This window comes from Engystomops pustulosus, chromosome 11 (genome assembly GCF_040894005.1).
Source record: "Engystomops pustulosus chromosome 11, aEngPut4.maternal, whole genome shotgun sequence".
NCBI classification, from domain to species: domain Eukaryota; kingdom Metazoa; phylum Chordata; class Amphibia; order Anura; family Leptodactylidae; genus Engystomops; species Engystomops pustulosus.
In genome coordinates, this window is record NC_092421.1 from 63371467 (window position 1) to 63427264 (window position 55798).

General features: G+C 43.3%; 1 protein-coding gene across 2 annotated transcripts; it reads right to left on the reverse strand.

Moving 5' to 3' along the window:
• Positions 1 to 7590: 7590 nt before the first annotated feature.
• LOC140105714 (pregnancy zone protein-like) lies at positions 7591 to 46882 on the reverse strand. 2 transcript variants are annotated; one of them, XM_072129741.1, is made up of 21 exons: positions 46770 to 46882; positions 44996 to 45188; positions 43899 to 44055; positions 43468 to 43520; positions 42478 to 42498; positions 40709 to 40865; positions 39818 to 39902; positions 38490 to 38619; positions 37173 to 37281; positions 36622 to 36728; positions 34198 to 34374; positions 33005 to 33229; positions 30610 to 30682; positions 28972 to 29117; positions 14980 to 15132; positions 14345 to 14488; positions 12999 to 13110; positions 11814 to 11886; positions 10215 to 10440; positions 9252 to 9372; positions 7591 to 7977 (listed from the first exon to the last, which is right to left on the reverse strand). In XM_072129741.1, exons 1-21 carry the CDS (start codon positions 46835 to 46837, stop codon positions 7838 to 7840), a joined length of 2670 nt encoding a protein of 889 aa, XP_071985842.1. In that variant the 5' UTR covers positions 46838 to 46882; the 3' UTR covers positions 7591 to 7837. The 2 variants fall into 2 exon arrangements, with proteins under 2 accessions (XP_071985842.1, XP_071985841.1); XM_072129740.1 differs by having other exon boundaries at positions 10215 to 10458.
• Positions 46883 to 55798: the final 8916 nt, after the last annotated feature.

The following is a 55798-nucleotide window of genomic DNA, read 5'->3' on the forward strand; positions in this document are numbered from 1 at the left end:
CTGAGGAACGACCTGGTGGTACCACGCCGCAGCTTGTCTAACCCGCTTTGCGGCGGGCTCTGGTGAAAACCGGGTACCACTTAGACTCCGGTCCCAGGTAGTGGCTTGAGTCTTCGTCTGCAGTGGTCCAGCGGATCCACATCCCGCAAGCCTGACAGTAAGATCCGGCCATGGATCCCGCCGAGGTTCCGTCTCCTAGCAAGCCATGCCACTGCCATGTTGCAGCAACTATTGGCCAACCAACAACCGCAACAGGTTCCGGAAGCTGCTCTAGCGACTTCTACAGCTCCGACTCCTCTCCCTGCTGTTGAACCCAGGATGCGCTTGTCCATGCCCAGCAAATATGATGGTGATCCTAAGATGTGCAGAAGTTTTTTAACTCAGTGCTCCCTGCATATTGAACTTATGCCGACTCAGTTTTTTTCGGAACAATCAAAGGTGGCGTTTTTAATCAGCCTACTCTCTGGGAAAGCCCTGGCCTGGGCTACACCCCTGTGGCACAGAAGCGACCCGGTTACGGCTTCTCTCTCAGCCTTTGTGTCCGAATTTAGGGCCGTGTTTGAGGAACCAGCTCGGGCCTCCTCCGCCGAGTCTGCCTTATTGAACTTGCACCAGGGAAATTCCTCCGTGGGAGAGTATGTGGTCCAGTTCCGTACTTTGGCGTCAGAACTTGCCTGGAATGACGCCGCTTGTCTGCCGCTTTCAAGAAGGGTCTCGCCTCTCATGTGAAGGACGCTCTGGCCGCTCGTGATCTTCCGTCTACTCTGAGTGGTCTCATCACCTTGGCCACTCGGATAGACGTGCGATTTAGAGAGCGTGCGGAGGAATCACGCTTCGAGCAACCTCAAGTCCGTCCTCGACGCCTTCCCCGCCTGGCCCCGGTCTTCCAAAGACCACTCCAGCCTCAGGTCTTACCATCCACAGAGGAGCCTATGGAGGTGGACAGAGCTAGACTCTCCTCCCAGGAACGCATCAGAAGGCGCCAGGGTAACCTTTGTCTTTATTGTGCTAGTCCGGAGCACTTCATCGGGTCCTGTCCTATCCGTCCTCAGCGTCCGGGAAACGCCAGCACCTAGGGTTCTTGGGAGAAGCGTCCCTAGGTGTCTGCCAAGCTTCTCCACGTCTGTTGATTCCGGTGCTTCTCAGCGTTGGCGCCAGTCCCCAGATCCAAGTCTCTGCGTTCCTGGACTCCGGCTCTGCAGGGAATTTCGTGGATGCCGCTCTGGTCTCCCGGCATCACATCCCAGTGGTTCGCCTTGAGAAGCCGTTGGTCATCTCATCCGTAAGTGGCCAGATCCTCTCTGACCCGGTCTTGTACTGCACCAAGCCTCTGTCCTTGCAAGTCGGAGTGTTACACAAGGAGAGACTGTCCTTTTACGTGCTACCTCGCTCCACGTCCTCTATCCTGTTGGGTCTTCCGTGGCTGCAGCTCCATGGTCCTGTTCTCAATTGGATGACAGGGGAGATACTTCATTGGGGTCCTGAGTGCCGGTCCCGCTGTATGGGAGCTTCCCTGCTGTACCTTTATTGGCCTCCTCTCTGTCTAAGAAGCCTTTGGAGGGTTTACCCACGTGCTACCAGGACTTCTCTGACGTCTTCTCTAAAAAGCAGGCTGAGACTTTGCCACCGCATCGACCCTACGATTGCCCTATTGAGTTATTGCCGGGCACTTCTCCTCCCAGAGGTCGAGTGTATCCGGGTGCAGGATTCTTCTTTGTTACTAAGAAGGACGGCTCCTTGCGTCCTTGTATTGATTATCGTGGACTTAATAAGATCACGGTTAAAAACCGCTACCCTCTGCCATTGATCACTGAACTGTTTGATCGCCTGCGCGGTTCCAAGATTTTCTCTAAGTTGGATCTTCGCGGGGCCTGCAACCTTATTCGTATCCGCAAGGGCGACGAATGGAAGACAGCATTTAACACCCGAGATGGTCACTTCGAATACCTTGTGATGCCTTTTGGATTATGCAATGCTCCAGCTGTCTTCCAGGAGTTTGTCAATGACATCTTCAGGGACCTTCTGTATACGTGTGTAGTGGTCTACCTGGATGACATCTTGGTGTTCTCTCCAGATCTCAAGACTCATCAATCTCACGTACAGCAAGTCCTAGGCCGCCTTCGAGCCAATTGTCTCTACGCTAAGCTCGAGAAATGTCTCTTCCATCAACGGAGTCTACCTTTTCTTGGTTACATCATCTCCGACAGGGGTCTCTAGATGGATCCTACCAAGCTGTCTGCCGTTCTTCAGTGGCCTCGTCCAGAGGGTCTTCGCGCCATTCAGATTCCTGGGCTTTGCAAACTACTACCGTCAGTTCATTCCTCATTTCTCTACTCTTGTTGCCCCCATCGTGGCACTCACCAGAAAGGGCGCTAATCCACGCCTTTGGCCTCCAGCGGCTGAAGAGGCCTTTGCAAAGTTAAAGTCCGCCTTTGCTAAAGCTCCAATCCTTTCTAGACCTGATACTGAGAAGCCTTTTATCTTGGAGGTGGACGCATCTTCTGTCGGTGCAGGGGCTGTGCTTACCCAGAAAGGACCCAGGGGCCGAACTCTTACGTGCAGTTTCTTTTCTAAAACTTTTTCTCCTGCAGAGAAGAACTACTCTATTGGTGACAAGGAACTTTTGGCAATCAAACTTGCCCTGGAAGAATGGCGTTATCTTTTGGAGGGTGCTCACTATCCAGTCTGTGTTTATACGGATCATAAGAACCTTTCGTACCTCCAGACTGCCCAACGTCTTAATCCCAGGCAAGCCCGTTGGTCACTATTCTTCTCCCGCTTCAATTTGATGATCCACTTCCAGCCAGCAGAGAAGAATATCAAGGCAGATGCCCTTTCCCGTGCCTCAGATGTTGTTGGAGAAGAGCCGGTTCCTCAGTATATCATCTCTCCGGAACAGTTGGTTGCAGCCGCTCCTGTGGATCTTCGGCAGCTTCCCCCTGGCAAGACGTATGTCCGACCTGCTCTGCGGAAGAGGATTTTGTTTTGGGGACATTCTTCCCGCCTGGCTGGGCACCCTGGGGTGCAACGCTCCGTGGCCCTCATCTCCCGCTACTACTGGTGGCCTGACTTGGTCAGAGATGTTCGGGACTTTGTAGGATCCTGCACCTCCTGTGCTCGAAATAAGCCTTCTCGTCTAAAACCGGCTGGTCTCTTGCTTCCGTTGCCGATACCCAGTCGCCCATGGTCTCACGTGGCTATGGACTTTGTCACGGATCTTCCATCTTCTTCGGGCAATACTGTCATCTGGGTGGTAACAGACCGGTTTTCGAAGATGTCTCATTTCGTTCCTCTTCCAGGTCTACCGTCTGCTCCACGTCTTGCCAGTCTCTTCTTCCAACATATATTCCAGCTACATGGGCTTCCTCTGCACATTGTCTCTGATCGTGGAGTTCAATTTGTCTCCCGCTTCTGGCGCTCACTCTGCGGCCAATTGCAGGTGAAGTTGGACTTTTCTTCAGCCTACCACCCTCAGTCCAATGGTCAAGTGGAGAGAGTCAACCAGAGTCTGGGCTGCTATCTGCGTCATTTTGTCTCTGCCCGTCAGGACGACTGGTCCACTTTGTTGCCCTGGGCAGAGTTCTCCTACAACTCTCTGGATTCTGAGTCTGCTGGTGCTGCTCCATTCTTTGATGTCTATGGAAGAATTCTACGCCCTCCACTCCCTCTCTCAGTTCCCTCGGATGTTCCTGCGGTGGAAGAATTGGTGCAGGACCTCAGCTCTGTATGGAGACAGACTCGTCTATCTCTACTTCGGGCATCTGCTCGCACTAAAATCCAGGCCGACAAGAAACGCAGACCTCCTCCCGTCTTCTCTCCTGGGGACAAGGTCTGGTTATCTTCCAGGTACATCCGGCTAAAGATACCTGGTTCTTCTTAGTCGACTGGAAGGGGTTCGGTCCAGAAGAGTGGTCTTGGGAGCCGGAGGACAATATTCTGGACCGTGATCTTCTGCAGAGATTTCTTCAACCCAAGAAGAGAGGGAGGCCGAAGGGGGGGGGGTACTGTCACGGGTGGACCCGAGCCTCTCGCTCCCCGCAGGCGCCGCGCCAGCGCGTCTCACCTCTCTGTGCCCCACAGCTTTAGAGAAAGCTCTGTTGCGATTTGCCTGCGTTCCAGTGTCTCCTGCGTTCTAGTGTCCCCTGCGTGCCTGACTCCCTCCGTGTTCCTGCGTTGCCTGACTCCCTCCGTGTTCCCGTGTTCCAGTGTCCCTCCGTATTGCTGTCGTGAGTTCTGTGTTCCCGTACCCTTCTGCTTGGACCTCCTGTTGCTGACCCCGGTTTGGATTCTGACGTTGCATCTCTGCCGCCTGCCCTGACCCTGTGCCTGGACTGTGACCCCGAGCTTGACTGCTGTTTCTGTACCTCAACCTTGGCCGCCACTGCAGACAAGTCACGCCTGAGGAACGACCTGGTGGTACCACGCCGCAGCTTGTCTAACCCGCTTTGCGGCGGGCTCTGGTGAAAACCGGGTACCACTTAGACTCCGGTCCCAGGTAGTGGCTTGAGTCTTCGTCTGCAGTGGTCCAGCGGATCCACATCCCGCAAGCCTGACAATTCCTTTATGTTTAATCACATCATTACTAGATCTTATAAGCCCTCACTCTCTTTAACCAAAATAATTTTCTCCATAGAATCTCTCCTCTCATCTTTATTAATTAGAACGGTATCTTCAGTACATTTTCCGTCCACCTCTACAGTCTGTGTGACCGTTACAGAAAGATCCGGCCATGGACCCCATCAAGGTCATGGACTGTTCTAATGACTCAGTTTCTGGCAGGGGTTCTCGCCCAGCAGTCTCAACTGATTTTTTTCTTGGAGAAAGGATCTGAGTGGGGTTACCACCCTGCTCCGACAGCTGCTAGACTCCCGGCTACCGCAGGCTCCACTTCCGCAGCTTCCCAGTGCTGCTGCGGCTTTACAAGAGCCACTCCAGCCAGTTTCCATGCCTCAGTAGCTGTTTTATTGCCTGCAACTACAAGTCCAGCTTCCATGTCGCCCTCGCCTGGCTCTGGTGTTCTAAAAGCCGGCCGCCGTGCTTCCTCAGCTTCCAAGCTCTACTCCAGTTTTCCAAGAACCCTTCCTGCAGGCTGCCTCCACAGCTTCCAAGTTCTCCTCCGACTATCCCAGAAGCCACTCCCTAGCCTCTGGCTTTCCCAGAAGCCACTCCAGAGCATCCGGCTTTCCCAGAAGCCACTCCAGAGCCTCCGGCATTCCCAGAAGCCACTCTAGAGCCTCCGGCTTTCCCAGAAGCCACTCCAGAGCCTCCGGATTGTGGATTGTGACTGTATTTAAAATTCCATGCCTTGTACTGGGAAGAGGGAATAGATTCCAAATGTGCTGCCTCATTAGTACCATTTTCTTGTGGGCTCAGTTTTTACGGCTTTCACTGTGCACCCCAGGCAACATTGTGTGTTTAATACATTTTAAAAAATGTAAATTATGCATGAAGGGTTAACTTGCATTGATCTATGGTGTTCTGTTATATGCATTCTGTATATAAGGTAGAAAGAGTTAATGAATATTGAGAGACATTTCTGACTGTGTATCTCTTAATAAAGAGTAACCAGTAATTTCCCAGTTTTAGTAAAGATTGTTTTGCATTATAAAAACAGACTTGTTTACCAGAAAAGCAAACAGCATGATCTTAAGAATGACAGGTGCTGTCTGGAAAGTTGTTTACGTGTTAGAATCTTGCGCCCATAGCATATTATGGGAACTCAATGTAAATCTTTAGGAAACGTTTTGTCATTGTTTTTGTGCTGAAAACCACTCTTCCCCTGGTAGAAGGTATATAAGGAGAGCAGTCCCAGTGAAATGTGGCAATTATATTATGTCCATGACTGAACAGGGATGTCTAAAATTAGCCGTAAAGGTTACAAGTCTTCTTTTCATCCTAAAATCTACAGAATCTCATATCAAGTAACATCTTTATATTTTACACTTTTTTTCTGTCTTATTTCATCATAGTAAAGAAAGTTTTTCCATTAACCTTAAGATTAATATTTACTTTAAAGAGTCCAAATTTAACAGTTTGGATCGTTTCCTACTAAGATTTTGCAAGGTTTGCTTTAGAGAAGTCAAATACTGCAAATGTGATAAATGAAAATATGCACCTAAGCTGTAGTTAAACCTTGGCTAAGAATGTAGCTCAGAATTAAAGGGAACTTGTCACCAGCAAACCTCTTTATACATGTTTCACTGATTGCTCTATCCATGGGATTAGAGCCACCTTTATTCTAAAAAAGAAGACAAAAACATAATAAATATGTAAAGCAAGTAAGTACTTTAGAACATACCTTAGATCTTGAGGAACAATGAAACTTTGCTTAACCTCCCATTAGTGCATCTTGAAATCTCAAACCATTGCTGTAGAGCAGACTATAAATAGTTAAAGGGAACCTGTCACCAGCAACCACTACTCTCCCCCCCCCCCACCACCAACTAAAAACATTGGGGCAGATTTACTTACCCGGTCCATTCACGATCCAGCGGCGCGTTCTCTGCGGTGGATTCGGGTCCGGCCGGGATTCACTAAGGCAGTTCCTCCGATGTTCACCAGGTGGCGCTGCTGCGCTGAAGTTCCCCGGAATGCACTGATGTTCAGCAAGCCGGACCAAGTGAAGGTAAGCGCGAGCCATGCAACACTTTTTTTTACTTTAAATGCAGCGGTTTTTCAGAATCCGTCAACTTTTCGTTCAGCCACGCCCCCCCCGATTTCCGTCACGTGCATGCCAGCGTCGATGCGCCACAATCCAATCGCGTTCGCCTAAATCCCGGGGCAATTCAGGGAAAATCGGCGCAAATCGGAAATATTCGGGTAACACGTCGGGAAAACGCGAATCGGGCCCTTAGTAAATCACCCCCATTGTCTTTTAGATGACTTTATTAGAGCCATCATTCTTCTTATAAAGACTTTTATTGATGCACTTACTAAAATTCCAATCATGGATATGGGGAAGGGGGGAGGGCTCCAGCATGAAGTCAAGCGCCCCGCTACTTACTGGCGCTGACACCACTAACTCAGCCCCCCTCAAGAATATTGAATTTGTATAGGAGGGGAAATGAGGGAGTTGAGAGAGATGTTATCTCTGTATGACTTCCTGCAGAGAATCCCTCAGGGAGGATGCAGGGCCATCAATTACAGTGATGGGGGCTTTCTGAGGAAGAGAGAGCTTGACTTCTGTGTCAAAATCTCCACCTCCTTGACTTTATACAACCAGTTTACATCTCACTTCAAAGTAGATTTTTTTGGATGAGACCACCACACTGCGTCATGAAAGAAAACCGATCTGGAATGAGGTCAGTTGCTGGGCAAAATACTGGTAGAGATTTATTGGGCCAATTTTTTCTAATAGGTTCCCTTTAAAGTCAGGTGTACAAATCACTACTGGAGCAAGTGGTGAAAGCGATCATCTGTGTTTTCTGGGTAGCAGAGTGCAGGGTGCAACTTGTGGCTTTGCAGGCCGCTGCTTGTGAATCCCTGATCTACATAGACACTACGCAAGTAAAATCTAAATCATACACATAAAATAATCCCAAAATACTAATATTTATTTTAATGTTAAAAGACAATATTAAACAATGGCAGACAATGAAAAGATAAAGATAAAAACTAGTATGTCATCCTACAGAACAAAATTCAAGCAATCGCAATAAATGAATGAAGCTAAAGAACCCTAATGGTGGAGGTAATAGCAATAACAAACAACATGGGGTAAGATTAAACAAAATTCAAATGTGGGTCCAACACACATATTAAATACTGACTCATATGGTAGAAGACAATATGCCGACCAGCTATAGGTGACATGTGTTTCGCACTGATGGTGTAGTGTTTACAAACCCTCGCTCTCTTTAACCAAAATAATTTTCTCCATAGAATCTCTCCTCCCATCTTTATTAATCAGTACGGTATCTTCAGTGCATTTTCCGTCCACCTCTACAGAGCCATAATTCACATGTATCTTCAACATCTCTGTAAATGTGAACATATACAAATTGATATCATTCATATTACACATATTACCGTTTTTTCGGACTATAAGGCGCACCGGATTATAAGGTGCACCATCAATAAATGCCTGCTAAAACGTATAGGTTCATATATAAGGCGCACTGGATTAAAAGGCGCACCTGATTATAAGGATGAATAACCAGCAGGTGGCAGACCTGTGCACAGTTCAAGGCAGCTGTTGTCTGTAATTACGGTTCATATATAAGGCGCACTGGACTATAAGGCCCACCTTTGATTTCTGAAAAAATCGAAGGATTTTTTGTGCGCCTTGTAGTCCGAAAAATATGATAAGAGAAAATTCTTATACTATTATAACGTATATAGGGGGCCTCGTGACCCTCCTGTGACAAATGATGTGGAGGAATAGATGGGTTGGACATGCTGAATTTCAATGCCTGAACCCTCTGTTCTTCCTTAAAGGGAACCTGTCACCAGGGACCTCATTTTCACTAAAGACAAGTTACAGAAGCCCATTACAGCTGCATTGCACATGTCTTTTTGCTTTCTCTAAGCCTTTGCATTACAATATAATTGTGTGTTATTACTTACCTTGCACGTGACAGAATCCTCTGTGTAGTCCTAGGGGTTGGGTTTTGGTTTGGATGCATTTGGATGTGACTTGTCTGTGCTGCAGACTGCTCAGCTCTTGGCCCCCACCTTTTTGCTCCTGTACAGCTCCTTCACAGCGGTCACAGCCTGGTGGGGGAGGGAGGAGCTGCAGAGGAGCACAAAGGTCGGGGCTGAGAGCTGAGGAGTCTGTGACACAAACAAGTCACATGTTGTTTTTTGAAATGCATTCAAACCAAAGCCCAACTCTTGGGACTACACAGAGGATTATGTCATCGTGCAAGGTAAGTTATAACACACAATTATATTGTGATGCAAATTCTTAGAGAAAGTAGAAAGGCAGAAATGCAATGCAGCTGTAAAGGGCTTATGCAACCTGTCTTTAGTGAAAATGAGGTCCCTGGTGACAGGTTCCCTTTAAAGAGGCTCTCCAGTTAGGTCCTATGCACAGGATATGGTCTATCTTGCTGATCGGTGGGAATCTCAGTGATGGGGCCTCCACGGATCACTAGAAAGGTCCTTGTGCACCTGTCATAGCTGGTGATTAATATAGTAGCTTGTAGCGCATTTCTGTAGTCACTTGTACTATTAAATTTATGTATAGTTGATTAAAATTTCCGTGTCTATTGGATATGGAATATAATATTTGGTGTATGTGGATACATTACTTGGTTTTACAGCCGAAACATCCCAGGTGAAACTATGTGAATGTCCCTCACAGACACATCTGGCCTGCTCTTTGTTTGTGCCTGCGACGAGGTCCTGTGATTCTTGCAATGCCACAACAACCTGTAGTAATAAGAACACAAATAATATCAATAAATTGTAAACTTTAGAAACAAATATCAAATGTATCAGTGCTAGAAATATATATTGTAATAAAACACAATATCATTAATTATCATTATAATTACAAAAATTCGATTATTAAAACATTTTATTTGTTGCAGGCTTATCCATGCATAGCAACTTTGTCCATATGCCCTTGTTAGGGCATGTGGATATCATAGACAATGTCCTCCACTCTGACCCAGCTTCCATGTATTACAATTCACCACGAGCTGCCCAGTACATTTCAGAGTAAACATGATGGCTTCATGATTATGCCCCTCTATGTGAAATTCTGAATTCTAACCTAAACTAAAAACAGATCAATTAAAAGCAAATCAAATTGATATTTTTGGAGTTTCGATAGATCAGAGAATATAATTTAATTTTTAATTTTATTTTTTATTTATTATATAATTAATAACAATTTTGTAATAATGATAATAGACAATCCTCCAACTCACAACTTCATAATAAGATACTTGCACTTACATTTTTGCATATAGCCTTTGTAGGGAACCTATTGACTGTTTTTTTAAACAAAACTATACCCTTAGGTAAGGTATAAAATATCACTATTTTTGTTAAATCTTGCCCCTTTCTTTATTTAAAATCTCGAAGTCATATGGAAATGAGCTGAGAAGAGCAACTTTTTGCCTGGGGTGAGTTATACTGAGAAGCTAGATTTTAAAATTTAGAATTTTAATTCTCACAAATTGACATGTACTGCAAACAAAATCATGGCTTCAAATATTATAAGCTCAGCTTTTTACCCTTGTATTTGTGGGTGTGACTTTTCTTACCAGAATGCATTTCTGCACGTAGCTGAAGACCACGGCTCTCAGTGTAAATTTCTCTCCTTGCACTACAGAGTAGGGGACAATGAGGTCTATGAAGTAAGGTTGGAATGTGGTGAGCTCAACATTGCCGACAGCGGCAAAACCGGTCAGCCCCAAGCAGAAGGCGTCAGTCACCCACTTAGTGACACGGTGAGGGGTGGTGCGATTGAGTACCGCGTGTCCGTCAGAGCTGTAGAAGATAATCATTCTGTGATAAATGTGAAAAAAATCTGCAGTGTAAAGGCCAAGTTCTAATTAAAAAGGATATAATAATAAAATATCTTGACTTCAATGGCTGCATATTAACTTTCCCGCCACACACTCACATCAATGTGCCGTATATTTTTTCCGTGGTCACCACTCATGATATTTGTATTGGTTAGTATGTTACAAGGGGGACAATTTCTGCTTGTACTCCTAGTTTACTCTTGAAAGCAACTAATCATATGAATATCATGTTCAGGGCTAGGATCCCAGTAACATAAAGTGGCTTTGCCAAGCCAAAAAGTTGTCACTTTGATGGTTGGATGATGTGACGACCCCTAATATTGAACCCCCAATGAAGGGGTCGTTTGTTACGTGAGTCTGAATGGATCCGAAGTTTTTTAAGGCATGTGAATACATATCCTTTTCATAAGGCTACATTCACCCAAACATACATGCTAATGGGCACACGGTGCCCTACGGGAGCAGTACGGTCCTATCTTTCTCCAGAATACGGCACCAAGCGCAATGTTCCTCTATGGAGAGAGGGGGGGGGTGAGCAGCGCTCACCCCCTCCTTCTCTCCCCATTGCCGACGTGTACCCACCAGGCTACGGTACGGCGGGGACACGTCAATGTGAATGTAGCCGTAGTCTGTATGTAACTGTAGACGTAAAGACAAGCTTAATGCTCTGCTATCTCAGGAGGCCTGAAAGAGACAAACTGAGTGGAAACATGGATGAACAACTTCTGCTTCTTTCATAGCAAGGTATAAGGGACCCTCTTTCACATGATGACCAACTGGACCCAAACAGATCATCATATCACAGTGGTGGCGAACCTATGGCACGGGTGCCAGAGGTGGCACTCGGAGCCCTTTCTGTGGGCACTCAGCACAGAATTTACTAGATAGGACTCAAGGCTTGGACTCAAGGAGGAGGGAGAAGGTGTGGACAGAGATGGATTATCGTTGGAGCTCCTGGTCTGGGTCTCCTGATTTTTCCTCTTCAGGGGACCCTGGAGGGAAGCTACAATCCAAATGTCTCCTGCTTTCTATTGTATTGGTGTCCTCAGGATACCAATATGATTGAAACCTGTGATACAGCAGAGATCAATAGGGTACTGCTTAAATTGTCATGTTGGCACTTTGCGACATATAAGTGGGTTTTGGTTGTGGTTTGGGCACTCTGTATCTAAAAGGTTCGCCATCACTGTCATATCATGATCTTTAGGTCCATTCTTGCCTCTATATTAAAAAATTCTAAAATTATCTATAACTAACCAGAGAAAGAGATAAGACCTAAGTATTAAAACAACTAAAGCTATCCATTATCCATCAGACTTCCATCTGAAAACTCACCCCACAGGAACCAGGTCAAACAACCAGATGTCTGGAAAGTGATTTTGTGTGAGATGTGCATTTCTATCTTTTCCTAGAAAATGGAACAAGACATTAAAATACTTTCATAAGAAATGCTATATCTTTGCGATAAGGAAATTGTCGTTGCAGTAAACATGCAGTCTAACTATAGATACTTCAAAGGCAATAAGTCAAGATGATTTGGAAAACAAACCAAACACAGGTCCTCAAATAAGGGCCCTTTTAGAAAAAACTACAATTACACTTATCCTGGTCTGGTATTATAAGTGCTTTCAGGAAACCTGTCATCAGCAATTGGCCTAATATGCAGCTTTACAGTAATCTGTTATCGGTTTAACACCTTCTACTTTTTGTCTCTTTCATGGTACCATGTGGTGGCATCATCTAGAAAATCAACATTGAAGTGAGATGTAAATTGCTTGTTTAAAGTCAAGGAGGAGGAGAGTTTAACACTGCAGTCAAGGTGTGGAGATCTTAACGCCTCCTCCTCTGTGATTGACAAGCATTGGACCATAAATGGGTGAGCTTTCACATAAAATATGGAATTCTAGAGAGGACATTTCATCCCCTTCCTGAGGGGGCTGGTAGTTTAGTGGGGTAAAACCTGGTGACAGGTTCCCTTTTAGGAGAAGTTCTGTGAAACCACAGTAGTTCACCCCAGCTTTGTTGCCCATGTGCCAGACCTAGGGTACATGCAGTGAAGGTAAGGCACCTCTCTGGCTTCAATGAAGTTCCTTGCAGGCCCCGGAACCACCAGGCATGAGTCTGATGTGGCTTAAAGGAAATCTACTACTGAGGTTGACAAGATTTCAACCAAATACACCTACTTATGGGATTCCTGTCCTGGACTCCAGGACTTATCTTGAATAGTTCTGAAATGCCTTTATTTCGCTGAAAAATTAAGCGCACTAGGCGCTCCTGTGGTTGTCACATAAGTGGCCCGACGCTCATTCAGCTACTAATTATGCACATCTAATACATCTGCACATTCCCACCCCACTGCTCGCGAGCTGGTGATGTCACCCGACTCGAGGGAAGTCTCGTGAGTGTAAGCGCTTGTCTGTAAAGGTGGAATTTGTCTGCAGGCAGGGGGGTGTGAGTGGGATTAATTCCGCCCATTGTATTTCTTTTGACTAAATAACCTAAGATTGGACTATCTAGTACCTTTATTGATGGATTTCTTCACTCTGACTCCACTACGAGCAGCAAGTCCACGTTCAATACATTGTACCGGTCTTCTTATCTCAGTATTGGAGAAAACTTTTAGACTCGAAGCCTATAAATGAAAAAAAGTTAATAATATTATATACTAGGTAATGATGTCATACTTTGTAAATGATACTATAGAACAGGCTTCCTGTGTATGTTTCCAGAATCCTGGGAATTGGGACAAACACAACCTGCCTGTGTGTCAATATGTTCTGTAGTCCTAGTATGAGGAGATCTTGGAACTCTCAATGGAAGCACTGTAAATGTCTCCAAATACAAAAGCCCAGAAGGATCCGATGGTACTAAAACAGTTGATCTTCCATTATGAAGTCCTGGCTGATCTTGGCTTCTGAAGTGACAGACCCAGGACCCAGGTGAGTGGGGCTGTAGAACCCTCCTAGGGGAAGGCCAACCATGTCCAAGATACACCTTAAAATATCTGGAGCCAAAAAGATCATGTTACAGATAAGCCTTATATCTAATGGGCTGGTTCAGTACTGTATGCTAAAAAAGAGTGAAAAGGGTCTCTCCGCATTTCAGGTTTGTGATCTGTGAGTGTTATGTTATGCCGTAGGTTCTGTGGGTCGCACTCTCGCACTTCCAGTGCCTCACTAAACCCGTGTGACCAGGGGGTATCTGTAAAAACAATATCTAACTGACTTTGTGTACCTATAGGGGTGCGAACACTTTCTGGCATAGGTAGAGTACAGAAGCTTTCAAACATCATTAAAAAGTAAAATCATCCCATACAAATTTCAATTAAAAAATCTGAGATATGTTAAAGTTAGCTTATAACTAGTATAGGTGAAAAGATTTTCTAGGACACCGGGAGAGACAGAGGAAATGAGTAAATCTATATTTTTTTTATGCAGTTCCCCGGCCACATCACTATTTTTTTTACTCTCGTATAACTCCTTTAAAGGAGTTTTCCCAAGAACTAAAGTTAGGCCCTACCCAGTGGGGGTCTCAGATTGTGAAAATAAGGGGTCCATCAGTCCCCTCGCCACTCCTCAGACTAATGCAGCAGATGTTCTACTCTATTCATTTCAATGGAAAACGGAAATAGCCGAACGCCGCGTTTTTGCTATCTGTGGAGGTCTCAGCATTGAAACCCCTACTGATCAGCAAGTTAGGCCCTATCATTTGGATAGGGCCTAATGTTAGTTTGTGGGAAAACCCCTTTAATAAATAAGGCCTAAGAGCGAAAATGACTGAGCCCTTCAATGGCTCGCATACAAACAACTAACAATATAGTCATAGATTATAAATACAGTTAAGAAAATCTGATACTTTTGACTTACCAGAAATATCATGGATGCATCGAAAATTAAAGAAGACCTCTCACGTACAGCGGTCTGATTCTCTGGGCAATGGCGGTCAGCTTCGTCGACATACCTGAATGGTAAATGTGCATTGCTAAAGACTGCACCTTGTAAATCTTCACTCTTGAAGAAAGATCAACATGACAATTGCTTTGTTTTTTTAACACAATAAAACATTTATGGAAGTGTCCTCTGTAGAATGGAAACGATATTCCTCTAGGGAAAAGATGCCTGTGCAGGAATGTACAATAAAGTCTCAGCTCTTCCGAGAAAACGCATGCGCTACTGCCATGTGTGAACGCACCGTCATAGAAAAGGGTTCTTCACACTGGATGTTACTTATCAGAGATTTCATTTATGAGATTAGGAATAATAATGTGTATTCGTGTTCAGGTTTTTCATGTAGTTTTTGGTAGTAGCAAGGTTACATGCCCCCCTACATACAACCTATGCTCTGACTAGAAGAGGGAACCTCTAATGTATCAACGTATTATCAACCAGAATTCATAAAAATAACAAGGATAAAGATTCCAGTGTTCACTTCTGATACAATTCTGAATGAAGTTTTACCAATTTATGTAACTATTTCAACAAACAAATATAGTAAAACTTACAAGATCAGATAGTAGTGATTTCCCATCGGGCCTCTGATGGAAATATCCTTTATCTAGTGAACGTATGGAGCAGAGGGATCCAGCACTTGTAGACACTTCCAAATTTACACTTTCCCCAGGACGGACTTGTTTTTCTGAGAACTTCAGTTCTATCTGTATCATATAAGATAAGAGCTTCAGAATCATATTCTAATTACAATTACAATGAGCCTTTCCTAAGGGCTTTGAGGTTAAAGGAGATTCATTTGCATCTGTACAAGATGGACATTAGGATAAAATCCTATACAACCCCTGTATTCAGAGTTAAGATGAACCAGTCGTGTTATCAGACCCATTAAAATTTGGGTTAGGGAACAATTCGGCCTAACCAAATTTTAAAAATCTGGTTCTGAACCCCCATTAGTCATAACTGTTACAGCGCTGGCACCGACTGTGGGCGAAAAATTTCTAAACACAGCTGCCAAAGTTGCCAACAACATTTAAATAACTGTAGTCTTGCCAGAAACAAGACAGAAACAAGCCAGAGTCATTTAAAGAGTTAATTCCCATGCATTAATGGCAACAGGGGCAAAGAGGCATTTGGGTGGTTTCAGGTCCACTCAACAATAGTGATTACATAATCCACAGAACCTGGTGTCAACATCATCCAGTCTGTCTGGGCTTACATGAAGAATTTTATTCATGTCTTCATCCAGAGAAGTCTTTTGCTTAGTTTCCCGAAGTTTGGGACAAGTTCCCTGCAGAGCTACAACAAAGACAACAAAGGACTGCCTGTATATGTATATATATATATATATATATATATATATATATATATATATATATATACACACACTTAAAGAAAGTCCAAGCAGCACATATAAAAATAATAAAGATGGTTGGGTGCACGCCTTTTAGGGCCGGACGTCAGGTCCAAAAGGTATCCAAATACCGCGTGTGCACCAATATGACGTGTGCGTTCCAACTATGTGTGCCATGCATGCTTCCCGTGTATACTATGTTCTTTGAACTTTTTACTGCAGCCTGCCTAAAGCGTGTGAGGTGGTGAGTTGTCGATGGCCCACTCGGACCATTTTATGTTTTTATTTAACACTGGCACTTCATGGCATTATTTTGCACAGCTTACACTGCATCAAAATGCACTGGCACTTTAATCAGTTTTTATGTAATGGACAACACTATGGATTAATAAACTTATAAACATGTATTGATTTCAACGATGTATATATAACATGCATTGTTTAAAAAGTGGGGTGTACCTACACGATCATGTGACCTAATTGTGTTTGATCATGTGATTTACTTGTATCTGTATTTACACTCACCGGCCACTTTATTAGGTACACCATGCTAGTAACGGGTTGGACCCCCTTTTGCCTTCAGAACTGCCTCAATTGTTCGTGGCATAGATTCAACAAAGAGCTGGAAGCATTCCTCAGAGATTTTGGTCCATATCGACATGATGGCATCACACAGTTGCCGCAGATTTGTCGGCTGCACATCCATGATGCGAATCTCCCGTTCCACCACATCCCAAAGATGCTTTATTGGATTGAGATCTGGTGACTGTGGAGGCCATTTAGGTACAGTGAACTCATTGTCATGTTCAAGAAACCAGTCTGAGATGATTCCAGCTTTATGACATGGCGCATTATCCTGCTGAAAGTAGCCATCAGATGTTGGGTACATTGTGGTCATAAAGGGATGGACATGGTCAGCAACAATACTCAGGTAGGCTGTGGCGTTGCAACGATGCTCAATTGGTACCAAGGGGCCAAAGAGTGCCAAGAAAATATTCCCCACACCATGACACCACCACCACCAGCCTGAACAGTTGATACAAGGCAGGATGGATCCATGCTTTCATGTTGTTGACGCCAAATTCTGACCCTACCATCCGAATGTCGCAGCAGAAATCGAGACTCCTCAGACCAGGCAACGTTTTTCCAATCTTCTACTGTCCAATTTCGATGAGCTTGTGCAAATTATAGCCTCAGTTTCCTGTTCTTAGCTGAAAGGAGTGGCACCCGGTGTGGTCTTCTGCTTTTGTAGCCCATCTGCCTCAAAGTTCGACGTACTGTGCTTTCAGAGATGCTCTTCTGCCTACCTTGGTTGTAACGGGTGGCGATTTGAGTCACTGTTGCCTTTCTATCAGCTCGAACCAGTCTGCCCATTCTACTCTGACCTCTGGCATCAACAAGGCATTTCCGCCCACAGAACTGCCGCTCACTGGATGTTTTTTATTTTTCGGACCATTCTCTGTAAACCCTAGAGATGGTTGTGCGTGAAAATCCCAGTAGATCAGCAGTTTCTGAAATACTCAGACCAGCCCTTCTGGCACCAACAACCATGCCACGTTCAAAGGCACTCAAATCACCTTTCTTCCCCATACTGATGCTCGGTTTGAACTGCAGGAGATTGTCTTGACCATGTCTACATGCCTAAATGCACTGAGTTGCTGCCATGTGATTGGCTGATTAGAAATTAAGTGTTAACGAGCAGTTGGACAGAAGAAAAACGTTGCCTGGTCTGATGAGTCTCGATTTCTGCTGCGACATTCGGATGGTAGGGTCAGAATTTGGCGTCAACAACATGAAAGCATGGATCCATCCTGCCTTGTATCAATGGTTCAGGCTGGTGGTGGTGTCATGGTGTGGGGAATATTTTCTTGGCACTCTTTGGCCCCTTGGTACCAATTGAGCATCGTTGCAACGCCACAAACTACCTGAGTATTGTTGCTGACCATGTTCATCCCTTTATGACCACAATGTACTCAACATCTGATGGCTACTTTCAGCAGGATAATGCGCCAGATCATAAAGCTGGAATCATCTCAGACTGGTTTCTTGAACATGACAATGAGTTCACTGTACTCAAATGGCCTCCACAGTCACCAGATCTCAATCCAATAGAGCATCTTTGGGATGTGGTGGAACGGGAGATTCGCATCATGGATGTGCAGCCGACAAATCTGCGGCAACTGTGTGATGCCATCATGTCAATATGGACCAAAATCTCTGAGGAATGCTTCCAGCACCTTGTTGAATCTATGCCACGAACAATTGAGGCAGTTCTGAAGGCAAAAGGGGGTCCAACCCGTTACTAGCATGGTGTACCTAATAAAGTGGCCGCTGAGTGTATATATATATATATATATATATATATATTTTTTTTTTTCATTAAATTAAGTGAGAAAAAAGAAACTGCTAAAACTTCCTGTTTTATGACACAGCTCTGATTACTTTCTATGATATAACGAGCCGTACACCTGTGTGACCATGGTCAGATTTTTGTCCACAGCAGGGGCGTTGTTAGGGTTGTAAAAGATCCGGGACATGGGCCCCAATACAAAGGTAGCGCTCTTACAGTAATCCCCCCTCTTGCACATAACCCCCTCACATGTGGTTGTGCCAATAACAACTTTACTGACAGTGTATACAGCTACAGAAACCACAGGAGAAATCCCTACTTTTTCCCTCCAGTGACAGCAGGTGACTTGTTCTCCATTAGGCATCACCACATCTTATGTTTCTCATTGTCCCTAAATCTTGGTTCCCAGGCAGTGTTATCCTAGTGCTGCCCCTAACAATATCCCCCAAATACTGTAAGGCTGCGCTCACACGTTTATCTTGCATTTAAACAACACCAGGTGCTCATTATCACATGTGTATTACTAGAAAACATATGAGATCAAACCGAGGCCTGTCCTAGTGCCATGTGTGAACGCGGCCCAAGAAATGTGCCCCACACAGTTACCCTCAGTAATGTGATCTACAGAGCCCCCCAGTAATATCCCCCACACAGCCACCCAGTAATGTCCCCCGCACAGCTACCCCATGTAATGTTAGCCATACAAACTACCTGTAATGTACCCCACAGCCTCTCAGTATTGTCCCTCACACCACCTCCCAGTAATGTCCCCCATACAACCCCCCAGCAATGTCCCACATAGGTCCCCAGTAATGTGCCTACACAGGCCCCCAGTAAGTAATGTGTACACACAGCCCCCAGTAAGTAATGTGCCCACACAGCCCCCCAGTAAGTAATGTGCCCACACAGCCCCCCAGTAAGTAATGTGCCCACACAGCCCCCCAGTAAGTAATGTGTACACACAGACCCCCAGTAAGTAATGTGCTCACACATCCCCCCAGTAAGTAATGTCCCCACACAACCCCCCAGTAAGTAATGTCCCCACAAAACCCCCCAGTAAGTAATGTCCTCACACAGCCCCCAGTAAGTAATGTGCTCATACAGCCCCCAGTAAGTAATGTGCTCACACAGCCCCCCAGTAAGTAATGTGCTCACACAGCACCCCAGTAAGTAATGTGCCCACACAACCCCAAGTAAGTAATGTGCCCACACAGCCCCCAGTAAGTAATGTGTCCACACAGCCCCCCTCTAGTACGTAATGTCCTCACACAGCTCCCCAGTAAGTAATGTGCTCACACAGCCCCCCAGTAAGTAATGTGCTCACACAGCCCCCCAGTAAGTAATGTGCCCACACCGCCCCCAGTAATGTCCCCACACAGCCCCCCAGTAAGTAATGTGCCCATACAGCCCCCCAGTAAGTAATGTGCTCACACAGCTCCCCAGTAAGTAATGTCCTCACACAGCCCTCCAGTAAGTAATGTCCCCACACAGCCCCCCCAGTAAGTAATGTCCCCACACAGCCCCCCCAGTAAGTAATGTCCCCACACAGCCCCCCAGTAATGTCCCCACACAACCCCCCCAGTAAGTAATGTGCCCACACAACCCCCCTAGTAAGTCATGTGCCCACACAGCTCCCCAGTAAGTAATGTGTAGACACAGCCCCCAGTAATTAATGTGCCCACACAGCCCCCCCAGTAAGTAATGTCCTCACACAGCCCCCCAAGTAAATAATGTGCCCACGCAGCCCCCCAGTAAGTAATGTGCCCACACAGCTCCCCAGTAAGTAATGTGCCCACACAGCCCCCCAGTAAGTAATGTGTACACACAGACCCCCAGTAAGTAATGTGCTCACACATCCCCCCAGTAAGTAATGTGCTCCAGACCGCCCCCCAGTAAGTAATGCCTCCAGATGTTCGATGTTATTAGTAGACATTTGCCCGCAATTGTGTGTCTCATTGAGACGCATCTCACTCCAGAAAACACCCATCGTTTCAAAAAAAGATGGATAGGAAACGAATTTCATGCTTATGGTAACATATTTTCCAAAGGGGTATCAGTTCTTGTCCACAGAGATATAGACCTCACTGTTAATAGAGCAATGCTGGATAAAGAGGGGAGATTCATTTTTTTACACGGTCGTTTGAATGGAACAAGCGTTATATTAGCTTTTGCGTATCTCCCCCCTCCAGCATCACTTGAGGTCTTACGTACATTGTTGAATTTCACTGAAGAATTTGGTAATTGTCCCCTAATGATCACGGGAGACTTCAATATGATAATGGAGGAGGGTATAGATAGACTAAGACAGGGACAAGACTTAAGCTTTGGCAAGGAAAAAAGGGGTAGATTAGCATATTTGTGCGATGAACTTGGTTGGACAGATGTCTGGCGGAAATTATATGGAAATCGCAGAGCATATTCGTGCATGAGTAAAACCTATCAATCCCTTTCTTGAATTGACCTGTGTTTGGCCAACACCCCATTCCTTGAGTTAATAAGGAAAATGAAATATGAGAGCATAACGATCTCGGATCATGCCCCACAATTGGTGATATTAAAATCGCCAACGAGAAATATGAGAAGATTTAAATTGAACCTATTGGATCACAATCTTGCACCCTAAAGCAGAGATTGAAAATGAAATTGATTGGTACTGGGACACTAACGCACCCTCTGCGAGCCTGAGTGCTGTATGGGACTCTTTGAAGTTACATATCAGGGAATTCTATAAACATAATATCAAATTAACCAAGGTACAGTTTACCCAGAAAGAGAATCAACTTCACAGGGATCATACTGCTGCAGAGCGGGACTTCATGGACTGTCCATCAGAGCTAAATAAAAGTAGGGTTATAGAAACCAAGGACAACTTGTACACTTTTATGACAGAAAAAGCCCAACATAAGTCGTTCTTTCGAGCGCAAAACCAATTTGTTGAGGGTGGCAAACCTGGAAAGTACTTGGCTAGTAGGATACAGAACGTTGCCGGGAAATCTGCTATTACAGCAATTAAGGGTAACGAAGGGACCCTGATAAGATCCTGGATAGGCTGAGATGCTTCTATTTAGAACTATATCAATCTGAACAAAAATCCAATAAAGCACTAGTGGAAGGATATCTTAAAGATGTCCAATTCCCCTCAGTATCAATACAACAAAGAGAAGAACTGGGGACCCCTATTACCCAACAGGAGCTAGAGAAAGCCCTAGAGTAATTTGAAAAGGACACCACGCCGGGTCCTGATGGACTACCATTTAGTTTTTATAAAAAATATAGTAAGTTGCTTCTCCCAAAATTAACTAGGGTTTTTGAAGAGCTCCTGCGAAGTAATGGAGTGTCAAACTCAATGGATGAGGCCGGTATAGTATTAATACTTAAAAAGGATAAGAACCCTCTGGATGCAGCCTCATACTGTCCGATTTCCCTACTTAACACGGATTTAAAAATTTTAGCAAAGTTACTGGCCCTTAGACTGCAAAAAGTGATTTCTAAAATAGTCCATAATGATCAAAATGGTTTTATACCAGGCCGGAGGACATGGGACTGTATCCAGAGAATATTTGCCGCCATTGAATTGGGGGAAGGGGAACTCCGCTCCATCCTGTCGATAGACGCAATCAAGGCGTTCGACAGGGTGGAGTGGAGTTTCCTCTGGGAGACTATGTTGAAATTCGGCCTAGGGGAAAAATTTATCAACATGGTTAGATGCATGTATAATTCCCCGAAAGCCAGAATTAGAATCGGGGACAAGGAATCAGAGATTTTCCAACTGACTCGAGGCACCAGGCAAGGCTGCCCCCTCTCCCCCCTACTGTTTGCCCTATACATGGAGCCATTAGCAATCAACATAAGAAACTCAGCACAAATAGAGGGTGGAGGATGTGGTGGCCTAGGGGATAAAATCTGCCTCTACGCAGACGATGTGGTGCTATACTTTCGTAATTCCCCTATTACTATCCCTAAAACAATCCATCTGGTTGAAGAATTTGGGACCATTTCGGGTCTCAGGGTAAATTGGAATAAGTCCAACATAATCCCCCTTGACAATGAAGCAAAAGAATGGGCTAGAAGGGAAGGACGCTTCTCATGCGTTGATAACCTGAGATATTTGGGCATTGAGATATCCCATAATATAGGAGATCTCTACCAACTTAATGTAGTCCCCTTAATTACAAACTTGAGGAAGAGAATACATGGGTGGAACGGATTGTCCCTGTCCAAAGCAGACAAAATCGGGCTAACCAAGATGATTTTGCTCCCCCAGATCTTATATGTTCTCTCTGCATCTCCTATTTGGTTTGACGCCTCCTTTTTTAAAATGTTAGAGTCAATATTGAACAAATTAATCTGGGGGAGGAAAAGAGTTAGAATGAAGATGGGTTACTTATATAGACCAGTCGGAGAAGGAGGATTAGGACTTCCTTTCTTTCATGGGTATTTTCTGGCGGCGCAGATGGGCAGACTAGTGGGATGGAAAGAGAACCCCTTACTCACAAAAATGATTCAACTAGCAGATGGGAAGGTGGATAATATTCTAGAACTACTAGAAAGCTCTCTTCTAAAAAAAGAACCCTATAATAATTGGACAGTAGTGAAGACATTAGTGAAGGCTTCGAAGGGCTTCAAGGAAATACTCGGCCTCCAGGGACGTCCTTCTCCGCACTATGTTCGAGATATGGTTTAAAAGAAGGGGACTGGTTGCGCTACAACCAATTATCACATATAATAAAAAGTACACCACAATATAGTAAATTTTCTTTAGTAACACACAAATGTTTAGAGCTTATTCGTAACACAAACGATCGTAATAATATTATCTCTAAAATATATCAATATCTAAGAAATGATTATTCAGCACATATGAAACACAATTCAAGCAATAAATGGGAAAAAGTAATAGGGAAGATGAATGAAAATGAATGGAGCGAAACACATAGGAACACTAAGAGAGTAAGTTCCAGTAATTGGAACCATAAGCTTATACAATTTTTTTTTTGCACCAACTATATTACACACCATTGGACTTACACAAAATGGGGATTAGGGAGAACTCGAACTGTTGGAAATGTCAAGCTGCAGAGGCAGACTTCATTCATCTGGCCTGGTTATGTCCAGGTATCAGAACTTACTGGGAAGAGATCTTTAAGAAGATCTCGACGATCCTTAAGATATCCCTGGAACCAACCCTTACTACTGCTATCTTCGGTCTCCTGGATCAGGGTTTAGTAAAAAGACAATTTGGAAACCTGATCATCAAAGTAATGAATATTGCACTAATTTGTATAGCACGGAAATGGGGCTCTTATAAAAATCCCAAAATGGAAAACTGGTACCATCTCTCCTGTCAAATTAAAAAATATGAAGATATCCGCGTTAAGAACTTGCCGCGAGGGTCCAGGAGAAATAAATATTGGGATAAGTGGTGCTGAGAAATTAACCTTTGGGAGGCGGGGATGGGGTGGGGAGGGGGGGTGGGGTTGAAGGGATGGAAGGACGGAAGGATGGAGGCTTCCTTTTTTTTTTTTTTTTTTTTTTCTAGAACAAAAAAAAACAAAAAACAAAAAAGTAAGTAATGTCCCCACACAACCCCCCAGTATGTAATGTCCTCACACAGCCCCCAGTAAGTAATGTCCTCACACAGCCCCCCAGTAAGTAATGTGCTCACACAGCCCCCCAGTAAGTAATGTCCTCCACACAGCCCCCAGTAAGTAATGTGCTCACACAGCCCCCCCAGTAAGTAATGTGCCCACACAGCCCCCCCCAGTAAGTAATGTGGTCACACAGCCCCCCCAGTAAATAATGTGCCTCACACAGCCCCCCCAGTAAGTAATGTCCTCACACAGCCCCCCCAGTAAGTAATGTGCCCACACAGCCCCCTAGTAAGTAATGTGCTCACACAGCCCCCCAGTAAGTAATGTCCTCCACACAGCCCCCAGTAAGTAATGTGCTCACACAGCCCCCCAGTAAGTAATGTGCCCACACAACCCCAAGTAAGTAATGTGCCCACACAGCCCCCAGTAAGTAATGTGCCCACACAGCCCCCCAGTAAGTAATGTGCCCACACAACCCCCCAGTAAGTAATGTCCCCACACAACCCCCCAGTAAGTAATGTCCTCACACAGCCCCCAGTAAGTAATGTGCTCACACAGCCCCCCAGTAAGTAATGTGCCCACACAACCCCAAGTAAGTAATGTGCCCACACAGCCCCCAGTAAGTAATGTGTCCACACAGCCCCCCTCCAGTAAGTAATGTCCTCACACAGCTCCCCAGTAAGTAATGTGCTCACACAGCCCCCCAGTAAGTAATGTGCTTACACAGCCCCCCAGTAAGTAATGTGCCCACACAGCCCCCAGTAATGTCCCCACACAGCCCCCCAGTAAGTAATGTGCCCACACAGCTCCCCAGTAAGCAATGTGCCCATACAGCCCCCCAGTAAGTAATGTGCTCACACAGCTCCCCAGTAAGTAATGTCCCCTCACAGCCCCCCCCAGTAAGTAATGTCCTCACACAGCCCCCCCAGCAAGTAATGTGCCCACACAGCCCCCCTAGTAAGTAATGTGCCCACACAGCTCCCCAGTAAGTAATGTGTACACACAGCCCCCAGTAAGTAATGTGCCCACACAGCACCCCCAGTAAGTAATATCCTCACACAGCCCCCCCAGTAAGTAATGTGCCCACACAGCCCCCCAGTAAGTAATGTGCCCACACAGCTCCCCAGTAAGTAATGTGTACACACAGCCCCCAGTAAGTTATGTCCTCACACAGCCCCCCAGTAAGTAATGTGCCCACACAGCCCCCAGTAAGTAATGTGCTCACACAGCCCCCCAGTAAGTAATGTGCCTCACATACAGCCCCCCAGTAAGTAATGTGCCCACACAGCCCCCTAGTAAGTAATGTGCCTCACATACAGCCCCCCAGTAAGTAGTGTGCCCACACAGCCCCCCAGTAAGTAATGTGCCTCACATACAGCCCCCCAGTAAGTAATGTGCCCACACAGCCCCCCAGTAAGTAATGTGCCTCACATACAGCCCCCCAGTAAGTAGTGTGCCCACACAGCCCCCCAGTAAGTAATGTGCCTCACATACAGCCCCCCAGTAAGTAGTGTGCCCACACAGCCCCCCTCCAGTACGTAATGTCCTCACACAGCTCCCCAGTAAGTAATGTGCCCACACAGCCCCCCAGTAAGTAATGTGCCCACACAGCTCCCCAGTAAGTAATGTGTACACACAGCTCCCAGTAAGTTATGTCCTCACACAGCCCCCCCCAGTAAGTAATGTGCCCACACAGCCCCCAGTAAGTAATGTGCTCACACAGCCCCCCAGTAAGTAATGTGCCTCACATACAGCCCCCCAGTAAGTAGTGTGCCCACACAGCCCCCCCAGTAAGTAATGTGCCCACACAGCCCCCCAGTAAGTAATGTGCCCACACAGCTCCCCAGTAAGTAATGTGTACACACAGCCCCCAGTAAGTTATGTCCTCACACAGCCCCCCCAGTAAGTAATGTGCCCACACAGCCCCCAGTAAGTAATGTGCTCACACAGCCCCCCAGTAAGTAATGTGCCTCACATACAGCCCCCCAGTAAGTAATGTGCCCACACAGCCCCCTAGTAAGTAATGTGCCTCACATACAGCCCCCCAGTAAGTAGTGTGCCCACACAGCCCCCCAGTAAGTAATGTGCCTCACATACAGCCCCCCAGTAAGTAATGTGCCCACACAGCCCCTTAGTAAGTAATGTGCCTCACATACAGCCCCCCAGTAAGTAGTGTGCCCACACAGCCCCCCAGTAAGTAATGTGCCTCACATACAGCCCCCCAGTAAGTAATGTGCCCACACAGCCCCCCAGTAAGTAGTGTGCCCACACAGCCCCCCAGTAAGTAATGTGCCTCACATACAGCCCCCCAGTAAGTAGTGTGCCCACACAGCCCCCCTCCAGTACGTAATGTCCTCACACAGCTCCCCAGTAAGTAATGTGCCCACACAGCCCCCCAGTAAGTAATGTGCCCACACAGCTCCCCAGTAAGTAATGTGTACACACAGCCCCCCCAGTAATTTATGTCCTCACACAGCCCCCCCAGTAAGTAATGTGCCCACACAGCCCGCAGTAAGTAATGTGCTCACACAGCCCCCCAGTAAGTAATGTGCCTCACATACAGCCCCCCAGTAAGTAGTGTGCCCACACAGCCCCCCAGTAAGTAATGTGCCTCACATACAGCCCCCCAGTAAGTAGTGTGCCCACACAGCCCCCCAGTAAGTAATGTGCCTCACATACAGCCCCCCAGTAAGTAATGTGCCCACACAGCCCCCCAGTAAGTAATGTGCCTCACATACAGCCCCCCAGTAAGTAGTGTGCCCACACAGCTCCCCAGTAAGTAATGTGCCCACACAGCCCCCCAGTAAGTAATGTGCCCACACACAGCCCCACCAGTAAGTAATGTGCCCACACAGCCCCCCAGTAAATAATGTGTACACACAGCCCACAGTAAGTAATGTGCTCCACACAGCCCCCAGTAAGTAATGTCCCCACACAACCCCTAGTAAATAATGTGCCCCACACAGCCCCCCAGTAAATAATGTCCTCACACAGCCCCCCAGTACGTAATGTGCGGACACAGCCACCCAGTAAATAATGTCCTCCACACAGCCCCCCAGTAAGTAATGTGCCCACACAGCCCCCCAGTAAGTAATGTGTACACACAACTCCCCAGTAAGTAATGTGCCCTCACAGCCCCCCAGTAAGTAATGTCCACACACAGCCCCCCCCAGTAAGTAATGTCCCCACACAGTCCCCCAGTAAATAATGTGCCTCACACAGCCCCCCCCAGTAAGTAATGTCCTCACACAGCCCCCCCAGTAAGTAATGTCCTCACACAGCCCCCCCAGTAAGTAATGTGCTCACACAGTCCCCCAGTAAGTAATGTGCTCACACAGCCCCCCCAGTAAGTAATGTGCTCACACAGCCCCCCCAGTAAGTAATGTGCCCACACAGCCCCCCTAGTAAGTAATGTGCCCACACAGCTCCCCAGTAAGTAATGTGTACACACAGCCCCCAGTAAGTTATGTCCTCACACAGCCCCCCAGTAAGTAATGTGCCCACACAGCCCCCCAGTAAGTAATGTGCCTCCCATACAGCCCCCCAGTAAGTAATGTGCCCACACAGCCCCCCAGTAAGTAATGTGCCTCACATACAGCCCCCCAGTAAGTAGTGTTCCCACACAGCCCCCCAGTAAGTAATGTGCCTCACATACAGCCCCCCAGTAAGTAATGTGCCCACACAGCCCCCCAGTAAGTAATGTGCCTCACATACAGCCCCCAGTAAGTAGTGTGCCCACACAGCTCCCCAGTAAGTAATGTGCCCACACAGCCCCCCAGTAAGTAATGTGCCCACACACAGCCCCACCAGTAAGTAATGTGCCCACACAGCCCCCCAGTAAATAATGTGTACACACAGCCCCCAGTAAGTAATGTGCTCCACACAGCCCCCAGTAAGTAATGTCCCCACACAACCCCCAGTACATAATGTGCCCCACACAGCCCCCCAGTAAGTAATGTCCTCACACAGCCCCCCAGTAAGTAATGTGCGGACACAGCCACCCAGTAAGTAATGTCCTCCACCCAGCCCCCCAGTAAGTAATGTGCCCACACAGTCCCCCAGTAAGTAATGTGTACACACAACCCCCCAGTAAGTAATGTGCCCACACAGCCCCCCAGTAAGTAATGTCCTCACACAGCCCCCCCCAGTAAGTAATGTCCCCACACAGTCCCCAGTAAGTAATGTCCCCACACAGCCCCCCAGTAAGTAATTTGTACACACAGCCCCCAGAAAGTAATGTGTCCACACAGCCCCCCTCCAGTAAGTAATGTCCTCACACAGCCCCCCAGTAAGTAATGTGCTCACACAGCCCCCCAGTAAGTAATGTGCTCACACAGCCCCCCCCAGTAAGTAATGTGCCCACACAGCCCCCCCCAGTAAGTAATGTGGTCACACAGCCCCCCCAGTAAATAATGTGCCTCACACAGCCCCCCCAGTAAGTAATGTCCTCACACAGCCCCCCCAGTAAGTAATGTGCCCACACAGCCCCCTAGTAAGTAATGTGCTCACACAGCCCCCCAGTAAGTAATGTGCTCACACAGCCCCCCCAGTAAGTAATGTGCTCACACAGCCCCCATTAAGTAATGTGCCCACACAGCCCCCCAGTAAGTATGTCCTCACACAACCCCCAGTAAGTAATGTGCCCACACAGCCCCCCAGTAAGTAATGTGTCCACACAGCCCCCCAGTAAGTAATGTCCTCCACACAGCCCCCCAGTAAGTAATGTCATCCACACAGTCCCCCAGTAAGTAATGTGCCTCACACAGCCCCCCAGTAAGTAATGTCCTCCACACATCTACCCATGTTCTCCCCCTTCCCTGGCCCCTGTCATGTCTCCCCTTCACCTCACTGATGTATCTCTCTCTGTGAAGTCACTGCTTTCCCCGGCAGGTCATGTGACCATGACATCATCAAAGGTCCTTCAGCCTCTGGAGTCTTATTCACCCGGTGGCTGAGCTGCAGGGGAAAGCAGTGAGTGTGAACTTTCTCATTGCGATCCGTGTCTGCAGGAGAGAGGGTGGGAAGCCAGAGATCCGGGGCACCAGCGATGACCCTGGTCCACATGAAGTAAACATAGAAGATTCCTATAGAATGACAGCAAGCAGAGATCTAGAAATCCATGAGGAGTTGACAATAGAAAGTATATTGGAAATTGCATAACTTTTTATCATAAAAACAATAACAATTTGCTGAAACAGGAACACCCCTTTAATTGTTCAGTTGAAAATGGACATAGATTTTTTTCCCATACCTTTTCCTTTGTACAGAACGGAACCATATAGAGTAATGAATTTGCAATGGTTTCTCCATTGGGCAGCACTGAAAAAACTATCAGACCAGCATGAGGGAACAAATCTGCATCTACATGAAAACTTAAGGAAAAAGAACCGTGTATAGCTGGAAACAAAAGGAAAATAAAAAAATAATGAAGATGTTTCTCACATTACATCCTGCTATACTGGAACCAGTATGAACCTCACAATACAGTAAATAATACAGAGAATTCACTGGAGCATTTTTCTATTTTCAATAAACAATTTTCATAGTTTTTTTTAGAAATAGAGACATTACATGTACAAGAGAGTCTGTCCTGTATCCTTGTTACAGAGGGATACACGGCCATACATAACAATATGAGGTTATGATCTGCATCATGTAAAGACAAGTAAAAGTAAATCTTTCAATAAGGTTCTAGATGAAGGGGGATATTTATCAGGGCTTCTGCGCCACGACAGTTACGATTATTCTCCCCAATCTTCCACCTGGATGCCGGTGGGGCGTAAAGGGGCGGCACGGCTGGTCGGGAGTGGACCAGCGCGGGACGTTACTGTCCCCACGCCTGCGCACTTGCTGCAGCCAGCAACTTTTTCCATGTGAAATAAACGCCGAGCAAGATCCCGACGGATACATCGGGGGCTTAAGCCTCTTGGTGTATCGTGCTGCACAAAAGCAGAGCCGCGATAGCATATGATAAATATCCCCCAAAGTCTCCATGTGGTTTCCTGGAAGGTTTACAAGTTATGGACATTAGTCCAGAACTTAGTTTCGGCAAATATTTACTCATGAGTTTACATGCACTATGCACTTATAATATTGGGAATTTACTCCTGTATATGTCCCCAGTCTGATGGCAATATATTTATTTGGACTTCTACTATATACGTGTTTTTATGCATTGTTTGTGATATGTGGCCTTTTTATATGTGATTAAATAAAATTGATTTGTTGGACCATTATACTCTGAGTGTTTTTGGGTTTTGGAGATTTTGATGGAGTTTGGTCATTGTGATTTAGTAGGAGAGGCACTTTGTGGCCTCTAGCCTTTCACTATAATTGTCTGTAATATTTGATGTTGTTCCTAGAACTTTTCTTGAAATTTCTTTTCCTGCTCTGGGAATATAATCCCGAGTCGATGGTCGAGCAGTTTACAGTGAGGAGCTGCAAATGGCAGAACATCAGCTACATAGGTCATACAGCTATTTCAGTAGATTTAATTAAACTCACTTTGGAGCGTACAACAGCTTTTCTTCTTTGAAGTGGTATCTTCCATATACTTTTTTCCATTTTATGTGATTCAAAAAATGTAAGCATAATTTCCCATAAAGGTCACAATCTTAGGAAAGAGATTGATGTCTTTGGATACGACCACTGCTGCTGAAGACATTGCACAAAGAAACAAATAGTTTTTGCATATGAAATGTCCAAGAGTTGTTACAGTCGTCCTATGGGATTGCTGAATCCAGTTAGTAGGCTGCCTCAATAGTGCCAGAAAACGGGGTGGTCATATCCAAAGACAAAAATCTTGTTTCTAAGGGACAGCATCACTAGGTTTGTGGGAAATTATCACCACACAGGTTCAATCTTTTTTAATACATTCATTTTTACTTACTTGGGTTATTTAATTGGTCTTTAATATCTACTTTGTGTTCCTTGTAAAATTTTATGTCATAAACGGTCCGCAACTGAAAGAAAGTTAAAAGTTTTTTTATAATGGATGCTGATCAGACAATAATTCTAAATAATTGATAACATAATTTTTTATAGTATTTAATAGTTTTTCTTCCATTTTAACAAAACTGCTGCCTAGATTCCAAGTTAAATGTGAAGAAATTATGTTTTATACAAGATTCAAAAAGAATTGCATTACCAGTGCTACCTCTTAAAGGGAACCTACCACCACAATTCTACCTATTAAGGTAGAACGGGTGGAAGGTGGATGTATGGGACGTGAGGATAATCCTCACGTCCAGCTATCTTTTTGAAATCTTTGTTGCCCAAATATGTAAATTTTGTAAAGCGGCTACTGGGGCGTGGAGTAGCCGGGCATGAGGCTACACGTCGTAGGTACTCCACGTCCCGGTAGCATCTTTGCTGCTCCTACCCTGAGATCTTCGGCTTCCTCATAGCTGCGCGCCCCCCATCCAAGAAGCCAACATACTGTGCATGCGCAGAACGCATGTCCGGCTACTCCACGCCCCAGTAGCCGCTTTACAAAATGTACATATTTTTGCAGTAAAGATTTCAAAAAGATAGCGGGGACATGAGGATTTGCTCTAAAAAGGGCTATCCTCATGTCTCATACATGCACCTACCACCCGTTCTACCTTTGTAGGTAGAATCATGATGGTAGGTTCCCTTTAAGTTTTGTACCCATTAAGCTAACCTGAGCAGCTGCACTGCTTCCAATATGCCACCAATATGGTCAGAACTGATAATGTCACAGTCAGCGCTATCATCACCATCTTCCACCTGCTCAAAAAAAGCTCTTCAGATCCTGACAGAAGATGTAATGGTTTCATCAGAGGAAGAAGAAGACATACACGTTTCAGGAAAGTCCACACACAGCTTGCTGGGTGGGTTGCTAGAATAGTGGTCAGGTACTTCACTGTTTTGAAAGTGAAGGATGAAGAGGAGTTTTCCTACCAGAAGTGTGACAATCAGAGCAGCTCACAGGCATCACTGGATTGTGGCTAAGGAGATGCGGTGGAGTGGGAGTGTTCTTGCCTCTTGCCAGTTTGTGCTTATGCAATGACACCAAAACTTGTCTGGATAGTCAACAGTGAGTGCCTAGATTCAAAGTTAAATGTAAAGGTTGCAAGGATAACGCTACTAGGATAGCGTAGCATCCTTCATTCTACCAAAGGCAGAAAAATGAGAAATCAAACTTTGGTGTAAGCACTACTGGCGGAGTTTCCATCAGACATTGAGAGCTCAGTGGCAATACAAGAGGAGGTAATCGCCAACACCACAGGGCCACTAGCACCACCTCGGGAGGGAGAGTTTGCATGGCTACAACCTCAACCTCTGCCAACAATGGATACTGCACATAGTACCAGGATGCTGACTGCGACTCACATGGTGGAAGATTATCTGGCAACATGTCTTCTGGCACTGAAGGATGGTCCTCCCTACTCAATTTGTGGATGGGAAAATTGGACACAAAAATGTCCAGATAATTGTATAGAAATTGCCCTCTATACCGTGGAGGTGCTATCCTGCCCTGCAGTAAGTGTACTATCAGAGCACATGTTCAGCACCTTCGGAGATGTCATCACCAACAAGAGAATCCGCCTGTATACAGCCAAAATGGACATCCACACAAACCAGTTATGGATCCCACATGACTTGTCTTTGCGAGGTCCTGGATGAGTGGTTAGAGAGTCCAAATAATTCAAATTGTGCATACACAGGATTTTAATGACAGTGAAAGAAAGCTTTGATGTTTTCCCATTCCCTTTTTTTTACCGCTATGAGAATAATTTGGCCTAAATACACAGAACACCTTTAACCTCAATAACATTAAGAGTATTTTATTGTTTTTTTTTATAAAGTTTTCAGTTTAAACATGTTTCATTTAGTTTTATTTACTTGTCAGGGCAACTACCCTGTTATAAACTATATTTTTTAACCATCTTCCTCTTATTACCTCTATTTTCCAGCCATTTTAGGTGGTACAATTTGTGCTCTCTTTGACTTGAGTGGGGTTCGTATTCAGAGTCATGTTCAGTGTCAAGTCCAGGTCCAGAACCAAATTTTTCCTGATGTTTTGCCAAACCCAATGAACGAAATTTTGACAAACCCACTAATTATAATACCAAAAGGAGTTATCTAATTTCGGGTACTGGTTTAAAAGTGAGAAAATGATACAATATCTTAAAGGGAACCTGTCAGACTGACTCAGTCTGACTCAGCTCAGCAACACCTAGTCTCTTCATTATAATAACCCACGCACAGCAATCTTTGGACTTGTTTACCTAAAATTTGCTATTATAGTCATCACTTACCATATAGAAAAAGTTGAGATGATCAGTATCAGAACAAAGATTCTTCTTGTGGACGTAGTATTCCACTGTCACCGTTTGATCAGAATCACATTCCAGTTCATTTGCTTCTCTTACCATAGAAATGTGGCTTTCACTTTTGGAATAATAAGGTCTAGCATCAGTTTGATCTTCTACATTTGTATCTTCATCATTTTCATCATCATCATGTAGAGGTGACAAAGTAGCCTTAAAAAAAGTGTTAGAAATAAAGGTTTGAAAGACGCCTCAATTCTGTCCATGTAGTATCCAATCCCTTGCAGTTTTCTCATGGAAGTTCCAGATTAATTTATTTAAGACATCTACGTCTACATGAGGTAAGAAGCGGAGAGAATATGTTTTACTGAAAGCATTGAGGGAGACAAAAGAAGAGAAGTCAATCTTTGTGATTTTGCAGGCATATTTAGCATTTCTGGAGCCCCAAGCGATGTAAAGTCTTTCTACACCCATATTCTACAGCTCTGTTCTGAATGGATGAGCTGGTTCAGCTTAAAGTTGTGTAGACAACCTATGAAAGCCACTTAATTTAGAACTGGAATGATACTAGTCAGCGTCCCACTTTTTCCCATTCTAGGAGAGTCGGCTGTGTCCCTCCATGGTGTGGAAACACCCTAAGTGATTGCATGGGTTTCTTTGATGAGTAAATCTGCCCCTCATTTCTCTAAAGTATATTGTAACTCTTAATGCAACTTTGACTCTTCAACTTTGGAACAACCACAAACACTGGGGAGGTTCATTATGGCTTTTCCGTCCATTCTCTGTTGGAACTCCCTCTACCCACCAGTTTTTGTGCTTCTCCGTTCCTCAAGCAGGAGCAGGTGGGAAGCAGGGCAGGTGGAGGGTGTGCATACAGGGGAGTGTCCGAGTTTGCACCCATATCCATTTAGAGGCCAGAGCCTCTTAGTAGTTACTGGCACCGGACTGCCAGCTCGAGGAATTTCAAAGATTGGTTGTGAGAACGCCAATCCTAATTCCCCCACTAGTAGAAGGTTTTTATCCCTCAATAGGGCTACATCACTATAAATATGTTGTTAACCTTATTCCGTAAACTGTTATGCCCATATTTCATAAGTGACTGGATAGATTTATGGGTTTAAGCACAAAAATAAAATACGACGTTCATGGAAAACAACTTTCCACTAAATTATCCTTCTTACCTTTACAGTCATAAATTTTTCCCATGTTGAGGTGTTTAGAGAAAAATGAGCTATCCCTTTCTCATTTGTTACCACCGTTTTTTCTGGCTTACTAGATGTTTCTCCACTTTCCCATTTTAGATATAGATAAACGGCTTTATTAGGCATGGGCCGTTCTTTCTCGTCAGTCACTGTCACCTGAAATTATAGAAAGGAAATGGGTAACCAGAACATTCTTACATTTACTGTTTATTTATAAGTTACAAATTTCCTAAGGTGAAGCTACACCAACCAGCTTCTACTTAGCTCTTCACAGTGTCGGACTGGCCCACCAGAGTAGCAGAGGATCCTCCGGTGGGCCCTGGCTCAACCCAATACTGAACCCCTGAGGTCCATTAGAAAATAACACAATTTGAAAGATGCTAGAGTATATTTCTTGGGGGATAAGGAAATGTGGGCCCCCAAATTAATTTTCTCTGTTCGGCCAAAGGAAACCCAGTCCGACACTGGCTCTACATTGTTCTACATTTTAAAGAACATCTACCACCAGCATGAAGCTTTGTAAACCAAGCACACATTGAGATACTGGTGTGTACCCCCTCTGTATGGTTCTATGTTTTTTTTTAGCTTCCTATGCCCTTATTTTTAAGAAAAAGACTTTATCAATTATGCAAATGAGCCTGAGGGGCTCCAAGGTCCGTTAACACCTTTGCATAACTTTAAAAGCATTTTTCTGTAAAAACAAGGGCATGAGAAGCTAAGAGAATAGCAGATCCTGTCAGAGGGGGCACACACCAGTATGTCAGTGTGCTTGGGTTGCCATCCTTGATCCTGGTGGTAGATGTCCTTTAATCTTCTTGTGAATTTTACACAATAAGGATCACTTTTAACCCCTACTTTGAAATTTTAATCAGTTGTATTGCTGTTTTTGCTCCTATAAGATTCAGCAGTGTGGATGGACACTTCATGGTTCTTCTGTGCTATAAGATGCAGTGTGCTGACACTGTGCTTAGATTATCAGGATAAAAGGTTTATCTAGACTTTTATTTAGCTTCTGAACATTCTACTAATATCTGACACATAGAAAAAGAAAGATGAGACAGATCAGGCTCATGAGATGGATATAAGACAGTGACACACTCAGCTCTTATACCTTACCTATAAAACACACTTAGCTCTGCTATGTCACCCCCTGCCCTCGGATCCAAAGCTCATCCATAGAGCTTCAGTCTCCTCTCCATGCTGCTGCTGGACAGGAAGTGCCTGTGTCTGTAGTGATCTCTGCCTCCTGAAGTACAAGAGAAGCTGTTCATGCCACAGGGATCTGCCCGACCATAGTCAGGAGTTTATGGTCATATACAGCTTCAACCAAAATGTAAACACCAGGACTGATAGAGACAGGCTAGAATCTTCCCGGTGCTTGCAAGTGCATGTCTTGCGACACATTTGTAAATGTTAAGTCCCGCGCGCTGTCCGACGGCCCGCACCCCCGATTTCTGTTGCGCGCAAGCCAGCGCCGATGCACCAAAATCCGATTACGTGCACCAAAATCCACAGGCAATTTGGTGCAAAAATGGAAATTGTCGGGAAAACCGACGAAAATGAGTCAGATGAACCCTAAGTAAATGAGCCCCATTGTGTTATTTTGTTGTCCTGAGTATATTTAAGAATTTTGTCTTTGTGGGAATACCCCTTCAATGGCAGGTGATGCATAGTTGCAGCCATGCTATATGTGTTTGTGTTCTTTATAATTTGATATCTTGTGTTGATGGTAAGCTCCTCTTTATTTTAAAGAAATACAGACCCTATTGTGATGCATAATACGTTATTTATGTATAAAATTTATTTTATGTGAGATATTTGATATTATGTGAAAGTTGCAACCTAAAGGTGTATCCCTTTTTTGCTTACATAAATATGAGCCTTTATTCTATGGGAAGCCTGAGTGATGACTTTTTATAATGGCTAGAAGAACCGACACCTCAATATGGACCCAGTGTATCATCCAGGTGGTTTGTCTTTGGTTTAATCTCCAGGGATCAGGACTTTGCTGTGTCACAAACACAAAGCCGCTACTTCTTTGAGCAGTCCCAATGTAGTTGACTGGTGGCTTGGGCAGGTCAGAGTAAGGAGGTCCAAAGCATGAAAATAGTCAAACAAACCTAAGATCATGGCAATTTGCAAACAGACATAATTCTATAAAAATAGCTGGAGGTCGTCAACGGAGCAGAATCACAGAACAGGTTTGTGGGGAACACTCGAGGTCAAACAACAGATAAACGTTCAGAGTTTGGGAATGCACACAATCACAGAAAGCACACAGATTATCACATTTACTGTAAATCTACTTCACTCTTAGACAAAAATTTAAGGACTCGACCTTGGTCTCATGAAACTGCCAGCGCTAGGGCAATACTATTATTGCATTCACCATTTTCTCCTTACCATGTTATGATATGGCACTCCTTTCTGATAAAGATATACATCTTTAGGAAATGAAATAATTTTATGCACGTTCACTTTGATCCTGACTGTTGCCTGTTCAACATGACCTGAAAGAGAGAAGAGGCCGCCCATAGTTTGTAAATTGGATTAGAACTTACATTTCCCAAATGTAGATGAAATGAACTTGTTTTGTACAACTGTTTTGTATTGAACCAACCCCTAGATCATGGACCAGTCGTATAAGAAAAGTTATCATGTGGCTCTGGAAATAGTATAAAGAAAACCGAATGGGGTAGATTTATCAAAGTGTCATTGAATAAACAGTCTTATTCATATTATTTGCCAGATAATTCATGTTGGATTATTAATCTAGAGTCATCTTAGACTGCGGGGTCTACTTTAGAACAGCTATTAGAGACCATGTCCTTTTTCAGAAAAATTGTAAAACAGCCTAAAATTGGTCTAAAACACTTAACAAAATACTCCAGAATTCGGGTGTGGACAGATGGATTAATCTCCCCCATTGATTTGATGGCATCAGAATTTTTTACCTGTTTCATCTTCTGTCAGTGATGCTTTAATTTCCAAAGCCTGATGTGATTTTGAGAAATTGAATAATCCGAGATTGATATCTTTTTTCACGCATCCTTTGCTGTCGGCCTAAACGTAGGTTTAAAAAATAGTCCCATTTAAAAACTGAATTTTTTTACCAATGGTTGGGGTTAAGTCAGCTCATAATTTTCTTACCTAGACCAATCTAGACTTCTCCTCATATTATTATTATTTATTCATAGAGCACCGTTAATTCCATGGTGCAGAACATGCAATAAGGGATTCACATACATTACAAGAAGAACAAATGCAAGTTCAAAACTACAGTGATTAGAGGACAAGTGGGAGGAGGACCCTGCCCGTGAGGGCTTACATTCTATGGGAAGGTAAATGAAGTCACAAGGTGAGGGAGCACAACAGGGCAATTATTGCGTGCTGTAGACGATCCTGAACAGGGTTTTCAGGTTACGTTTGAAGAATTGGAGGTTAGATGGAAATCTGATCCATTGAGTGAAGCTGAAGGTTCTGTATGGAATGGAGATTACATGGGGGAAGGTATTGGCTGATGAGTTCAGAGATACACGGAGGGGAAAACTTGTGGATGACTTTGTAGGACATGTTTAGTATTTTAAATTGAATTAGCTGTGCAATGTGTAGTGGAGAGGCTGGCGAAGAGGAGAAGGGAGGAGACAGATGGATTAGCTGGGCAGCAGAATTAAGGATAGATTGGAGTGGTGTTAGATAGTTTGCTAGGAGACAACAGAGAAAAATGTTGCAGTTGTCCAATCAGGAAATGATGGGGACTAGTAATTTTGTGGACTCTGTATAAAGGAAGGGTTGGATGCGAGAGATGTGTTTCAGATGGAGGCAGTTGTAGTAAGGGCCTGTATGTGAGGCTTAAAGGATAAAGTAGAGTCAAAGATGATACCAAGGCATTTTTAGGGACCAGAGACATGAATTATGATGGAGGGAAAGATTATGAGTTCTGTTTTGTCCATGTTAACTTTTAGAAAACGGGAAGAAAAGGATATGGCTGAAATACACAATGGAATTCTGACGAGATGAGGGGAGATACCTGGACCAGAAATATGAATCTGCATAGGAGTGGTATTGAAAGTCATGCGACTTTCCTACGTCAGCGGTGTAAATGGAGAAGAGTTGAGGTCCCAGGACAGAACGCTCACCGTTCACTTGGAAAGGTATTAAGAGATCCAGGAGAGGGACGGGTCAGTAATGCCAAGAGAAAATTGCATCTTCATGGTAAATTTAAGAGAAGGATAAGATACAATTTAGTGGACAATCTCTTTGAAATTTACCTTTCTACTCTTTATGTTTACAGAGGGGTTCTCTTCATTGCCTTCACTGCTGGAGTCTGTACTGCTCCATCCATGCTTAGAAGAGATAGAAATATCCATGGATCCTTCTACCGGCTTTCCATAAGTGTATCTGGAAAATGAAGACAAATTACAAAACTGATGTTACAAAGTTTCAAAGTTTTTTCCTGTTTTTGGCATCAGGCTACTGATTTGCATATTACATCTATACCCAGAATTTTCTATAAATTAGTCTAAAAGGACTGTCTGCTATTGATGTAATAATACTGCTGCTTGTCTTTATGTTATTTCTAATAGAAATAGAGTCAGAATCCGTTTTTTTCACCATGTTGGAATTTTGTCCAACGTGTTTTATCCAGTTACCAGAAGTTTTGCTTGTTCAAATGATTGTTCTCACTCACCACAGATAAAAAAGACAGGTGAGACATTTTATATTTAGTAGTCTGAACACTGGTCTACTCCTTTTTTGGCTGTTTTAATTAATTTACACCACACCCACTGTCTCCTGTAGATTTCTCTAGATGGAAATCAGTTAACTTAGCAAGATGGACAGAATGTCCTTGTCTGTCCTTTCAACATCTCTAATTTTGTCAACAATGATGTTGGATTCCTTGGAACACAAACTCCGAAACTCTTTGCCCCGCAGCACCATGATGTAACATGCTGTTCTTTTTGGTCTTTTTGGACACACACTGTTGGGGCTATACAGGGAGCCAGATGCTTTAACAACACCTTTAAGGATGTCATCTGGTCTGCCTTAAAGGGGTATTCTCATCTGGGCATTCACATTTAGTTTCAGTAATCTGCCATATTTAAACATTTCTTTAATTGGATGTTATTAAAAAAAATGTTCCTGTGTAAAGATAATTTCTCATAAATGTAGTCATGTTGTCCCTTAGAAACGAGATAGCTTCCTCGCTTACGACCACCCCACACTCTGGCAGCGGTGGCCAGACATGCGCTATTGAATCCTGTTTGACCTCCTGGATTCAGCTATCATTACCACAGGACGGCTGGGGGACATACAGCCGGGTGATCCATATAGAAAAACTTTTTGTTTATTTGTGCAATCACTCCAGCAGAGGTGGTCGTATCCAAGGACACAGTCTCGTTTCTAAGGGACCATATGACTACATTTATTAGAAATTATCTTTACACAGGAACATTTTTTTTAATAACATCCAATTGAAGAAATGTTTAAATATGACAGATTAATGAAACTGAATGTGAATGGCCAGATGAGAATAAGTCACCTCATAAAGCTTATATCTAATCCAAAATAAATAATCCTGCCGGGACAAAAATCCTACCTGCCACAGATTTCCAGGTGAAAGGATTTGTCTGTTGCAGCAATAACTGGTGGGGAATTGATATTAATCTCAAACCTTTTTAGCACTGAAAGATAAAGAGATTATGATCTTTTCAGTTTTATATTCTATGGCAACTTGACCTATAAAGATGATGTATAAATGTGATACTTCAACATTGTGATATAAAAGTAGTAGGACTATGACTAAGGCCCATTCCACACTTGTGAGTGTGATACGATGAACTCACATCACACTCGCAACGCATGCTGCCGGGAACGCACGGCCCGAACGCTGCACACCGGGAGTGAACTCAGCATGTCAGTTCACTCCCGGTGTGCAGCGTTCGTTCGGGCCGTGCGTTCCCGGCAGCATGCGTTGCGAGTGTGATGCGAGTTCATCGTATCACACTCGCAAGTGTGGAACGGGTCTTAGGGATGGACAAGTCAACTAATGGAACCAGATTTTTTGTGTTTCTTAGTGAAGCAATGGAATATATTGGAACCTCCACCCTTTGTCCCTCACCACCTTGGGAATTTTGGGAGCCTCCACCATTTACCGTCATCAATTACTTTTTATTTATACAATCAAGTCAAGAAGAAGTGCCAGAGGTCAGGTGGTGTAGGCAGTGTCTGTGAGCTCCATAAAGGTGAATGGAGCAGAACGGAGATGCACGGCCATCTGCTCCGCTCATCTCTGGGAGCACCAAGGGGTCCAATGGAGATACCTGTGGCCCCATCGGAACCCCCCGTTCTTGTAACTTATGGGGGTCTCTTCACTGAGACCCCCAATGATCAGCATGTTAGGCCCAATCCTATGGATAGGGCCTTACTTGTTTCCCCTTTCACTACCGTATAAATAATAAGATATCTATAAGATATTTATAAAACTTACCGTATTCCTCAACAGTAAACTTTTTCTCACAAAGAGTCGGTAAGTGAATGAGATAGTCTCCAAGCATGACCTCATCCGCTAGGTGAAAGCTCATCTCTGCAAATCCATTGTCCGTAGTCACATTCAACCACTGTGCTATACGGTGCTTATTTGGACCCTGTTAGGATTTAAACAAATGTTGAGGCGACATATGAATTACAGAAATTGTTTGTGTACTATGTGTTTGCAGAAAAAAAATGAAATATAGGAAATAACAGTAAAATGGGAAATCTGTGTGTTAAAGGTGTTGTCCTCCTAAAGCAAATAATTGAGATTGTTTGTGAAATGAGAACTTATACAATTATATACTAACTACATTAATTCCTCATAGTTTTTTTAAAAATATCTGCTTGCTGTCATTCTATAGTGAGCTTCATTGTTTACTTCCTATGGATAAAAAACAGTCCCTGATCATGTGATGTCACACAGATGCACAACACATTATATACACATTATTATACACAGCTCTGATTACTCTCTATTATATAACGAGATGTGCACCTGTCTGACATCACATGACTAGGGATAAAACGGGCCGTGCACCTGTGTAACAGCACATGGCCAAGGATATAATGAGTCGTGCACCTGTGTGACATCACATGACCAGATACATAATGAGCTGTGCATCTGTGACATCACATAACCAGGGAAATAACGAGCCATGCTCCTGTGTGACATCACATGGCCAGGGATATAACAAGCCGTGCACCTGTGTGACATCACATGACCAGGGATATTACGAGCCCTGCACCTGTGTGACATCACATGACCAGATGTGACTGATGCATAGCTCTTTTTATATCACATAACCAGGGATATAATGAGTTGTGCACCTGTGTGACATCACAAAACCAGGGATATAATGAGCCATGCACCAGTGTGACATCACATGACCAGGGATATAACGAGCAGTGCACCTGTGTGACATCACATGACCAGGGATATAATGAGCCGTGCACCTGTGTGACATCACATGACCAGGGATATAACGAGCCGTTCACCTGTCTGACATCACATGACCAGGGATATAACGAGCCGTTCACCTGTCTGACATCACATGACCATAGACCATTTTTTTAATCCACAGGTAGTAAACACTGGAGATTTTATTAGACTTTTTGTATATTGGAAAATTGTATAAGATTTATTTATGCAAGCAATGCAAATTATTTGCTCTACGTAAGCATCCCTTTTAACACCCCTTTCATAGCACAATAGTACTGTTTAAAGGGGTTGTTAAGGTTTCAGCAAATAATTGATATATAGTAATAATTGTGTAAGGAAAAAGTATTCCATTTTTTCAATATACTTTCTTACAGTTCTCTAGATCTCTGCTTGCTGTCCTTCTATAGAAAGCTTCTATGCTTACTTCCAGTGGATAGAAATCCTTCCATGGTCATGTGATGTTACACAGGTGTGCAGCTCGTTAGTATCTGAGAGTATTCAGAGCCGTGTGATATAACGAGCCGTGCACCTGTGTGACCAGGGTCAGATTTCTATCTACTGGAAGTAATCATAGAAGCTTTCTATAGAAGGAAAGCAAGCAGAGATCCAGAAAAAATTGATACAGAAAGTATATTGGAAATTTGTATAACTTTTCCTTACACAAACCATATAAATTATTTGCTGCAAGTGCACAACCCCTTTAAATGTTTCTTTAGGACATGGTATACTTGGATGAGGGCACAGGGATAGACTTACTTGATACTTTACTAATGGGAAATACTTACTATTATTTTAATCAAAGGAAACTGAAAAGAAAAAAAGAAAGATTATCATATTGTTGGATTAAACAATGCAGATTCATCATTAACCCCTTAGTGATCAAGCTCATTTGCGCCTTGATGACCAATGCCTTTTTTTCGAAATTTTTTGTGCAACCTTTTCATCACGTTTTATTACATTTTTTATGTGATGTAAAATGGGGTGAAAGTTGCGTTTTGGACATTTGGACGTTATTTTCCGTTATGGGGTTCACCATAACATTTTTTATATTTTGATAGATCGGGCATTTTGAGATGCAGTGATTCCCAACATGTTTGTGATTTTTACTGTTTATTATGTTTTATATCAGTTCCAGGGAAAGTGGGGTGATTAGAATTTTTAGTTCTTTTTTATTTTTTATTATTTTTTATTATGTTTTAAACTTTTATTTTTTACTATTTTTTTTAGACCCTTTAGAGTACTTTACCCCTAGATGGCCTGATACAATATTGCATTATATGGTATTTTTACACAGTATTCATTACAATTGTTACATTGCTCATTGTAACGACACTGCAGAAGCCAAACAGCCTCAGGTCTGACGAAGACCCAAGGCTATCATGACAACTGATCGCCGCTTCCTGATGACGTCCAGGGGATCAAAGATGGCTGTGCCCACACTTCGGAAAAAGTTAATTACCATGATTGGTGCTAACACCAATTGCGGGTATTAGCGGTGGGTGTTTGCTGCAATATTCAGCAAACCCCTCCATTGTATGAAGAGGGCTCACCCCCTGATTGGCATGTATTGTGTAGAGGGTGAAGAGGTTTAAGCAAGTAATGGAACAAAAGAGAGAGGAACGAAGCCTGAGAAGCTGAGCAAGAAGAATAGAGTCATGCTTTATATACAAGTGATACTCATATATTTATAAAAAAAAAAAAACTTTTTCAAATGTGGAAGTACATTTTAATGTTTTGATCTCATTAATATTATCACATGGTTTTCATAAACTTACTGTTCTGTCTGAAGGATGAAAGTTAAGGTTCATAGAGATCAGCCGGAATCTCACTGAAATCAGATATTAAAAAAGGTAGGGAAAAATTCCAAGTTACTTTGGTGATACTTTATGATTTACAGTCTTACTGACCAATACTCATCAATTGGGATTTCCTATCCATATTCCTTCTCTTAATACTAGGGCATTTTATCGTTCTGTTACAATGACAGTCAATTTCTCAGTATTTTTTTGTTAATACAAATTCAGAAAATCCTCCGGCACGATGGTTCTGATGCAGTATAAGTCTTTATTGGAGCTTAAAATCCATATGCATATCACAAGAAGTATGGGACTGACGCGTTTCGAGTTATCCGCTCTTAATCATAGATTGTTAATAATCTTACATCACTTACTGCACAGTAAAATATCAGCTATATTTTGGATCTTACCCATATCACTGGGTTTGTAGGAGAATTTATGAGTTTGTATAACGCACAAGTCTGACTTTATAAGAAAGACCTTCTTGTTATCATCTACATTGATGTGATCTCCATGTGCAGTCACGTGAAGCAGCCATTGGTCATAAGTGTCTTTTATGATGGGAACCTGTAGGAAAATTTTACATTTTTTGTTATTGTTTCTCTATTCTTTGAAGCTTTGACAGGAAAGTTGTCCTGCAAACACAAGTTGTTTTTGGTTGCTAGATATGCTATTGTCAATCAGTTCCATTGCAATGAATGGAACTTGTCTGTGTATCACATACAACCTATGATAAACCTTTGAACCCAAACCACTGCACCATAGCCTGAAAGGGCATCTACCACCAGCATGAAGGACAAATGAGCCTGAGGGGCTCCAGACTCCCTAGGTGTTAAAAGGGTTTTCCCAAGAAGTAAAGTTAGGCCCTATCCATGGGATAGGGCCCAACTTTCTGATCAGTGGGGGTCTCAGTGCTGACATCCCCACAAATCGTGAAAACGACGGGTCCTATGGGGTCCCGCGTACCTCCGTCAGGCCCCTTATCGCACCGTCAGACTAATAAAGTTCGACGGCTGCACATGACCGTTCTGCTCCATTAATCGCTATGGAGCTGATGGAGATTGGTGATCGCAGTCTCTGCAATTTCGTCGGCTCCATAGAGATTAATGGAGTAGAACGGTCATGCGCGGCCATCGTGCTCCATTAGTCTGACAGAGCTACGATCACTGATCACTGATCAGAAAATTAGGCCCTATCCCATGAATAGGGCCTAACTTTACTTCATGGGAAAACTCCTTTAATGGATCCTGGAGCCCCTCAGGCTTATTTGCATACAGTCCCTCATCCTGGTGGTAGATGTCCTTTAAGCTGAACCAGGGATTATTTAGTCCTATATTTCAGGAGAAGTAGAGGTAGAAGCAACATCTGCCATATGAAAGACCTTGTACGTTTATGCACTTATACTTAATGTTTTAACACAATTTACTAATAAAATCTATTACTATTATTTTTTAATAATTTGTAATATGGATCATTGATTTCACATTATGTATATGTGTATACTGACCCTAAGGGAATAACACTGGAAATGATCATGGTTCTCAGGAGCCTCAATCTTATGCTCCGCCATAGTGTGAACTTCATTGTCTTTCTTCAGCTCTATTTTAAAATGAACCTCCCCCTTCAGATCACGGAAGGTCACGCAGGCTTTCTCCTCAGCCCCTTGTGGAAGAGTTCTTGGGACAGTTATCAAATAATGGCTGTAGGGAAGCAGAAACAGAGATTTTCTAATAATGCAGAATTCAGAAATGAGAAAATATCTAGAATCATTATTGCGTAATACTCAAAACTTTTTGCTATATACTCAAAACTTTGCACTGTCCCCCTGGGCAAAGAACATTTAAATCCTCTGTAAATGCAAAATTTATAGGGTTTCCTGACCAAAAAAATGTACAGACTAGGTTACCAGTAACAGATAGTGAGATTCTGATCCCAGACAGATCAATTATTAGAAAAGTGGCTAAACCAAATCATTTGCAGTAACCTGGTCTGACCTCTAGGCAGTGCTGTCTGCCTCCCGTTCTATTCTCTGCTGGGGTGCTATTTGTTAGTCTCCCTCCAATCTAATATGGAGGATCTAATTTAAAGAGAACCCACCACCACGGATCTACCTGTAAAGGTAGATCGGGTGGTAGGTGGATCTATAGGGCTAATCTTAAGGGCTAATCCTCACATCCCCGCAATTTTTTAACAACTTTTATTCCCCTAGTATGTAAATTGGCTACTGGGGCACGGAGTAGCCGGAGCTGAGGCTACACGGCGCGGCTACTCTACGCCCCAGTTGCCTCTTCGATCTTCCTACCCAAAATCTTCGGCGCGCAGCTCCTCATCCAAGAAACCTGCCATCTGCCCATGCACAGAACAGCAGGCCCGTGTCTGCGCGTTCACTGCTCCGAAGCCTCTGTAGCCTCAACTCCAGCTACTCCACGCCCCAGTAGTGGCTTTAGAAAATTTACATATAAGAAGAATAAAAGTTATTTAAAAATTGCGGGGACATGAGGATTAGCCCTTAAAAGGGCTATCCTCACATCCTATAGATCCAACTACCACCCGATCTACCTTTATAGGTAGATCCGTGGTGGTAGGTTTCCTTTAAGTATAAGTTTTAAGCTCAAAATCCCCTTTTAAAGGAAATCAATATGACCTAAGCATACTTACATGCAGCCGTGTGCCCCCTGAAATAGGATGTGTTTTTTATTTAGTTGGTATTGGATGATTTTTGTGTGAATAGGGGCTTTAAAATATGTAAATGAGCCTTAGGGGCTCCTGATTCCATCACACAATCCCCTTCTATCCACATTGGCTTCGAATTATTCACACCTTTGTTAGGCGCTTATGCCTGCCTCCTTCCCTCCCTTCACTTGCCAGAGAGATGGTAACGACTGTCGGAGCCAGAAGAGGCTTCTATGACATACACAGGAGTAATTCCTTTTTTTTTTTAATTAAGCCAATCAACAGCTAAATGAACAATGGATCCAGTTTCAGGGGGCACATGCCCGCATGTAAGTATGCTTGGGTTAAACTAAATCCATGTGGTTGATTTCCTTTAAGGCTGGAAATTGGTTGGATTCAATAGTCACATATATTACAAATATAAATTGCACAGGGTAATGCGGGTTACTTCCACCAACTACCCTGAAGGATTTCCCACTGCAAAGTCAGTCCTAGCCTAAGGACAAAGTCTTGATTATTCCTTTAGTATTTAAAACATTCGGGAATATTCCATAATGTTTATTCATCTAAAAATAATAGTAACTTAAAAGTACTGATTAATATCTTACGGTTCTGGTGCTGAAGCGAGGGATGAGCTAAAGATACCCAGGTACACGGGCACCAAGAGAAGCCACATGTTGGACCACACGTCACCTGCACCGAGTCAGGACAAGGGTTTCCCTTATAACTGCAGGAGATAAAGGAGGATCCATAAGCTGGCCGGAGATGACCCTGAAGTCAATAAACTGTGGGATTGTCTTGGCTAAGGACCATATTTTCAGGACATCACATTGTGGCGGCTTATTTGCTGTGGAGTGTGTGTAGATGGACAAGGGCCAGTAAACATAGCTACACACTCCGCGGGAGTAATAAGGAATATATGGATTCAACGCTGTACTGCAACTTGCAAAATGAGGCACATAATCATTTTGTCTTATATTTGTTATTTATCTGCTTGAATGGTTTATTAACTTGGTGATTTACACTTTTTTTTAAAAGCCATTGTGATTTTCCTTCCCTTTTTATTATTATTACACCAGATAAGGGATTGATATTTTGTGGAACATACTGTTCGTTTAAAAGCAACATTTACTTTCCAGAACATGCATGAAGAGCCATTGTAGAAATTATTTGTATGTTATTATGCTGTAAAGGAAAAGTTTTATAAGCAATTCTTGTAGAAATGTTTTAAATTGTGTTTGTGGTTTATTTTAAAGTGGTCCTGAAATTTCTTCTTAGCAACGCTGTACGTGAGCTTTTTATATTTAGTTGGCATAGAAAGTGCTATGCAGGCCGAAGAGATGAATAAACTAATATGCTACTAAAATGACAATACAAAGCAAAGAAAAAACATGAAGAGAGGTTGCATATGCATCAACATTTGCCCACACTCGAAACACACTCGAGTCATTCGAGTGTTGACAAACTTCCAAACAAAGGGAAAAAAATCCAGTTCCCAGACAATGATCGTGAAACATACTGTAAATCCTTTATTTCAATGATCAAAAAATGGGGCCCAGAGATTGTAACATCTGATCTTCCACCTTCTTCCCCTGCACCCACATCAGATGTACTACACGAGCACCACGCCATTTGTAATTCCATCATTTCAGGTACTCCAGACAGCAATACAACATTATGTAACTCACATGCACCCTCCACATTGGTGTTGTTATGGTTTTACGAGCACGATGAGAATAGTCAGTAAGCATTGCATCTGGTAACAGCCAAGCAATGACACAATGGGTGAAATGTATCAAGCCTTGAACACCAGTCTTCTGGAAATACAAGGCATAAAAATATCATGAATGCTGGTGCATGGCCATGAACGTTTTGCTGATTTTACACCCTACCTACCCGCTTTTTAAAAATTTAGTATAGCCTGAACACTTGACCAGGTTGTAAGTAAAAGCTAGTCCAGGTCTGACCAGAAGATTGGAACATCTTAGTAAGTTTCCATGCACACGACCGTCTGGGGGGCGTATGTACGGTACATATGTCCTCCATAGACGGCAATGGTGCCCGGGCTCTGTTCGGTATGGTACGGCTGCTATTTTCTATGGAGAGGGGCGGAGGTGAAGAGCGCTCCTCCTCTCCCGCGCCGAGCCGAGCAGGCATTCGTTCATGTGCATGAGACCTTATTCTGGGTTTTGAGGAGCAGTTTTGATAAATTACTGTAGCCCATAATGTGTTTCTTCACATTTGTAAGACTGTTTCCTTCTATTGGTTCCCTGCAAGGCGTTCTCATACTGTAAAAAAGTGTGATTGCAATTTTTTTTCAAAAACCAAAATAAAAAAAACGATTAAAAAAAATCTATTTAACTTTGATGCCAGGGGTCACATACCTGGATTTTTATTGTTGGCGAGATGCAACCACCACACTGTCAATGTCTCACAGATCGAACATGGATGTCTAAAACCTAGCCTTACAAATTACTATTCTTCAGTTAATATCTATAAGATCTATAAGATCAAGTGACATCTTTATATCTTGCGTTTGCTTATTTTTAATATTTCGTCATGCTAAATAAAGTTTTTCCTCTAACCTTTAGGTTAATATTTACCAAAAAGTCAAAATTTAATACAGTCTGGCCGTTCTCCTATCAGAATGATGCAAGCTGTGCTTTAGATGTCTGATCACACATGACTACATTTATGGGAAATTTTCTTCACTCTGTTTTTTTAATAACATTCAATTGAAGAAATGTATATCTATCTATCTATATGTATATATATATATATATATATATATATATATATATATATATATATATATATATACATATATATATATTAGAGACGGGCGGATTTTCAAAAATCCGAATCGCCGAGTTTGCCGAATTTTCCAACAAAATTAGATTCTACCCGAATCGAATCATGACGAATCACATTAAAAATCTGATATTTCCTGGCTGCAGAGAGCCTGTAGGGTATTGTAGTACGTTGTGCTATGCTTAAATATGCATAGGGAGCGCGGTTTGGGCTTCAAACAATGCTGTGTTTTAGTATGACACGCACATGACAGCCGCCGCTCTTAGAATCGCTTTACTCTTCCATGTGCACTTACATAGGCCAACTTCACCAAATAAGTGAATCAGGAACGCAGCCTGACAAGGTAACGTCTGTGCCAGCTTGAAAGGACTAAGCTGAGGGCCAAGATCCCACTATAACATCAAAGAGGCAATTACAGACCTGTAAGCTTAACTTCCATTGTGGGGAAAGTATTGGAAGGGTTAGTAAAAGACTACATACTGGAGTATGTGACATCAAATAGAATAATAAGTGATAGCCAGCATGGGTTTACTAAGAATAGAAGTTGTCAAACTAACCTTATCTGCTTCTATGAAGAGGTGAGCAGATGCCTGGATGGAGGAGCAGATGTGGATATTGTGTTCTTGGACTTTGCAAAGGCATTTGACACTGTTCCTCATAGACGCCTGATGGGTAAAATTAGGGCTATTGGTTTGGCAGAAATCATTTGCAATTGGATTGAAAACTGGCTGAAGGATCGTATCCAGAGAGTTGTGGTCAATGATTCCTACTCGGAATGGTCACCAGTTATGAGTGGTGTACCTCAGGGTTCTGTGCTTGGCCCACTACTATTTAATATATTTATTAATGATATAGAGGTAGGAATTAATAGCACTGTGTCTATTTTTGCAGATGACACCAAACTGTGTAGTGTAATACAGTCTATGGAGGATGTTCATAGGCTGCAGGGTGACTTGGACAAACTGAATGTTTGGTCATCCACTTGGCAAATGAGGTTTAATGTGGATAAATGTAAGGTTATGCACCTGGGGGCCAATAATCCAAAGGCAAAATATGTCCTTGGGGGAGTAAATCTGGGAGAGTCCCTTGTTGAGAAGGACCTGGGGGTACTAGTAGATCATAAATTGAATAACAGCATGCAATGTCAATCAGCTGCCTCTAAAGCTAGTAGGATCTTGTCGTGTATCAAAAGTGGTATGGACTCTCGTGATAGGGATGTAATATTACCCCTGTACAAGGCACTGGTTCGGCCTCACCTGGAATATGCTGTCCAGTTCTGGGCACCGGTCCATAAAAAGGATGCCCTGGAGCTGGAGAGGGTTCAACGTAGAGCCACAAAAATGATAAGGGGTATGGAGGGTCTTAGTTATGAGGAAAGATTAAAACAACTAGATTTATTTAGTCTGGAAAAGAGACGACTACGAGGGGACATGATTAATTTATTTAAATATATGAATGGTCCATACAAAAAATATGGTGGTAAGGTGTTTCAGATTAGATCAAATCAAAAGACGAGGGGGCACTGTCTCCGTCTGGAGAAAACAAGGTTTAATCACCGGAGGCGACAGGGCTTTTTTACTATGAGAACTGTCACTCTGTGGAATAGCCTGCCTCAGGCGCTGGTCACAGCAGGGACAGCAGAGAGCTTTAAGAAGGGTCTAGATGCCTTTTTACACATAAATAACATTGATGGTTATGTTATATAGAATTGTTTCCCCTAAATCCCTTCCTCATCCAATCCCCTCCCTCCCTTGGTTGAACTTGATGGACAAGTGTCTTTTTTCAACCGTATAAACTATGAATGAAGTTTATACACTGACATCAGATGATTCCATATTACGAATCCACTCCTGCTTTTGGCTATCAATCCTGAAGCTTTTCATTCTTTCTGACAAATGAAGTGAAGGGGAAAACCAAACATAGTGGCAACGTCATAGAGTGGTGGAGGGTGAAAACAGCATTATGGAAATCACAGGGTGTTCCAGAGAGACAGCGGTCAGTTGGCAGCAGCATGAGTAGGCCGCAGAGTGGAACAATGACAAATTATGGAGGTGGCAGCAACGATGTAGGCCACAGAGTGGCACAATGATAGAGCGTGGAGGTGTAGGCAGCAGCATGAGGTCAGAGAGTGGCACAATGACAAATTATGGTGGTGGCAACAACATGGTAGGCCACAGTATGGCACAATGACAGAGTGCGGAGGTGGCGGCACAGCATGAGGTCAGAAAGAGGCACAATGACAAATTCTGGAGGTTGCAGCAACATGGTAGGCCACAGAGTGGCACAATGACAAAGTGTGGAGGTGGCGGCAGCAGCAGGAGTTCAGAGAGTGGCACAATTACAATGTGTGTAGTTGGGCTGCAGCAGTAGCAGCAGCATGAGGCCAGAGAGTGGCATAATGACAAATTCTGGTGGTGGCAGCAACATGGTAGGCCACAGTGTGGCACAACGACAGAGAGTGACACCTGCCACCTCTCTGTCTGACATATTGGTTAATCAACTATGTTGATTTGACACGGATTTCTTGATATCGACTTTAGCAACCAAAAAGAATTGAAATTTGGAGAATACAGAACCCCACAAATGGACGGGATTGCACATGGTCATCTGTTTTTATAGGGATGTGACATCACATAAGCCTGCCGGACGCTGATTACTAACATGTTTGCACATGTGATCGAGCGTGTTCCTTTCTTCTTCCCAGAGTTCTCTGCCCTATGTAACACGTTGTGCTCACGGCCATTTTGCTAATGAAGGGAAAAAAAATTTGTACCCACAAATCACCGTAAACTTCGGATTCGTGCCAAACCGAAGTTTTACTGAAATTCTAAATGAATTCCACTTCATTAGAATCTATTTATTAGTAGTGTCTGAGAGCAAAACTGTTCTAGTTTCCCCTGGCAGAGTTCACCTTTGATTTTCCCATATCAGTTTATAAAATTCCCCCATTGGTTAAATACAAAAAAGACACATGACACATTTTGAATATATATAGTTGAAACCAAAAGTTTACAAACACTATACAAAAACACACATATACAAGTTTTTCTCACTATCTGACTTGAAACATCCAAAGAAACCAGGAAGAAGCCTTTACTCCAAAAGAAACATAAAAAAGACAGAATAACGAAGAAAAAAGACCTTTACTTTTGGAGATATGTCCTCTGGTCTTATGGAACTAAAATGTAACTGTTTGGCCATAATGACCATTGTTAGGTTTGGAGGAAAAGGGGAGAAAACCTCAGAACACCATCCTAACTGCCACACACTAGGTGGCAACATCATGCTGTGAGGCAGTTTTTCTGTAGGAGGGACTGGAGAACTTAACAGAAATTCACATCAGCCAGGCAGATAAAGCTAGGGCAAAAATGGGTCTTCCAAATGGATAATGACCCAAAGCTACTGACAAACTGGTTCCAAAGTGGTTTAAGGATTACAAAGTCAATGTTTTGGAGTGGCCATGAAAAAGACCTGATCTCAATCCTACTCACCCCTTAAGGACGCAGCCATTTTGTACCTTAAGGCTCAGCCCCATCTTTTGGATTCTGACTTGCGTTGCTTTATATGGTTATAACACTGTTACTTATCAAAGTGATTCTGAGATAGTTTTTTCCCCACATGTTGTACTTCATTTTAGTGGTAAATGTTGGATGATAAGTTTTGCATTTATTTACAATAAAAAAGAAAAAATGATGATTTTTTTTTAAATGCGAGATGCTCTACTGGGTCCGTTCACATGATCTCTTTATAGCATACTCATTGGCTGTTTGGGTCTTTTTAACTTGGCTCGTCACCCTGATGACTATACACCCAGACGAAGGTTGTCTATCAGCCGAAATGCGCGTTGGGGTTGCTGCTATCCAGGGGCAACGGTCAAATTAATATTGGTAAGCTACCTGCATTTTTCCTTGGCAACTTTCTTTAAAGTATTGTTCCATTAGTATTCCCATTAGTACTGTCTTGTATCTGTATATAGCCATTGATGCCTACACATACTAACATTGTGCAATATGTTTATATCAATATGATTTGATCTGTTGCCTGCGATGCAACTCTTTTTTTGTGTCCCCTCTGGAGTGGGATCATTTTTAAACCAGTGTGTTATTCTGTTTCAATAAAGTCTTTTATTTTTACTACCACAATGTTCTATGCAGTTATTGTTGGGTTTCTCATCCCTCTTTATCGAGGGCTGAACAATAGGTTTCATCAATTTCTCCTGAGTACCAAGACCCCCCACATGTGGCCATGACTTGTTTATGGGGGCACGGCGAGGCGCAGAAGGGAAGTAACGCCCTGCAGCTGCAAGGATTTTGGTTTTCTCGTTGCCTCCTTTTGTAGGCTGTAAAATTTTAGCTTTTTCTTTATTGGGGCCATGTGACAGCATTTTTTTTGCGGGATGAGATGCTTTTTCCAGTGTTACCATTTTGGGGTTGGTATCCCCTATTGTTGAAAATTTAGGAACTCGTTTTTGAGGGCAGGAGTAGAAAAGCATAAATTCTGTACTGGATTTTTGACTTTTTTTTCGTGTTCGACGTTTAGCCTAATAATCAGGTTATCTTTATTCTATGGGTCGATACGATTACGTGGATACCAGACTTGAATATATTTTCGTAAATTTGTCGAATAAAACCGTAATGTGGAGAAAAATATCATTTTTGCATTGCAGGCATAACATTTTTGGCATAACATTTTAATTTTATTGGGAACAGAGCTGGTTGATAGTTTGTTTTTTGCAGGACATGCTTTACTTTGCACCAGTGTCATTCTGGAGTACATATGTTTTTTTGATCACTTTTTATTGCATTTTTTGTAAGATTGAATAGGTAAAAATTTTTGGTGGGTTTTTAACAGTTTTTTTTAACGACGTTCATCGTACAGGTTCAATAATGATTTACTTTTATTCTACGGGTTGTTACGGACGCGGTGATATTATATATGTGGGGTTTTTGTTATTATTTAGACTTTTTTGGGGTTATATGTCTCTTTATATGTTATGGGGCTTATGGGCATTTATATTGATTTATTACTTTATTTTTTATTGAATAACATTTTTTTTTTACTTTTTCACTTTCTCCACCATGAGATATGAACAAGCTATCATCTGATTGCTTGTTCTTGATAATACTCTGCAATACTTATGTATTGCAGGGTATTAACAGTGTCAGCCTATGCACATGCATAGGCTGGCACTGTGCCAGTAAGATGACGTCACAGACGCCATCTTACTAGCACTGCCAGCAGGCACCTCTGGGGTCCCGATCGGACCCCAGAGATGCCATAACAGCGATTGGCGCTCCCCCATGGGGGAAAGACCCCCCAGAGGCATGTTAGATGCCGCGGTCGCGCTGACAGTGGCATTTAATGGGTTACACACCCGCGATCAGAGCCCACTCTGATCGCGGGTGTCACACTGGGCTGCCGGCTATATGTTACAGCCAGCACCCCGTGTTTGCCGATGCCGGTTCGGCTCCGATCCAGAGCTGAGCCGGCATCATCTCAGCAGCGGGTATATCCGCCACTGAGCGCTAAGTCACTGCGCTCAGCGGCGGATATAGCCGCTGCTGAGCGGGAAGGGGTTAAAAATGTATGGGCAAAGCTGAAAAGGCAGGAGCCAGCAAAAAGGCTACAAACATGACCCAGTTCTGTAAGGAGGAATGGGCCAAAATTCCTACCAACTATTGTGAGAAGCTTGTGGAAGAACATCCAAAACCGTTGTCCGAGGTCATATAGCTTAAAGGGGTTTTCCCATCTGGACATTTACATTTAATTTACATCATTTCCCATATGTAAACATTTCTTCAATTGGATGTTATCAAAAAAAATGTTCCTGTGTGAAGATAATTTCTCATAAATGTTGCCATGTTGTCCCTTAGAAACCAGATGGCTTCCTCGGATACGGCCACCTCACATTTTGGCAGCAATGGCCAGGCATGCGCTATTGAGTCCTGTTTGACCACCTGGGTTCAGCGATCATTACCACAGGACGGCTGGGGGACATGCAGTAGCTCCTGGACATTTCATATACAAAAACCTTTTCTTTTTTTTGTGCAATCCCTCCAGTAGAGGTGGTCGTATCTATGGAGTTAGTCTTGTTTCTAAGGGACCATATGACTAAATGTATGGGAAATTATCTTCACACAGGTACATTTTTTTTAATAACATCTAATTGAAGAAATGTTTATATATGGAAGATTATTGAAACTGAATGTAAATGCCCAGACGAGAGAATACCCCTTTAAGGGCAATGGTAACAAATACTGAGGAAGTGTATGCAAACATTTTGACTTTGCAAAACAAAAAAAAATTCTTATTAATCTGGAAAATTTGATTTCATGTCAGATGAGTGACCTTAATAAATATACTGTATATGTACAACGAAGCTGATTGTGGAGACAGGGTCTGTAGCTTGTAAGTCCAGTCGGACTCTTTCTAGTTTTAGTTCTGTTTGGTGATGAGACACTTTTTCAGAAATATGATTGATTGGTGTCACGGTGATGGCCTCAATATTCCCAATATTCAATTCTTAGTTGACATGAAAGACTTTGTATAGAAAAAAAATAGTCTTGTATTGGTGGCCATTGAACAGCATTCATGGTGATATTGTTTTATGACCCATGTAGTGGAAAACCCTTGAAAGCAGAATCACCGCTAAATTTTTGTTTGATTTAAAAAAAATCCCCCCCTTTACTTGTAGAGGGGAAGAATTTACATCCATTAATGATGATCGGACTGAATTTGTATCGACTTTTATCGTTTTTTTGCCGGTAAACGTTTTGGTGCCCACTTTCTTGGATGGCCAGGGTTTTTGGAGTCTACTCAGTGCAAC

Excerpts from the sequence above, each read along its gene's own strand:
- LOC140105714 (XM_072129740.1), bottom strand. The coding sequence starts at position 46,837 with ATGTGGCTTCTCTTGGTGCCCGTGTACCTGGGTATCTTTAGCTCATCC. Across the intron at positions 45,189-46,769 it reads CTCGCTTCAGCACCAGAACC|CCATTATTTGATAACTGTCC; the intron begins GTAAGATATTAA and ends GCTTCCCTACAG. Across the intron at positions 42,499-43,467 it reads TTCATCCTTCAGACAGAACA|TTTCCTTTGATTAAAATAAT; the intron begins GTAAGTTTATGA and ends TTTTCTTTTCAG.